A 72,089-nucleotide genomic window follows, 5' to 3' on the forward strand; every position below is an offset into this window, starting at 1 on the left:
ATTTGTATGTTATGACCAAAATTTTTTGCCCACTTTACCATGCACTCTTTTACTTGTTCTTCCTCCATATCCATTTTCAATAAAAGTTTATACATTTTTGCAATTATGTTTTCATCATTTGTATACAAACCTATTTCAAAATCAGATTTACTTATTTCAAACCCATACATTTTCTTGTCCATTTTATATCTTTCTAACAATTGTAAATAGGCAAACCAATGAAAACTATATCCTTCCTTTATCAATTGTTCTCTCTCTTTCATTGTGTATTCTCCATGTACATTTTCTAATAGTTCTTGATAAGTTAACCATTTCTCTTTTCCAGACATTTCTCTTCTATAAAACGCTTCTTGACTTGAGACACATAATGGTATTTTCGAATAAAACCTTGGTTTGTATCTATTCCATATTTTCAACAGAGAACATCTTATAAAATGATTGTTAAAGTCTACGTTTACTTTTACTTTGTCATACCATAGATATCCATGCCATCCCCACTTCAGATTGTGGCCCTCCAAATCCAATAGTCTTTTATTCCTCAATAAGATCCATTCCTTTATCCAGACTAAACTGCAGGCAGCAAAATAAAGTCTCAAATTTGGTAATCCCAGTCCTCCTCCTTCGCATATGATTGATTCAAGTATCCTGGAGAAAGAATGGGAAACAGCACCCTGAAAATCTAGAAGTGAGTTTGTGTAATGTGAGGAAAACATCCAGATGAAACACTGGAGCAGGGGAAGTAGATGGTAGGAAGTATGCTCTGTAAAAGTAGGGCTACAGCTGTGCACTGTGCTGCATCACTTGTCTGCTCCCACCCTAACCTCACAAATTTGCTGGTTTCCTTCAGCTACACCATGTAGGGAACAATTGGTATCCTTTTTTTCTACGTAACATGTCACATTCAAAACCTGAGGATGGCAATCTTTAAATTTTCAGTGATGGGGTAATCAGAACAAGTGGGACCTGGACTTTCTGTCTTGTGATTTCTGTTAGCTGTTCCTTTTTGGAGCTGCATTCCAAACTGTATGGCTCATTAAGATAGCAGTCTTACTTCTTTTGCTGTGAAACTAAGGAGCTATTTTGCCATAATCTAAGTCAATTCTGTTTAAAGATTTCTGGAACATTCAAGCTGTGAAGTTGATAGGAAGCGAGGTTTTGAGCTGTGGTTAAGGACCTAGAGGAAATTCTTTTTACAAAAATATTACATTTATCTTTGCTCACAAAAGCTTAGGTGTCTGCAAGGTGATGTGCTGATAAGTAGAAAACCTTGGAAGTGACTGATGAATCTTCCACAATATTAGCATTTATATTTATACGTTCATGCTCTGTACTCCAACTTCATCAACTCAATTATTTAGAATATGTTTCTTCTATTAGATGAAAAAAAAAGAGAGGGAGCCGTGTTACTATGCTGCAGCAAAATCAACGAAGAGTCTTGTGGTACCTTTAAGACTAACACATTTATTACGCTGTAAGAAGATTTTATGGATTATAGTCCATGCCATCAGATTTGGCTAATCTCATGGACTAGTTTGTTTGATTGATTGATTGCATATGTACCCCACTCTTCAGCCAAAAAGGCTCCCAGAGTGGCTTACAAACAATCAATTAATACATGTTACCAAATCAATTAATACATGTTACCATATTCTTCCAAGACCCCCCGTGGCGCAGAGTGGTAAGCGGCGGTAATGCATCCGAAGCTCTGCTCATGGCTGGAGTTTGATTCCAACGGAAGGAGGAAGTCGAATCTCCGGTAAAAGGGGTCGAGGTCCACTCAGCCTTCCATCCATCTGTGGTCGGTAAAATGAGTACCCGGCATATGCTGAGGGGTAAAGAAAGGCTGGGGAAGGAACTGGCAATCCCACCCCATATATACGGTCTGCCTAGTAAATGTCGCAAGACGTCACCCTAAGAGTTGGAAACGACTCGCACTATGAGTGCGGGGACACCTTTACCTTTACCATATTCTTCCAAGCTACGCAGGAAGTGGATTGGATTGTGAAAGGCCAACCCAAATTATGTTTGCATTTTGACAAATTTGTCGGGCAGTACAATATCTCAGAGAGGAGGTCAGGTCTCCTGTTCCACTGGTGCATTCACTATAGCTGCCAAATTTCCCTGCTTTTTAAAGTTTGATAGGTACATTCTTAAACCGCAAGGATTTTTCCCTATTAGTGAATTTCTCTGCTTTTAAAATCTGAAATGGGATCCTGTGCAAGCTTGCCAAGAATGGATTGATAATTTGCATGCTTTTTGAGTTCAGTGGGATTTACCCCCCTGCAATCATGCTTATGATAGATGAAACCGACCACAGGGGATGAGGAGGGGAGGAGGAGGAGGGATGGGAGGAAGGGCAGAGGGGAGGAGGGGGATGGGAGCAGGCAGGAGGAGGAGGGGAGGAGAAGGACAAGTTTGATCATTTGCATGTTTATTGAGTTCAGTGGGATTTACTATAGTGCAATCATGCTTAGGATAGGTAAAACTTACCGGGGGAGGGAGAGACAGCTGAAGTGGGAAGGGAAGAAGGAAGAAGGAGGAGGGGAGGGGAGGAAGGAGAGGAGAGGGGAAGGAGGGGAAAGCCAGGGCTGATCATTTGCATGCTTATTGATTTCAATTGGATTTACTCCTATGTAACCATGGTTAGGATAGGTAAAACTGACCATGGGGGAAGAGCAGGGGGAGAGGAGAGGAGAGGAGAGGGAAAGAAAAAGGGAGGGGAGAGGGAAGTGGAAGGAGGGAGAGGGGGAAGGAGGGAATTGGAGGGAATTGGAGGGGGAGGGGGAAAGGAAGGGGCAGGGGAGGGCAGGTTTGATCATTTGCATGCTTATTGAGTTCAATGATATTTACTCCTGTGCAATCATGCTTAAGATAGGTAAAAGTGACCATGGGGAGGGGGAGGGGGAGGATGAGGGGGAAGGGTGAGGGGGCGAGAGGTGAGGGGGTGAGGGTGAGGGGCAAGAGGGAGAGGATAGGAGGGAGGAGAAGGGAAGGTGGGTTTGATCAGTTGCACACTTTTGGAGTTCAATGGGATTTATCTCTGTGCAATCATGTTTTAAAATGAAAATGGACTGCCTTCAAGTCGATCCCGACTTATGGTAACCCTATGAATAGGGTTTTCATGCTAAACGGTATTCAGTGGTGGTTTTACCATTGCCTTCCTCTGAGGCTGAGAGGCAGTGACTAGCCCAAGGTCACCCACAGAGCTTCATAGTTGTGTGGGGATTTGGACTCTGGTCTACCAGGTTGTAGTCCAACACTGACCTGGGGGAGGGGCAGGAAAAGGGGAAACCCCTTTCCTTTCCAAAAGGAAAACATTGTGAACAGTATCATTGCTTTTCAGCATTTCCCCCACCTTTTTATTCTACAGCAGGCACATGTAGACTCCCACCCAAATTTAAACTGGAGCTGTCCCTGGCCATATCCACATCAGGCCTTTATTTCACTTTACACAGTCTTGGCTTCTCCCAAAGAATCCTGGGAAGTGTAGTTAGTGAAAGGTGCTGAGAGTTGCTATGAGATGCCCTGTTCCCCTCACAGACCTTCAATCAGAGTGGCTGACTGTTAAACCACTCTGGCCACTGGACCTCTGTCAGGAGAATAGCAGTCTCCTATTAGCACCTTTCACAAACTACCCAGGATGCTTTGGGGGAAGCCATGACTGTCTCATATGAAATCAAAGTCTGGTGTGGGTGTGGCCTCCTGATTAGGCAAGCCCAGCAGCTGTGAGTCTGGCTTTTAGAACACTGACAGTTGGTTCTTACTGAGCATGCCTGACATTATCATTGAGTGAAAGCCAACATTTATTAAATTAATTAAAAATCAGCCAGGCATTTTTAAAACTTTTAAACTGCAGAAGATGAAGGTCAGAGTATGGGGCAAGTTCAGTGCCAGGATTACAGGTCCTCTGTGAACATGGCTGATTTTTAATGAATTTCAACAGATTATGAGAACTCAGAGAAAAAAGTCCAAAAGGGGTCTGGGTTTCCCTCTCTCTCTTTAGACTTTGAACTCTCGATTCTCTCTGACTGTTTTGTTTATTGCCATGAAAATTGAGAGGCTTGTTAAGCAAGCGTTTCTGAGTTCAGGACTATAAGTTTTGTAAGGTTTTGTTTTGAAGTGAGTTTATGGGAAGCATCAGAATGGCATGGGGTATTTTCAATTTAACATTGCGGAATGTGAAAAATCCATGCTGGCTATAGTATACAGCCACTCTCATGGCTGTATAATCCACAGCATTAGCACAGTCTACCAGGGAGGGTATCTGATCAAAAAATAAGATAAGATAGTCTGGCAGGATTTGTTCTTGATAAATCCATATTGGCTTCTAGTAATCACTGCATTGTTTTCAGTTTGTCTGCTTTATAATCTGCTTCAGTATTTCTCCAGGGGTTGATGTCAGGCTGACTAGTCTGTAATTCCCAGGTTCCTCCTTTTTGTCCTTGTTGAAGATAGGGACAACATTAGCTCTCCTCCAGTCTTCTGGCACTTCACCAGTCCTTCATGATTTTGCAAAGATAATAGACAGTGGTTCTGAGAGTTCTTCACCAGTTTCTTCAATACTCTAGGATACAGTTCATTGGGGCGTGCAAATTTGAACTCATTCAAAGTGATTAGGTATTCCTTGACCTGTTAACTGTCAATCTCAAACGGCAATCCTGCCCTTCAACTTGTACTTCATGTTTGTCAGGAGGGTCATAGACCGTCTTTTGGGAGAAGATTGAGCAATGTCCTGAAATGTCAAAATTATGGGTATTTGCTTTTGGCCTGTGGGGAAAAATGTGCTATATCCACCAAGAAATGATGCTATACACAACCTCTATTCTATACCAGGGGTCTTAGCAACTAAGGAACTGGAGTTGCTGAGCAGTTGTGGTTGATTACTGTATTTTCATCCAACAAAACCAAGAGCAGCAGACTAGTTCACTGTAGTATGAAATAATGGCTTCAATCCAAAAGCTTCCGTCCTCCTAAAAAAGCCTCTTCTGCTCACAGAAGGATTGCTTCTGACCTAGTGAAAGAGCATGGCATGAGAGAAGTGATTCCAAATCCAGAGAGGTTTATTGCCCAAGTTCTAGTAAAAGCTATTTCATGGTCTAGTAGAGTTTATGTGGTATAGCTTGTATCTTTCTTATTCATCATGTGTTTTATATTGTAATGCAAACCCTGATATACTGAAGTGTGCAGCACTGTGCGAGTCTTCTAGCACTTGCATAAGAGTTCATTGAACAGCACTGATGCATTTTCTCCTTCCAATATTTATGCCATTCTATAGTGTAGAGGTCACCAACATGTCACCCGCTGGCTCCATGGCACCTACGAAGACCTTCAGTGGCACCACCAGCAAGTAGACCAGAATCTGAGCTTTCTTTTTTAAAAAATAAAATAAAAATAAACATCTAGCCGTCCTAGAAAGAAAGTTATGGAGCAAAATGTGTGGGTACCCTTCTAAGTGATTTCTATGAAAGGGGTCAGTCTGACTGCTCTAGCTGTCAGTGTTTTTTACCAATGAATGAAATCAGAACTGTGATTCATAAATGAGTTGTTTGGACACCAGGCAACAGGAACCCCTGGGTCCTAAAGAGATACTGTTTTCTCCTCCCTTTTAGTGCACTTTTCCTGCTTCTCTCTTTTTTTCCTAATCCTTGGAATCTCCGTAGTTTGCCCTTCTTTATTCCCTAGCAACCAGGATGCATCTTTCTTGTGCTGGGTTCATCTGCTATCAAGCAGAAATTATTTTCTGAACGTAAGGCTACACAATGAATGGGTGTGAATGTTAAGAAATTCCCCTTCCCCCCCCAAAGGCAAATGTGAAAACTTTGCAAAGAGACTTAGGCATACTGTATTTTGTGCTTTGCAGGAATTAAAGACCAGCAACTTATTAAGAATTCACTGTATATTTAACTTATAATTCAATGGTATAATGCCTACTCAGAAGTAAGTCACTTTGTTTTTAATGGGGCTGACTTCCAGGTAAGTGGGTACAGGAAGGCAGTCTGGCTTTTGGAATCGGGTTGACATTGGGGGAAAACATGATTCTTGTGCCTAACAGTTTTATGCAGAAATTCAGCTGGTCAAGCATTTTCTAATACAGAAAAGCAATTATGGGAAAAACTTCACCATGACTACTCTCTGATTTTGTGTTATTCCATGCCCCCATGGCAGACATTTTGTGTTATGCTATGCCCCCATGGCAGACATTTCGTGACAGATGCTCCCGTCAATCTCTCAAAATCTGAAATATGTCCTCTGGTCCAAAAAGGTTGGCGACCTCTGCTATGTGAGTGGAAAACATCTTCTGTATTAAAAAGGGTTATATAGATTGAAAGGACATGATTCAGCCAAAGATAAATACTTCCATGTACCATTGTTGCAATGGGGAAGTTTAAGTATGACCCTAACTATTCCCTGTAAATGAATGGGAATTAAAGTCCTTTAAATTTTGTTGGATCACAACCTGTATTTTTTTTGTCAATTTCTTTGCACTCTCATGTTTTCTTCCATTGATTTACTTTGTGTATTTGACAACACTTTGGACATCTCCCCCCCCTTTAGCATGTTTAATAGGTTTGTTGAATCCAGTCCTAAGTAAATCTAGCTATAGAAAAAATCAATATTAAAATATAAGGGCTCGTCCATACAAGTCTGCAAAGTGCACTCCCACTGCATTTTTCTCTCTATATGACCATCATGCATTTCATAGGGCTACGTCCTATCACCATGGAAAAGAATTTAGATGCAAGTCTTGCTTTAGATTAATGGTAATGTCTGCTGTGACAACTTTTTCATAAAAAGTGGTTCCTCCTGAACCCCCTTGGTGCAGCCAGCAGAGCCCCCTTTTAAACAAGTTGGTAGATGAACCTTTTTGTCTTCAGCTATATGAAAATGGAGACACTTGTCCAACAAAGATTTGTAAGAAAAACTTTCTTAAAAATCTTTACAAATTGATGTGCAATGGTGAGTTAGTTTGTGTCACTTGCAGCTTGGCAAAGTTACTTTTTTGAACTACAACTCCCATGAGCCCCAGCCAGCATGGCCACTAGATTGGGCTGATGGGAGTTGTAGTTCAAAAAAGTAACTTTTCCAAGCTCTGGACTTGTCATTAGTGTATCACAGGCACTATCCAGTGACAAAGAGAACTATTACAATGGTTATTGTATAGAAATAGGACAACAAAAAGGGAAGAACAAGAGCCCTATTCCAAAAGATTAGAGAAATGAAAGGCAAATTTAAACCAAGAGTAGGGATGTTGAATAATCAACAGGGGAACACACTGACTGACCGAGATGAAATGAAAGGAAGATGGAAGCAATACACTGAAGAACTCTATAAAAGAGATGACAGGATGACAGATTCATTCACGGAGGAACCGTATGATGAAGAACCAGAAATGTTAGAATGTGAAGTGAAAGCTGCTCTTAAAATACTTGGAAGAAACAAATCTCCAGGAATATATGGCATACCAAGCTACTGAAATGGAATCTGTCCAAATTTTGACAAAGATTTGTCAAGAAATATGGAAAACTAAACAATGGCCCACAGACTGGAAGTGCTCAATATACATCCCAATTCCAAAGAAAGGGAATGCCAGGGAACACAGTAATTATCTAACTATTGCCTTAATATCCCATGCAAGTAAAGTAATGCTCAGGATTCTACAACAAAGGCTCTTACCATATATGGAGCAAGAAATGCCAGACATCCAAGCTGGATTTAGAAAGGGAAGAGGCACCAGAGATCATATCGCAAACATATGTTGGATAATGGAACGGACCAAGGAATTTCAGAAGAAAATCACCCTGTGCTTTATAGATTAAAGCAAAACCTTTGACTGTGTAGATCATGAAAAACTATGGAATGCTTTAAAAGAAATGGGAGTGCCACATCATCTGATTGTCCTGATGCGCGCAACCTATACTCTGGACAAGAGGCTACTGTAAGGACAGAATATGGAGAAACCAATTGGTTCCCAATCGGAAAGGGTGTGAGACAGGGGTGTATTTTATCACCCTATTTGCTTAATCTATACGCAGAACATATCATACGGAAAGCAGGATTGGACCAAGATGAAGGAGATGTGAAAACTGGAGGGAGAAATATCAATAATTTAAGATATGCAGATGATACCATACTACTAGCAGAAACCAGTAATGATTTGAAACGAATGCTGATGAAAGTTAAAGAGAAAAGCACAAAAGCAGGACTACAGCTGAACATCAAAAAGACTAAAGTAATGACAACAGAAGATTTATGTAACTTTACAGTTGACAATGAGGACATTGAACTTGTCAAGGATTATCAGTACCTTGGCACAGTCATTAACCAAAATGGAGACAATAGTCAAGAAATCAGAACAAGGCTAGGACTGTGAAGAGCAGCTATGAGAGAACTAGAAAAGGTCCTCAAATGCAAAGCTGTATCACTGAACACTAAAGTCAGGATCATTCAGACTATAGTATTCCCGATCTCTATGTATGGATGTGAAAGTTGGACAGTGAAAAAAGCGGATAAGAGAAAAATGAACTCATTTGAAATGTGGTGTTGGAGGAGAGCTTTGCGAAAAAGACAAATAATTGGGTGTTAGAACAAATTAAACCAGAACTATCACTAGAAGACAAAATGATGAAGCTGAGGTTATCATACTTTGGACACATATTGAGAAGACGTGATTTACTAGAAAAGACAATAATGCTGGGAAAAACAGAAGGGAGTAGAAAAAGAGGAAGCCCGAACAAGAGATGGATTGATTCCATAAAGGAAGCCACAGACCTGAACTTACAAGATCTGAACAGGGTGGCTCATGACAGATGCTTTTGGAGGTCACTGATTCATAGCGTCACCATAAGTTGTAATCGACTTGAAGGCACATAAGAACAACAACAAAGCTGACTGGACTGGCAGATGAATTGTCCTTCAACACTGATGAGTGGATAGTGTCCTCCACTGCCAAGGGCAACAGGTGGTTGGTTGGTTGGTTGGTGGCAGGCTATGTGGCAAGCAAACAAAAATAGTTCCAACACAGGGGAATGGCTGGGGTGCTTACAAGGAATCGACCGAGGGCTGCTGCTGCCCCTTCAGCACCTGCACCCCTTTCCCCCGCATCTGCCACCCAGTGGTATAGTGGGAAATTCAGAAGTGCAGGGTCCTTTTATGATAGTCACAGCCATGCCCCCGCCCTTTTTTGCTGTGGAATAATGAAATCCTTGTTAATGCCTTCTTCCACAACAACAGACATCCTTAGAAGCCAATAAACATGAGTGGGGAAAGTGTTAGCTACTGAAAAGAGTCTTCTCAGTGACTGACTCACCACCTTTCACTCTGATTGGCTCCAATCAGCAGGAAAGAAGCATGCCAGAAGACTTTCTCAGGGTCTAACACACTTCCCTTTCATAATGATTGGCTCGCAGGGTGCTGCACATTTCCATGACATCATTCAGCTCCAACTAAATTCTTCCCTGTCTCTCCTTCTCTTGAACCACATTAAAGGTGACAACTAATCGCTCATTAGTGAAACAGAGTGTTTTCTCCAAACTGGCTCAAGCTTGACGCAACTCAGCCCTGTTTGTACAGCGTTTTGAAGATGTCAGGGGCTAAGTATTTTTATATGGAAACCTCGGAGCGAAATGCCAGACCAACAGAACAATCAGCTTCTTAGCTGTGACTTGGAGTTTAGATTTTAAAACTGTTCCAAGGGGAGCACATCTGCTCCATCCAACTGAGATTGAAGCGGGGAGTGGATCTGTTTATTTTCACTTCAGTGGTGGAAAAATGTCTCTGTCTTTCCCTTCTCTATCCCCCGCTTCTTCCAGGTGTGTGCTTTTCGGGCTCTGGCAGAGCCTGAGGAGGGCGGATGCCTGCCTGGAAAAGAGACGGTAAAGAAATCTTTTCCCCACAAGAGAATTGTTGGGGGCTGTTCAAGGACTGATGAGGGCGAGGAGCGAGCCGACACCAAGCGTGACGTTCGCGCCCGCTGAAAGGGGCGGGCATGTGGGCGAGCCCTGGGGTCAAGGCAGCAGGAGCTGCAGGCTCAGCCCGCCCGCTCAGTGTGATGAACGGGCGAAGCGGGAAACAGCTCGTGGGGCAGCCTGCGTTGCAGGGGTGGTGGTGGTGGCTGCGATGGACGGAGCAAGGAACCGGAGAATCGCCGCTGACGGGGCCGGAGGAAACGAGGTAAAGAATCTTCCCGCGCCAAGCGCGAGGCAAACTTTGAGGGAAAAGCTGATCTTCGGTTCAACGGCTGCAGCAGCTTTAGTGGCTTGGGCGGGAAGGAACTAACGGGCAATCCTAGGAATGGGCTCCCTTTGGGAGGAAGGGTGGGATAGAAATGTAATAATAAACAAAGTTTTACTCAGAAGTAAGTCCCACTGTGTTCATACTAGGCTTGTTTCCTAGTAAGTAGGATTCCAGTCTCAGTCTCTGAGGGCTGCGTGTGAACATACTGTTTTGCTCTTTTTCCTCACAGATCGCTCTAGGTGCAAGGCTGCGCTGGGTTGTTTGCGGTGAAGCTAAATTTTGCGCGCGGGTTTAAGGGGAGGTGTTAACACTTCCAGATAAAATGTTTTTTCTGAATTAAGCTGGCAATCTCATATTCGCTTACCTGAGAGAGTAAGCTCTAGTGATGCTTACTTCTGAGTAGGGCCCCCCCTAGCTCAATGGAAGAGCATCTGCTTTGCAGGCAGAATGGTCCCAAGTTCAGTCCCCAGCATCTCCAGTTAGGGCTGAGAAATGACTCCTGCTTGAAACCCTGGAGAGCCGCTGGCAGTCAGTGTAGACAACACTGGGTTAGGTGGACTAGTGGTTTGTCTCCTTATAAGGCAGTTTGTGTTCCTGTGGGTGAACACAGGATTGCCCTGAGAGGGATGCAGAACAATGTCTATTCTTGAATTAGTGTTTATAGTGTTATCCATGTCACCAGCTGGTATAGCACAATGGGGAGAAGAGCCTGGCTGGGAGTCCAGAGTCTGTGAGTTCAAATCCCCGCTGGTGTCTCCTGCGTGTCAAGGGCCAGCTAAAGATCACTCCCACAGTGAGTGGCTCAGGGGTTACGTGCCCTGCCACCTGTGCAGCCGTGGGCAAGCTGCATAGTCCCAAGGAGCCCAGTTGCCCCCCAGCTGGCAGTTGCAGACAAGGAAGGGGCTGGCTTGTGAAGTTGTGGCAAGCTGAGCAGGCCCTAGCCAACTGGGGAGGACTAGCCTCAGAGGGAGGCAATGGTAAACCCCCTGTGAATACCGCTTACCATGAAAACCCTATTCATAGGGTAGACTTGAAGGCAGTCCATTTCCATTTTTTCACTTCGTTCCCATTGTCATCGCTTCCCATTTCCCAGCTAAAGCCCGTTAGTTTCTTTACAACCACTTCAGCCTTCTTCCCCATAGCTTATTGCTCTTTCTTCTTCCATGTCTTCCCACCTTTCTCCTAATCGTTATCTTCCCATTGTTAATTGGTTTCTCCTTCTCCCTTATGACTTTGACAGCTTTCTCCAGTTCATCAACTGGGCAATTGTCTAAAATGTGTCTTGAGTAGCTAGTCATTTTAATGATTATTTTGTGTTGCTTTTAGATGTTTTTATGATGCTGTACACTGCCCTGATGTTTTGCAAGAGGGTGGCATATAAATATTTCCATAAATAAATAAATGAAGTTCTGCCCCATAACTTCTGTTTATTATTTGTGCCTTTCTTCCCATAACACAAACACAGGACTGTTATAACAGGCTTCAGATAGTGGATCCCTGAATTCCTTATTAATTTCCTCTTACTTGTTTATCCTTCACGTTCCCCATCTCCTCAGAAGTGAATCCCAAATATATTTCAAGGAGCAGGTTCTCAATTTCCTCTACTTGACAATCCCATCAATAAGTTCCATTTCCCCTATACTTCTGGTACTCCTTTTTTACTATCCATACTAAATTATTCCTATTGCCTCTTTGCTCAACCTGTTAGCCTTCAACTATACATATTTTCTTGTGCTATGTATTAGCTTTTGCTATATTCTGAGCTGTGTAGAGTTTGTACTGGAGCAGGTCATCCAGCTGCATCAGATTACTTGCTTAAACTGCAATCCTATGCCCAATTACCTGGGAGTAAGCTCCATTGGTTACAGTTGGGCTTACTTCTGAGTAAACATCCATAGGATTGCTCTGTTCCTGATCTCGCAATGTTGGCTAATATTGACCATATTTCATTTAGTGGAATAGCAGCTTTGGTACTGGATGTAACAATTTTGCTAGCTCTTTTTATGTGCAATTGAGTGATGCTGTTTCAGAAAGAATATCTGTTGAGTGGCATATTACGGCATCTCTTAAAAGAACTGGTGTTTTGCAACCTGTTTGTGTATGTGAGTGACATATGAGACAAAACAAAGGGTATCTTTGCAAATGATAATAGGGACAGGTAATAGGATTTGAATTTCCTACATCTTCAAATCAAACGAAAAACAAGCTGAAACAATTTACATTTTAGAATGGCCATCAATTTAACACAGACTTTGTGAGTAACATGTTTTATAGAGAAGCAAATTTAGCATCCCTACATAAGTGCTATTTTATGTTGCGACGTGTCTTTAATTGTTTAAAGTAGCATGCTTTTACCTAGCAAGTTTATGCTCCCTCACTAAGTGTAGGGAGTTGAGTACTAAAAACAAAATAAAAATAGTTTCATGTCAGACCACTGTAGGCTGTAAATTCTCTGTGCTAAGAAGTGCATCACTGTGTTCAGTACAGTGCCTAATATGTTCTTGGAGTGAAACAAATGTTTAGTTCTAAGTGTATTTCTATGAGAACTCTCCCACTATTGATTTGGCATACTTGCACCTGAATTATCTAATTCCCATTGAAGTCAGTATTCTTAAACTGACCTAATCAAACATGCTAAGACTTGTACATTGGAACCATTATCTCCCAGAAGTCCTACTCTTAAACCGACCTAATCAAAGCTTGTTGAAACTTGAGTATTGTAACCATTATCTCCCAGAACAGGAACTAATTTGTCAGAATCTGCTCAAATGACTAATTTTATCTATTAAATATCTTTACCAGAAGGTCCCAGGGTTACAGTTCAAAGAGTTATAATTGTTGCCAGGCTGACCATCAGAACTTTTGCAAAGATTTTTGTTTTGAGCATCTCTAGCTTAACGTTCAAAGTTGGATTATATCACTGTATTTTGCAAGAAATTAGGTGAAGCCATCAGGGAGTGCCTTGAGTGTGTGGGCTGAGAAATAAGGAAGTGAATGTGTGTCAACCAATGGTGATGGCCAACCAACTCATCAGTGAGGTTTTTCTGGGTCACTGAACCTGATCTGGGAAAATGAATGACTATGCTTGTTAAATATTGCTGTGGGGTTTTTGCACTTTCATTGTCTGTTTTTTTTTACTAAAGAAAAATGTAATAAACAATGAAATTGATGTGTGTGTAAATCTTAAAATTGCTTTTACTTTAAAACTTTTAATTAATAAATTAATTATATCCCAAATAGTACAACTAGAATGTAAATTGCCTTGAGCACTCTTAGAAGAACATGTTTTATAAATATATAAAAATAAATTAAATTAGGACCATTTTTTCTATGTTCCTACAGATGTAGTGTATTATGTGTCTATTTCTCTTGTATTCATATGTGCTTTGGAAAGATACATTTTGCAACATCTACTCAGACCCCTGAGTTGGTTTGATGGTTGGTTTGATTTGCTCTGTTTTTAATTCTGTTTCCCAGAGGTTTTCCTGGTGGATGAGGAGGAGAGCATTGTAGTACTGGATGGTTCTTTGTTTCCTAAGCAAGCTCTTTTGCTGTGGGAATGTTTGCTGTGAGAATGTTCTAATCTTCTCCCTTTCCCAAGGCACAGTGTGTGTAGTAGGGTGCCTCTTGTGCAGAGAGTGAATTGAGGCCCTCAGAGCATCCTGTGAAGGAGCTTTGTGAATACAGTTGTATGCCTTTATGTGATGTAGTCAGGAAACAATTTTCATTTCGTGGGCAGAGACAAAAATTGAGGGGGCAGAAGGGTTGGGGCACTTGTCACTATAAAAGAGTTTTTGGAAAGGGGTTGTTTTCATAGGTAATGACAAAAATAAACCCCAATTTATGCATTTTAATTAGGAACAATGACCTGTGAAGTTTCAAAAAAAGCAAATCCATTTAAAATACAATATATTCCACGTGCAAACTAGTTGTGTAAGCTAAGTAACAGTGACTAGGAAGTAAATGTATATTGTGTAAGTCATCCTACCATGCACCATGCACTAATAACACCCATCACCTTCAGAGGCTGGCTGAGCACTACAAGGGAGGGAGGGATGCTCTGCAGTACATAACAATACTGTTATTCCTATCTTTCCTTCCTCCAGTTGCAAACCCTTAGGTTTGCCAACTCCCTCCCCCATCCATCAAGGTTTGTGTTCATTTTATTCATACCTTTAACTATTATATTTGCTGTGTTCGCACTCTGTTAGTAACTTTGCCTGCCCCTGTCTTTGGATGCCTACACTGTATTTCTAAAAGCTCAAGTGAAGTTTTAAGTTACTGCAATGCTAGAAATTTGGGGACTGAAGGAAAATTTCATTTGGGGGGCAGAATTATCATTTGGGGCATCTGATGAAGCAGGCTTGAGCCCACAAAAGCTTATGCCAAAATAAATTTGTTAGTTGTTAAGCTGCCACAAGACTCTTTGATGGTTCATGCTGAGTATGGAACCATCTCTGTGAAGTGTTAAGGGTGGTGGGAGAGACAACAGGCACATTCTGATCACTTGCATCAGCACACTATGTAATGCCTCTAATCAATTGGTATGTCATAGATTTTTTTGCCATGGGAAAGCATTTTAATTAATTTTGAGGAATTTTGAACAATGCAAATAATTCAGAAACTTTCAATAAAACTAATGTTTTTCTAATAGCATGTGACACTTTGACTCAGTCTGTCAATAGAGTGATGGTATGGTTTCATCTCCTTGATAAGCTGAAATTTTAGACCTGTCACTTTAATGCATATGGTAATAATAATGTACAATCCATTTTGCCCTTAGCAACAGCTGTTTGTTAGGTCTACAATGACAATGAATACTGATAAACAATACACTACAATTTTTATTAAGTCTCAGATTTACATCCTGAGAGATTATACATATAAACAAGAAATATATTGGTTTTTTCTGTAGACGAACAAACAAAATAGAACATGCCCACATACTCTAACTATTTAAGCAATCAAGAAACAGTAGTTCAAGGTGTGTACTACAAATGCAGTACACTACCTGGTTATGATAACTCCAATTAGCAAACCATTATTTCTATGGAAATTGCTTTTTATTGTTATTCCCTGTCTCTATGTCCTCAATATATGTCTGTGCCTGGCCACCCTGAAATTACTAGTTTTGAAAGTAGGTGATTACTTTTGAGGTTTCAAACTGTTTTTAGGAGACCATTTTTAACAAGTTTTAAAAGTTTTAATTGTATTGTTTTAATACTGATGTGTTTGTCACCCTGGGCTCCTTTGGAGGAAGGGCTGGATATAAATGTAATAAATAATATAGAGTTCTGTACTTTCAATGACTATTATAGAAATGTTAAGAGTTTATGTTGTATATGTCAGGTGAGATGAGCAATAAATTGCCATTTCCTACATTTTAAATATATATTTTTTATTTAATGTATTACAGATTCCTGATGTTTTCCTGACACGTTTTGAATACTGAGTTTTCCTTTCTAACAATGAACAGTTCAAAACCATTGGCGTTGGCTGGAATTGGTATATTTTCCAACTCTACCTGTCCCACAGAAAAGAAGATCTCTGTGTTTTTTTCTGTTATCTTCATGACGGTGGGGATTTTATCCAACAGTCTTGCAATAGCAATTCTCATGAAGGCATATCAGAGGTTCAGACAGAAATCAAAAGCATCTTTTTTGCTTTTTGCTAGTGGCTTGGTTATCACAGACCTGTTGGGCCATCTCATCACTGGAACCATTGCAGTATTTGTATATGCATCTGACAAAGACTGGATTCGATTTAACCAGTCAAATGTTCTCTGCAGTGTTTTTGGCATCTGTATGGTGTTCTTCGGACTATGTCCCCTTTTTCTGGGCAGTGTGATGGCTGTTGAACGCTGCATTGGAGTCACTAAGCCAATATTTCATTCAACAAAAATGACTTCTAAACATGTAAAAATTATGTTGAGCATGGTATGTCTTTTTGCCATTTTCATAGCTTTGCTGCCTATACTTAGGTTAAGATCCTATCAAATTCAGGCATCAAGAACCTGGTGTTTTTATAAAACTGAGCATATTGAAGACTGGGAAGACAGATTTTACCTCTTACTTTTTTCATTCTTGGGTTTACTAGCCCTTGGTATTTCATTCTTGTGCAATGCTGTGACGGGGATTACACTCTTAAGAGTCAAATTTAAAAGTCAACATAGACAAGGCAGATCTCATCATTTTGAAATGATCATTCAGCTTTTGGCTATAATGTGTGTCTCTTGCATTTGCTGGAGTCCATTCCTGGTAAGAGGCTAATTATTTTGCCAGATTTTAATGCATGTGTCTATATGAAGTTTTTCATTTTTAGCAACATTTTATTAAAATGCATAGTAGAACACCAAAACTGATGCTTCCAATATTAGAACTCACCTTATTGTTTCAATAAGTCATAATTCAAGTGGTGTACAGACCTGTACCAAATACCATAATGTTTTCACTGTGAACTTGATCTAGCCAAAAATAATCATCCTGAGATCCTATTACATGTGGTGCAAAAATGCTTCTTTCGCAAGGTTTTGTTCACTATATATAATAATCTCAAAGATTGATATGGGCAATGTCTTAGGATCTTCGACTGAATCTAATAATGTCCTTTTCCATATATGCAAGCTATGGTGAATAAACATGCACTGGGTGTGGGATGAGATGGCAAACATTTTCTCTGCCCAAACCTACTCACATACTTTTGAAGAGTGGAATAGAACCTACATGCATACAGGTGTACGCATATCAGGGCTTGCTTCATGTGTATGGGAATCTTGCTTTTTCAGTTGTACCCAGGAAGGCTCTACTATGAGCTTCAAATGAACAAGCATAAATTGGGTGTGAGTTCTGCTGACATAATCCCATTTCTGCCCCCCCATGTGTTCACTCACAATAGACAATGTTGTAAAAGTGTTATGGAGTTCTCTTAAAGAGTAAATATCACACAGCACCTCAACTCTGTGAATTGTGTCTGCTTTATTGTTATTACAGAGGTTTTCAACAGAAAGAAACAGCTAAATATATATACTGTAGATACAATAAAAATAAGACGTGCAAACCAAAATTAACACCTCAGTAACTGGACTGTATCATTGGGTAGAATAGTTTCAGATCAGCAATAGTTTTTCAGATTAAAATACTAGATTTAAGTGATCCAAGAAAAAAAAAGTAGGCGTAGATTGCACTAAAACACAGAGTGATATTGTGACAGTGCAGAAAGTTACTGTTTTGCAAATAGTTTGGAAATCCAAAACACCATGACTAAGCTAGAGTGGTGTGAAAATGCATAATGATTATCACCAGAGCTTGGAAAAGTTACTTTTTTAAACTACAACGCCCATCAGCCCCAGCCAGCATGGCCACTGGATTGGGCTGATGGGAGTTGTAGTTCAAAAAAGTAACTTTTCCAAGCTCTGATTATCACACACGTTACACTCTTCATTTACATTGTGAGTTCATTTATAGTGTGCGTGTGTGTGTGTATATATATATATATATGTTATTCTCTTCTATATATCTAAAATTTGTAATCCAATTTCTATAATTTAGTGTTTCCTGATTGATTCAGGTATTGAGCTTTTATTTATTAATATGATATTTGATTGTGCTTAAGGTGTTAGAATATCAGCAAGAGCAAGGTAATAGTAGTCAAATCTAACTGACAAATATTCATATTGAGTACTTAGTGTGTGAATGATATAAGAAGAATCAACACTAAAGCTAAAACTACACTGATATGAAAAAGGGCTCTTCTAGTTCAAAGAAGAATTATCAAAATGAAGCTAATGCTGGGAACAAAACAATGAATGTGATGTAATAAAAATCTGTTTTTCATTAGGTTTGTGTATTTCCCCTGGGATACTACAGTCTGAATTAATATACACTTACCACCTCCTTTTGGTCCTTTTTCTGCCTTTAGAGTGGAAAGTTTTTTCTGAACTGATTTTGAAAAGAGACAGTATATACTCTTATGGTGCAATCCAACTGGCATAAGCCAGGCCAAGGGGATGCAGGATGTGGCAGAAGAGGGAATGAGGGCATAAGTCTTGTGGCACTGCCACCTAGGTGCAACAGGGGCCCAGCTGGCTCAGCTGAAAAAGGGGTGTTCTGGGCGTGTGTCAGGGGCAGAACTGAGGGGAGGGAGACTTACACCTCATACTGAGCCCGTTTGGCTCAGGCCTGCAGCCCTCAGACACAGCAGCTGATATGCCAGGAGAAAGGGTTGCAGAAGGAAACATGAGTTTCTTTTCCTTCCGCTAAGCCCTGACAGTGCAGCCAGCATCCTACCGTCCCAGTAGCTCCTAAATGAAGGTAGGATGGCCCCTTCCACCACCTTTCCTTCTGCCTGCTCTGCTTTCACCAGGCTCCACCAAGTTGGATTACCCCTTAGTGGATTTATTTCTGAACAGGGTTGGATCGGATTGCACTTCATGGCTGTTAACACAAGTTGGCTGCAATCCTATACACTCTTTCTTAAGAGTAAGCCCCTTTGAATTCAATATGATTTACTTCAGACCATGTATAGGATTATGCAATTTGTATACTACAGCTAACTGGATTAATAATAGTGACAATCAGAAATATGTTTCTAGAACTTCATAACTTAATGTTAGATGGGGAGAGATTTTAATTAAAACACAAGCAAGAAGTACTCTATAGATAAAGGCTTCCAGAAATTAAGATAATACGTCCAAGTATCCAGTCACTTTTTAAATGAACAGGCTACATAGAGAATGGACGGACATGATTGCTTGCCTTGTTAAAAATTGAGTAGAATACCAGTCTCTAATTCCCCCCCGCTACATAAAATATTTGACTTTACAGTTGATTAAACTTCATAAGTAATTTCAGTGTGATCAGTAATTTAGCATTTTACATGAGATGTTCTATGAATTGCCATGAAGCACCATTCAGCTTTTACTTCATGCTTAGTATGGCAACATGTTTGGTTTTCATGATTATGTAGGAATTATTTAGAACGGGGTGGCCAACCTCTGTCCCTTCAGATGTTATTTACTCCGTCAGCCATAGTGGCCAATAGTTAGGGAGGATTGGATTCAGCAACATTTGGAGGGGCAGAGGTTGGCTACCCATGATTTAGAAAAGGCTGACAATTTTTTAAGAGCTTGTGTAAATTTTTTTTTTAAAAAAGGTCACTGTTTTGATAACAATGTCAGTTTGCTTTGGTTCATGTTGATTTTGATACATCTTGGGTGTATAGGTTGAATTATTGCATCTTTAATTGCACCTTGAAAATAGCTGAGAATGTATTCATTGGGAAAGAAAGAATTGTGTAAGTTTTAGTAGCAGTGACAGTGATTGTTGCAAGGGTTTGTGGTAGCAAGCTTTTCTCGTGCCGGCAGATTTTCTCTTTAAATTTTAGATTTCTTCAAAGTGGATCAATATTTATAAGGAGTGGAAATGGGATGGGGCCAAACTAATTTTACTATGTGACATATTTTTGAGGATAGATGAAAGAAAAAAGAGTTTCTATAATCTACTGCACTTGCAGGCTGTGTCAATGAACTGGAACAATGAAACACATTATAGTGACACTTTGCCATTTGTATGCAGAAACATGAGTATAAATATTTAAGACAGGAATCTTAATAATTGTGGTAGATTACAGAATATTAGGCTCAATCTGCACTATACATTTAAGGAAGTATTATACCACTTTAAACAGCCATGGCTTTTACTAAAGAATCCTGGGAAATGTAGTTTGTTAAAGGTGCTGAGAGTTGTTAGTAGACCCCATTCCCCTCACACATCTATCATTCCCAGAGTTACCTGGGAAGAAGGATTGATTGTTAAAACACTCTGGAAAGTGAAGCTCTGGGACGGGGAATAGGAGTCTCCTAACAACTCTCAGCACCCTTAACAAACTACAGTTTCCAGGATTCTTTGGGAAAGCCATGACTCTTTAAAGTGGTATAATACTGCTTTAAATATATAGAGCAGATGAAGCCTTAATCTGATTACAGAATATTTACAATATCAACCTCTTTTATAGTATATTAATCAGTGGAACATCAGAGATTGAGGCATCCTGGAAAAATATCTTTTTTGAAAAGACAACCTTGGGAATTAATATTCATAACATTGTTAAGTTCAAAAACAATGCTCCTAACAGGGATTTGGTATGTTAGACCATTGCAACATTCTGTAACTACTAGCTTGTTAATGCTTTTCATACAAAAGTGATTAGTTTATTGTCTGCCTCAAATAACAGGCACACTGTTAAACAGTTTCCATTAAACTTAACTGGACTTCCAAGTAAATCAGCTGAAAGTTATGAAACCTATTGTATATAGTTGAGTATTTTTTCCTTCTGTCCTCCAAAAAAGTGAATGCAACTGCCGACTTCACTCTTGTTTCTCTAGTAGAAGTTAAGCCAATATAAGAAATCACCCTAACCATTTGATTATCCAAGTTCAAATATGAAATCATCCTAACAATTTGATTCTCCAGGATCAAATGTCAACAGATATTTTAACCAGACTTCAGTGACCTGGAGGTTGGAGGTAGAAGGTGCAGAATTTAAGCAGTTGCACATTTTATTTTGGAAACTGGTCACCCATTATGTTTTGCAGATAGTCCTTTCCTTCATATATTTTAAATAAGAAGAATTGGCAGATGTGCCTTGCTATGAACAGTGGAATTCCAAATTAGGTCTTTCCTCAGGTATTCCCAGTAAACAAATTTACTGTTAGTCATGGTGATGACTCTTCAGTCTGTAAGATTTATTGTGTGAACTAGTCCTTTATTTTATTTCAGTTAATTGTGATGGTGATAAAACTTGTGTGATGGTGACAAACTTTAGCAGTGCATATACTTAAGTAGCTTACTATTTCATGCTAGAATGCTCAACATTTTTGCTATGGCACGTGCAACCTATGGTTTATAGCTACAAACTACAAATCACAGTAGAAGGCTTCTGTTGATTTCAAACTGGCTTTAGGGCGCAATCCAACTCACCTTTCCACTGGGCTGGAGTGAGTTGGATGCCACGGATCTCTGGCTGCGCTGGCAGGCTCTCGGCTGCACTGGGCTCCCCCGGCCTCTGCCGGCAGCAACTTTCCACCGCAGCTGACCTATAGCGCCACCAGGAGCCTGCTGGTACCACTGGAGGTCCACCAGGATGGCCAGCCCAGTGGACACAGGGCCAGCGGAAGCCAGCAGAAGCCCCCAAAATGGGGCATTCTGTGGGTGTGTTGGGGGAAGAGCCATGGGGGGACAACTTATGCCAGATCCTGCTCACATTCAGGGCCATCCCCTGGGTTCTGATCCCTCCCCCACAAACTCTGCCAGCCAAAAGGCCGGTACAGTAAAATCATTTCAATAATTTCCCATTATGGCTTACTCCCTGGAAGGCCTGTGTGTTGGTGCCGGTGCTTCCCAGCTGGTTTGTGCACATGGCTCCCAATGGAGCTGGCATTCAGCTGGACCCGTGGCTACCGAGCAGGAGGAGGATCCCACGGAGCTTTCCACTGGCTCCTCCTCCGCCAGCCCACCCTCTGCCATCTTCCCAGCATTTGGATTGCTCTGCCCGTCTATTGAGGTCAATTTCTCAATTTGAACAGTTTGAAATTCTGTATCCTCCCCAGATGGTTATGCCAGGTTTTTCTCAGGTACATGAAAATGATAATCTCTAGACTATATGCATAAAGTTTATGCCCATGCATAAAATTATTTTCACAGAAGCCAGTGGGAAGCCCCAAATGTACATGAATATATCTTCAGAGGATTGTGATCCTATCTGTATATATTTTTCTTTTGGAGGTTTTTCTATTGAATTGCAAGTCACATTTGTTTTATTTAAAACAACTAAAAAGATGTCACCCGATTGTTCAGTGCTGTAGTACTCTCCCTTTATGGGAGAGTAATGAAGTGTGTGTAGAAAGTGAAAATAAAAATACTGTCAAAGTCACTGAGAAATTCATCATCATTTGAATCAAAGGAGATTAGACCATATCATGAATAGCAACAAAAGTTCCTAAGTCAGTGCTAGATGAGGGCACATCATAAACATAAACTTCAAGAATTTTTTGTAAAGAAAAGAGAATCAACATGAAACAAATAGTTCTGCACTTAGGAAGAATGAATTTAATACCCTAAGAGGAAAGAATGTCCTTTTAGCCTTTTTACAAGTCCAACCATGCAATATTATTGAGATTTTTTTTTCTATGGGAAGAACAACTGCAGGCAGATATATGTTGCTGATATACAAATTGTTTGAATAACAAGGTTATTTTAAGTTCTTCCCTACTTAGATTCTTAGATTATGTTGTTTTGGAAGTTATTCCACCATGGGTGGTATTTACTGACTTCTCTTGATGGAAGTTAATGGGTACATGGGCAAAATAGTTGATTCAATTGTTGAGTCTGGGTGAGTTATGGCCTATATCAAAGTGTCACAGTTAAGGCTTGTCCACATTTGATCTGGCTCTGTTTGGAATGCATGTCTTCTCCATTGAAATTTGATATTATTAGTCCACACATGCATATTTGCAACTGAAGTTGAAGACCAAATCCAGTTGTTCCCATCCATACCAGTACGTGCTCCATTTGGTCATTGCCCCCTGCCTTTCAATTTGTTGACCGAAATGTATTAATTTTGTGCAAAGAATCAGCTGAGCATTACACATATCTTTTTTAAAAAATGTGCCCACCTAGGAATTGCACAATAGCACACATTCTAGAATTGCCAACTCAATAAAAGCTTGTGTGCACATACTTTACCGTCAATTATAAAATAATGGCCATTTCCCATTCCAGAACAGGATGATGGTTGTGGTAGAAATCAATACAGTAATATATAGTGAAACCAATAGGAAAAAAGAAGAAGGGAGATGTGGAGAAATAATTGTTTTTCAGTTTTCCTGTCTAGCACAAATCTTTTTTAAAAACATGGCTGTGGAGCTGGAGCAGAACTGGTGCTAGTGGGACATAAGGGGTATGGAAAGGGTAGTGGCAAAATGGATGCTTGATCTGCTCTCAAGAAAAAACTCAGACAATGCATCCATTGTCTCGAGTGGACTGGTTTGAAGTCGCATTTTTCAAAATGTAGTGGATTATCCCTTGATAGGGAAATCCAGATTTATAGTGAGATAGGAACTGCTTGAGGAAGATGTCATGTGGACAACACTACTTAAATTGTAATGCAGACAGCCTCAAATACTCATTAAACTTAGGTGTAGACAAGCCATTAGAAGCTTCACATAGGAGCACAGGAAGCTGAGTCAGACCATTGGTTCATCTAGCTCAGTATTGTTGACACTGATTGGCAGCAGCTCTCCAGGGTTCACAGTTCACCAAGCACAAATAGAAAGAGTGTCACTTAAAAACTATAAGAAGAAATTGTGGAATTAACCAAAGGGCTTAAACCCAAACAAAAACCGATTTTGCAACCCTGAATCAGTTGATATAGCTACCTTTTTCTAACAATATTGTACACAGTGGTTAAACTCATGAACATAGTCTTTTTCCTACCCCTGGAGACTTATGCAGCATCGTAATCTTGCTTTCAGCACATTACTTGATGGTTTTGTACAAAGTGAATCAAAATAATGTCTACAAGAAATCATGCAGTCTACAATGACAAGAAATGGAACCTGGGTGAAACTTGTGTATTACATTAGATACGTCAGAAAGAATGGGTTTCTGTAGTTTATTTTATTTTTTTGTTAATGTTGATAAAGCTAATTATTTGGGAGCGAAATAAAGACTGAAAGCTGAAAATCTAACATAGCTTACTCTGTGAGTCTTCTGTAGTCTTTTGACACAGGCCAGCTTATTAAGAGTAAACAGTAGAGTTGACATTGTATGTAGCAGTACTTAACCACAAGGGTGCTAGACATTCACTATGATTTTAAAATGAAAAGCAGAATTCAATGAACTTCAAACAAAAGTCTTCAGGCTAAGACAAAAATGCTTTCTGTATCATGGAAAATTCAAATCTGCTCTTCTAGGTTTTAAAACAAAACAGAATTGAATTTCCAAACAATGTTCTATGAAAATGAAATGAAATGGACTGCCTTTAAGTTGATTCTGACTTATGGTGACCCTATGAATAGGGTTTTCATGGTAAGCAGTATTCAGAGGTGGTTTACCATTGCCTTCGTCTGAGAGGCAGTGACTGGCCCAAGGTCACCCAGCGAGCTTCATGGCTATGTGGGGATTTGAACCCTGGTCTCCCAGGTCGTAGTCCAACACTAACCACTAGGCCACACTGGAATGAACCATGAACTAATTGTCAAATGTCATTACCCTTATATAACCTTCTCATGTTTTTTATTTTGATTGTGAGGACATTGGGAATGACTTTTTAAAAAAAATATGTGTCTGTGTAGGGCAAGATGTTCCAGCTTTAGCTGAAGCCTTTATTTGAAGCTGTAACCCTAAGACTTATTTGGATGTTCTGTGAGATCAATAGATCTTTCAGTAAAACTGTGTTAGGTATAATGTAAATGCTGATTCATTTCCAGTCGGGAGTTTATGATATCTGTGCATTATCTTTTTCCTTGATACTATGGAAATGCAATGTCAAGTATGTTATGCATGTCAGCTGTTTGCTCGAAGCTTATGAACTCTAGTCTGTAATAAACTGGAGAGTGATACTGTGATTGAAAATATGAGTTCTAAGTACATACATAAAATAACTGTTAGTTCTATATTTACCATTGATCATTTCTTGGACACTAGTTTGATAGTCTTTTCTAGTTTGAAACTGTATAAGAGCTAGTCAATAAGTCATATTAGCCACATTAAAGCTAAAACTGCTTCTCTTTAATAGCTGCTTCAGCTTGCCACATAAATTGTGCACATTATAGTGAGTGGAGTTCCAACACTACCAATTTGCACACCACTTGGTGGGTGTGCAAATATTTCTCAATATTTTTCAATAATAACAAAGATACCAGTCTCTACATGGTAAACTGTTGCACATATTCCATATGCAACATACAGTAATTGTTACAGGGAACCTAATTGCTTGAGATTCTGCTGGGTTTGGAAGAGAAGCCTTCTGCTTCTTCTGAATTTCTGAATTTTTTTGGATTCATCTTGAGGCAAACTTTTAGAAACCATAAGACATCATGACTTCTAAGTATTATTTTCATTTCTGTAGGTAGAAACGTACATATAATTAATTCATTGAGTGATATCAAGCAGTTTGTGAGCACACTGTCTCCCTCCTCTCCTCTCCTCTGTTCCAAAGGGTCCCTCAACTCAATTGGGGAGATGCAGAGCAGAATCCCCTATGCCAGTGGAGTCTGTTTGTGCAGTGGATGGAAATTTGTTTTCACCTATTGTTGGTTCTATTTAGCTTGGTCTTGTATAATTTTAGATTTGTGATATAAATTGTGCAATAATCATTTGCAGATACAGGGACTTCAACAAGCATGTGACCCTCTTTAGCCTAAAAGACTAGAGTCCTCTTTAGCCTACTCACTTTAATGGAAGATATCACTCTTTACATTGGAAAGGACACCCAAAGCCCATGAAAACCCAGACCGGGAACATGGCAAGAAAAAGATTATTAAATGTAAGGAACTGACTTAAGAAAATCACACACCAAAACCATTACTCTAGCATTCCTAGAAGTAAGAGAGTTGATAACGTGCACCGTGGCCCGGTTATCACACCAGTAATGCACCACATTGTGCCCCTGAGACAGGACAGCCCACAGAAGTCCAAACCTGCCTGCAAGCCTCACTCGCAGGCTGCTGTTGGACCGGAGGAGACATCCTCCTTCCATACACAGAAGGCACTGCCCCTGCATAAGGGGAATAAAGCCACCCCTGAGCCGTTCCCCAAGGCGTGCCCCTAGGCCCCATCCCAGGCCACCCAGACATTTCCCATACATTCCCTGCAGGTGCGGACTCACCATAACCTGGATGAGCTGCAGCCTTCTCCACCGCAGGACTCCCAAGAGCCACTGCCTCCACCTCAGGCGCTGAACAAGGAGGTGCAAACTGACCTGAGGAGTCCTCCAGTACCGCCAATCTGCCTAAAACAAAATCCCAATCAGTGCCATACTGACTTTTCTTATCCTGTGGACCCATAGCTGCCTTAACCCTCGTCCCACTAGCCTCCTGAGGCTGCCTACTCCACCTCTTTAATGACTCAGTACGGGCTAACACTGAGGTCATATCAGGCCCCTCATCTGCCGAGGATGAGGACTCCTGAGGTGGAGGAGGGGGCCTCTAAGCTGGCCGCTCCACAGCCTTACCCTTACCTTTTGAACCCCAGCACCCTTTTTGGGAGACATAATAGCACCCACTAGGCCACCCCTCTTGAAAGAATTGAAAAAGCTAGATCAAAATGGCATCACCAACTGTCCGCCACACACGAGGCAGCAAAATGTGTTCAAAATGGCCACTCACACAAAGGAGCAAAATGTGCTCCAAAATGGCCACTCCAAAATGGTGGCTGCACACCAGGCAACACAATGTGCCCCAAAAAGGCCTAAAATGGCCACCGCAAAGGCTGGCTGCCCCAAATTGGCTGCCACCACCCCCTGGAGCAGAAAAAACTCCCCACCTAAAAGTGATGGGAAACCAGCAGAATGGCCGAAATGGCCACCTGCCACCCCCAGGAGCAGAACCCCCCCAACTAAAATTGGCAGAAAACCACCAATGGACACAAACAAGAACCCAGGCCCAAGAAGCCCAAACAGCTGCAACCTCCTGGTAGCATTCCCCCTGGGAATGTAGTTAGGCCACTGCTGCTGTCAGCAGCCCACAGGAATAGGCCCAACTGCTGCCCTCTCAAAGCAGGCCTGGGAAGGCCCGCCAAGAAGCCTGCGCCAGATCCTCACCACTGCCACCACTCTGCATGCGCTGCCGCCACTGCTCCACATCTCCGCTGCCACAGGAGTGCCCGCTAGGCACATGCCGCCCTGCAGCCACCACAGTCAATCGCCCGGCATCTGTCTCCACAGGTAGGCAGGCCTCCTCCTCACTGCAGCCCCACAAGCTCCCTGCTGCCATACCCAACTGCTGCCACACCAATGCCTCTCCGTGCCAACGCCTCTCCGCCTTGTGCCCCCTTCCACCACTCCCATGCCCCAACAGAACAGGCTGCAAACCCCGGGCCTCCAAGCGAAAAGTAGGCCGTGACCTTATAGGCTCAAATAGCCACCCTGCTCCACCTCCCATGTGACAGGTGAACGTGGCCATGCCATGTCCAAGGGGAGGGCCTTTGAAGCCATGCCAGGTCTTCCCCGGCATGGCTGCAAAGGCCCACCATCGCCAGAGCCCTTGGGTGTGGCAATGGCAGGAATTCTGAATTTTTTTAATGTGAGCTGATTTCCCCCCCTGTATTATTTTAAAATAACACATACAAAATCCGATAATGTTTACAACAGTACTATTTTGTTCTCTATTCCCACCAATCTATTAAAGCAGTTGTATTTCACAATCTGGCTCATTCCATCTGACTTATTGTTTGGGCAACTGGGACCTCTATTTGTAAGAAGATTGGAGAGATCCTTGACTAATACATTATTGTTTTTTTCACATGGGAGACATTCCAGTAACAAAGTTAGAAGAATAAAAATACCCAAGGTCACAAATAATGGAGATTTCTATCTTTTTAAAATTCTGTGTAGAAAATATAATCAACAGGAAAAATACCCTTCTCATTATAGTCTTTTCTTACTTTGTTATTTTGAAGTGTCCCAAGAGCTCTTGTGCATCAGCGCTTCTTTAGTCCAGACTGCAGAGTGAGAGAGAGGCAGAATAATATAGTGGTAGGATGGGAAAGAACGCATTTCAGGAAAGATCTTATTCAACTATTCAAGATCAGTCTTCTATAAGATGACCTATTTTTAAAAGGAAAAAAATCCATTAATTTGAGATTTAAAAAACACCGAAAAGTAGTTACTATCCTTATCACTTGTACTGTATGGTTCAGATTAATATTTCCATCAAAAACCTAATTATGTGCTACCTGTTAGGAAGTGAACTTGATATTTGAAAAAGGAAGGGAATCTTTTCTGTCAAAACTCTGTAGGGTCTGATGCTTTCTCCTTGTGGTTTTTAAAGATTACTGTCACTCATGTACTCTTATTACTTTTTCACACCTTGTTGCTTGCCAATTTCTTAGAAAAAGAAATGGCCCCATGACTTATTTTTTAACAATTCCCAGTCTCATTGGAAAGAGAAAATTGTATTGGGAATATATTTCCTAATAGAGGGAGAATTCCATTACAATTTTTGTTAAATGATGAATTGACATCAGTTCTGGAACATTACTTTACACTCTGCATGGCCCAGGCTTGTCATTACTTATCTGGTGACTTTTGGTTAGTAATAATTATACTTTAGGTGAACTGATGGGTGTGACTTACAAATAGTATTTCACCCCCCCCCTTTATCCTCTTTTTAGACTTCCAGTAATTATGGAAAGGTGGACTGGTCAAACACTTGTGGGCTAATGACCTTTGGGGTTTTATTCATATGTAATTTCATTGACAAGCCTTTGTTTTTTGTGTAGAATAACATTCTGAAATAAAAAATATTTAAGAGTTACACATGGGCTTAATTTCTTCCAATGAAATTTATGGGATTTAAATGTGCTTAACTTTGGCTGTCATCCTAAGGGTTTAATCCAAATTCCGTTATACTGGGTTGCGGGGGTTGGATTGGGCAAAGGTGTCTCTCTGCCCAGCCCTGCTGAGTAATAAGCATTACTCCACCGATGTAGCGCTCCCGTTGTGCCCACCAAACATGTGGGTGGTCAGAAGTGCTGCCGGTGGGATCCCTGCTAGCAGCAGTCAGTGGAAAGCCCCATCACAGACATTTTGGGGATGGGCAGGGGCTGAACTGGCCCCACTGCCATCAAGTTCTTGGTTTGTTAGTTTCAGGCTGGTGCAGCCATTTGCCTGCCCCCACTTTCCACCCCGCCTATCATGCACAGCAGGAATGTTCCATTAATCCCCATTGGGCAGTGGCTCATGTTAGAATTGCACCCTAAGTGAGTGAATTCTGATGAGCAGAAGTACTCCAATAGTGTTGAGGAATTCATCCTCCCCATGGGCTTCCCCAATATTGAAATGGAGGCTGCTATTACCCTGAATGTGGGAATTTGTTACTTGTAGTTGGATGTTTGAATGCACAGAAGCTTTGTGTGATCATCAGAGCATAGATGTAATTCCTGATCAGGGTTTTTTTTACTGCTGATCAGGATTTTATTTTTATGGAGTGGTATTTCTTGATGCACATATCAGATTATAATACCTACCCCCAAAGGAGCATCAGAAATACTCCTATTCAGTTGTTACTTCAGTATAAATTGGGATCATAGAGATATATATCTCCTCCATCTACAGAACAATGGTTGTGAATATCCTAATAAATAAATAAATACTGGTATCACTGATTTGTCTATGCTTTTATAGTTTCTCCAACCATTAATTAAAAAAAAAATTGAAGAGGATTTTGAATTAAATTTGTAATCATGATAAATTCCACAGTGTGTGTCCTCTTGAACTTGGAACTCATATTCTATTATGTTTCTAAAATAATGTTACAATTTCATTATTTATTTCATACATATATAATATGATGCTTGCACCTTAGCCTCTTCAAACAATTTAATAATTTGAAATTATTAGCAGAGGTTAAAACTGTTGGAAGTGGGGCAAGAGCAACTCCTGTTTTGTTCTTTTGTTTGTGCTCCAGAAGGAAGATAGAGCTAGGGTCCTCCAGATGGATAGGCTTGTTTACCTTTACCTGTGATGCTCTGAATGACTTCCTTCTGTCGCTAGACTGTGACGCCTAACCTGCCCCTCCTCCTTCCTCCCTTTCCATTCCTTTCTTCTCTGGCTGTCTGTGAGAGAGGAGACACCCTTTGTCTGTCTCTCTCCGAGCATGGGGCTGACTCCTACACCTGGGAGTTATGCCTCCAACTTAGCTAGTTAGTTAGAACTAGGGATGCCTTTTCTATCTACTATGTTTTTCTCTAAATAAAGTAGCTTTTCTTATTATTTTATTAAGTCTCCAGTCTCAGTGATGCTGTTGCAGGGTAAAAGCCTGCTTTCTTAGGCAAATGCACACACACGCTGGCACAGTCGCATTTCAACATCTGTTGTTACTCTCTGCTGCAGTGGTGCTGCTTTTAAACGAAATTAAGCAACACAACTACACACAGCGCAACAAAAACAACCAGAGCAGCAATAGAGTGTGCTTGAGGAGAAATATTTTCTTTTTAATATAAAATGCAAGAGCTCTCGTAGATCAGACAAATGGTTCATCAAGTCCAGCATCCCATTTCCCAACAGTGCTCAACCCTTCCATACGCATAGAATCACCAACTGGATTTTTTCATAACACTGAAAACTTTGCCTTGCTTTTCAGCTTTTACAGAAGCAAAAAACCTGCTGTCTCTTTTTTTGTGTTGTATTTTAAATCACTTTATTCTGATTTTTTTTAAAAAAATCATTAGCTACTCTGAAAATTTCCTTTTTAAAGTGGAAATGTGGATAAATATTTTGCAATAAATAATAATGACTAAACAATATAAAAAGATTTTCAGACCAGGGACAGCAGTCAGCACAGGCTAAACAAATTGAGCTAGTTACATGAATTTATCCTTAATGTTTTATATTTAAGATGCTGTCCCTGCCATACACAAAAAGATTTTTGAAAGTCAGTATAACAAACTTCAGCATTGGGAACATATCCTTGAACAAGTTTATCCTATTCTCCCCCCACGCCCCCGGGATTTGCTTGTATACAGGAAACGTTGTGATTAGGTATGATAACAGTGTTATGGTTTTTGTTTTGCTTTTCAATAGATTTTATGTTTACAGTGTTATATTTATTTCATTTGGCTTCTTTTATTCTCCAAACCCTTTAATTTTTCTTAGATGTAGAGCTCTTTGGGGGCAGAAATATTAACATTTGGAAAAACATTCTGTGATCCACTTAAGTCCATGGGATAGGTGGGATATAAATGCAAAAGTAGTAGTAGTAGTAGTGGTGGTGGTGGTGGTAGTAATAGCAGGAGCAGGAGCAGCAGGAGCAACACTAGTAGCAAATTATGTTCATATTAAAACTAAACTTGCACAATAGAAGAAAAATAATAAGAAAATGGACTGTTTTTTCTTTCAGAGCACACATTGGAATATTTTCAGTGCAGGATTTATGGTCAGAATTAATGTGCTTTTCAGCAGTTAAAAATGGAAACAGTTCATGTACTCCAACTGAGTACAGTAATAGTGATTCACTATGGTTCATTTATTGCAGTGGTCTTTACAAATAATAACCCCATCACCTATTTTTTCTCTAAGACTTAACATCTGCAGGCAACGTAAAGCTAAACATACAAAATAGACAACTTCATTGGAGGGTGGGAAATGTTTGTTATTGGTAGTAGCCTTCTTTATTGTAAAACAAGGGGAAGGTTAAGCTTAAAGTCTCTGCTAATCTAATGAAGAAATCAGCTTATCTGTTGCAGGTATCTCACACATCAATGACAGTTTCCACCAAGCAATATGATCCACACATTGCTTGGAAAAATGTTTATGTTTACAATATTCTCCTTGTGGTAATCATTTTATACTAGGTACACACATATAATATTTACATGAAAATGCAAGGATATTTAAGGAAAACTAGATGTTTGTCTAGCGTAGAAATTCATATCAGGATAAAATTTAGCAAGGAACAGAAATTTACAATTTTCAAAGGCTTTCTTTGGGGCATGCAAAGTCTTTCCTCATTTATTTTATAATAATGTTTCTTCAAACATTTATACAGTTAAAGCTCCACACACTGCACCACAGAATGTACCATGATACTAGCAAAGATTTGCTGTTGTACCCTGTGGATCTCTTGTTCTTAATAACTCCAGTGGCTTCCCACTAAACATGTGTAGGCAGCCTTCCTTGCTAGGCGGGGCAGCCACATTCCTAGGTGGAGTATTTTTTTGGGGGGGATGAGGTGTATATTGCCAGCCAATTCTCCACCTGTCACTGGTGGAGAGGACATGAGGGTCAGGTCAGATGAAGGGAAAGGCAGTGATCTTCCCCCTTACTCCTCCTCTATCCAGAAAGTGAGTTAACTTGCATGAATGCAATTGAAACTGTTGAATTGTCTTGCCCTTTTTTGAGAGGCCCAGGAATACCAGATTCAAAAGCTTGACTTTGTCTATAGCTACAGTCCTTTTACCTGTGGTCTGTCCTTTTACCTGTGGTCTGTTATTCTTTATGAACTGAACTACTTTGGTAATGGCAGTGAGTTTCTGAGTTTGGCTTTCATGCTGCATCAGGTATCACAGTTTTAGATTCCACCTGAAAAACTAACTTGTCCTTACTACAAGTTTAAGGAAGGGCAGAGAGAAAATAAATAGTTTAGGGTGTGATTGTTCTCATTGAGAGTTCCTCCTCCTAATCTTGTTCCTGACCTTTAGATTTCCCTTCCTGTTGGACAATCAAGGGAAAACTTTTTAACTGGCTGCTATATAAAGGACTTACTAAGCAACTGGAAATCAATTGTGGAAAGCAATTGGGTTTTTTATTAGTTGCTGGGTTGATTTTTCTGTCCAGAAACCCTGAAAATACCTCATGCTGTGTAACAATGAAAAATTCTTTAGTGGAAAAATATAGGCTCTATAGGGAAATGAATTTAACAGCGCTTCCCATGGATTGGTTTGTGCAAAAAAAGAAGGTATAATAAGGCCTTAATTAAAGAAAAAAAAAACAAGCCCAAAGAGAATCATGGCTATGCTTAATAGAGGCATCTTGGACAAGTGATTCAGCAAGGTTCTGGAGAGTGATTTTGAGGGGCTGGCAAAACACAACAGTTGATCTGGAGTACAATATCCCTGTTAATGCTTGGGAGTCGCACTTCTGTGCTATGTATGCGAAGGGACAGGCCCCCCAACAGACATCGTAGACTATTTATAACAGTTTGCCAGAGTGGCCCCCAGTTTCCATATCCAACGTCACTAAACTTATTCTCAGTCTTAAACCTGGCAAAGCACCTGGAGGGGATAATATTCCATCTGAGTTGCTTAAAGCCAATATAGAGCGGTGGGCTCCGGTTCTAGCGACCCTGTTCACCTGTATTGATCGCAAGGTGTGCATTCCAGAGGATTGGGGATTTGCTATTGCGGCAAAGGGTTGAAATAATACACCGACACAGTAAACTGGGTTGGACAAAGGGCCACTTTTTAAAACTATAAACCAAAACTTTAACTAACCTGCAGAGGAAAACATAGGTGTGGAACTATCTGTAAGCAAGTATATGGGTACAGCTCTCGGGTGACCAGCCCCTACTGGGGCAAGTGTAAACCCTTTTTCTTACCCCTTACCCCAGCCACACCTGTAGGTGAGCAGGGGGTCTTCCCACATTACCACCCACTGGGGCCCTGCAACTCCAGGTGGATGAGGTAAGCAGGCCCCAGAAGCAGGCCCTATCCTGCCCTCGGGCTGTAAAGCCCTTCCCGGCAGGCCTCTGGAACAACCAGTGACCTCCAAAGGTGCCTAAGGGGGCCACTTAGCTGTCCTTACCTACTTCCCTTCCTGCACCTATCTGCACAAGTGACCAGACAACCTAAACCCAACTCAGGGAATTAACCTTAACCTTATGGAATTAGCCAAATTAGCCGAAATCACCTATTAGAAATGCAACGCCCTCTAACCTAATTCCATCCCACCACCACAGTGTGGAGTAGGCAAAAAACCTGCCCGGTAGGCAGGATAAATATTCCTACTCGGCCCCGAAGCGACCATGAACACACCATAGTAATGGGAGGGCAGGGTGGGCATCGCGCACCAAGAGGAAGGTAGGGAGGGCAGCACAGGCTTAAATAGACCCAGTGCCACCCCTCCCCCTCACGCAGCAAGCCATGTGATGCGCTAATTGTGCAATGCGCGACAGCTGCCCATACTTCCAATGGTGACTGGGGCTTCAACCCCAGCCGCAAATATGCACCGCCCGTCCAGGCTTCACTCGGGTGGGTGGAGTGGGACTTATCCCTATATAAATATATATAAAGGGAAAAGATCAGACCCTGCAAATTATAGACCTATCAGCCTGTTAAGTATTATTAGTAGATTATATGCCAGCCATTTATATGAGAAGCTATTAAGTTGGCTAGAACAAGAAAACATATTGGAAGATGAACAGGTTGGTTTCAGATCAGGACTATCTACTATAGACCAGGGCCTAGTCCTTCAACATCTTGTTGAAAAATACGCATTACCCAGAGAGGGAGCTCTCTATGTAGCCTTTATTGATTTCCAATCAGCTTTCGATTTGATTCAGAGGGATAGACTGTGGGGAAAATGTGAGGTTACCAACATTGACAGACACCTGTTAACTCTTATCCGTACACTATACGAAAACACCTGTATGTGGATTAGTTGTAACTGTGCTGGCCAATTATCTGATTCCATTTCAACTTTTAATGGAGTTAAACAAGGATGCATTCTTCAATTTTCAATTTTTATATTAAAGCCTTAGTTAAGGGTATAGTGGAAGTTAACTTGCACCCACCAAGATTGGCTAATACAGCCCTGTCTATCCTTTTGTATTCTGATGATGCAGTGCTTCTTTCCCTGACAAGTATAGGTCTAAGACACTTTCTAAAAGCCCTGAACTCTTACTGTAATAAGGAAGGTCTGATGATTAATTACGACAACTCCAAAGTATTAGTTTTCTCCAGGAAGAGGATAAAGTATAAATGGCAGGTTAATAACCATCCTATTGAACAGGTTACATCTTATGTTTATCTGGGTGTAACCTTCCATGCATTGGGCTCCTGGAGAGTACAATTAAAAAATGCTACTGGGAATGCTCAGAGGAGTGTAAAGGCCCTGCTTCAGTTCTTTTACACGAAAGGGGGCCAACATGTGCCTTCAGCCTTACAGGTGTTCTTAATGAAGGCTATATCAAAGATGTTGTATGGTGCCGAGTTATGTGTGTATGATAATTTTGCCCCTTTCGAAGTCACACAGACTAAGTTTTTGAGAGCTGTGCTTGGAGTTCCAAGCTGTGTGTCTAATGTGTTGCTTCGTTTAGAAGCAGGGCTAATTACTATTGAAGCCCGTGCATGGATTCTTAGGCTTCATTAATGGCTGAAGCTGATTTTTTCTCCTGTGGATTTGACCCCTTTGACATTAACTGATGTATATCAATCAAGATGAAAAAGCTCACTGTTTGAGAAATTGCAAAATCTGGGATTTACGCCTTATGCTCTTCTAGCTCTTGGATATGCTAAAGCAAAAACTACTATCCAACAGCGAATTTGGGATATAGAAGTACAAAATCACTTGAGTCTTGCTGGCAGGCTCCCTGAGTTCAGGGATAACAAGAGAGCACTGGTGCCTATGCATTATTTAACAAACTTGAATATCCCTAAATATAGAAGAGCTTTTACAGCTGCCAGGTTCAATGTACTTCCATCCACCCTCCTGGAGGGAAGATATAGAAGGGTACCTTATCACAAAAGGGTCTGTCCATGTGGAATGGAGGAAGTGGAAAGTGTAGGTCATGTTTTATTGTATCGCACCTTTTATAGGGATCTCCGTTACTCTTTTATTACCCCAATTTTACAAAGCATTCCAGACATACCCCAAGAGTTTTACTTAATGTATTTATTGGCAGACAGGAATCCATAGGTTACAGTAAGAGTGTCCAGTTTCTGTGCTGCTGCTATCACATGTCTGAAAACAATGATAAATTATCTTACATAGGGAATTTATACTGATTGTACTTTTGTACTTTTTATTCACTCGTGATTTCATGTATTTTATATGGTTTTGATTACTCGTGTTTCTATGTACTGATTTTTGATCGAAATAAATTTATTCACCCTCATGCTGAGCAGCACACATTGGGAAAATCAGAAACTAAGCCTGAGTTACAGCCTAGGTAGCAAGCCAGCCAGCTATCTAACTATACTGTACACAGCAATATTTCTACCCCTCTAGGGCTGTTTTCATCCTTTGCCATCAAGTACTCAAGAAAAAGAAGAAAAAATAGCCACTATAACTGTGAGTATAGTGACAGCTTTAAAAGAGTAAAGGGTAAATTAGTGTAGATATTTTTTCTCAGATAACTTTGTTATCTCTTTATTTCACCCCTTAGCAATAAGCACTCAATCCTACTTATTATAATAACTGCAGAATAAACAAACTCTTACTTCTGGCAAACACTGTTACTTATTGCTGACTAGGTAGAGAACACAACTGAAAGTGAAACTGAAAAGCAGAGCAAAGGAAAGTCCAAGAGGTGGAGTCTAACTCTAGCCATAATACAATGTTCTATTATTTAACTCTTCAAGGGCCATGTTACTATACAGGCTGAGTTCTTAAAGGATCACTTAAGTAATTATAGGTGATCACGATCATTTATTTATTTAATTTATTTATTGAATTTATTAGTGGCCCATCTGGCTGGCTGTCCAGCCACTCTGGGCGATGTACAAAATAGGCATACAATACCTAGACACTAAAAATCTAAAAACAATGAAGATAAAATCTAGCCCACCCCAAAAGCCTGCCTGAAGAGCCAGGTCTTCAAGGCCCTGCGGAAACTCATCATGGAAGGGGCATGGTGGAGATCATTTGGGAGGGAGTTCCACAGGGTGGAGGCCACAACTGAAAAAGCCCCATGTCTAGTCCTTACCAGTTTGGCTGTTTTGACTGATGGGGATGGAGAGAAGGTCTTTTGAGGCTGATCTTGTTGGGCGGCATAGCTGATGATGCTGGAGGCGCTCCTTTAGATAGACTGGGCTGAAACCATATAGGGATTTAAAGGTCAAAACCAACACCTTGAATTGGGCCCAGTAAGCAACTGGTAACCAGTGAAACTCTTTTAGCACTGGAGTGATATGATCTCGCCGGTGGCTGCCTTTAATCAGGCACGCCGCTGCATTCTGTACCAGTTGCAACTTCCGGACCATTTTCAAGGGTAACCCCACGTAGAGCACATTACAGTAGTCTAGGCGAGAGGAGACCAAGGCATGTACCACCGATGGGAGCAGATGATTGGGAAGGTAGGGGCGTAGCCTCTGTATCAGATGGAGTTGATACAGCGCTGCCCGGCTCACAGCCGAAACCTGAGCTTCCTTTTTTTTTTTATTAATTTTTATTCAAAGTTTCAAAGAACAAAACAAAACAAAAGGAAAACAAATTAATAACTAATATAATAAAAATATTGACTTCCGATTTGTCGCAAATCAGCTATAAGTATATAGTATATAACAAACCTGTCCCTTAATATATTACAAAATCACTTTCCTCCAGTAGTTATCTTAATTAATCATCAAATCTCATTAACATCATATCATTTTGTTCTATCCGCAAAAAGTCAAAGAGAGGTTCCGCTCCTTGAGAAATATATCCATCAGTTTTTCTCCAAATATACATGTCAATTGATCCATTCCTACCAAGTCAGCTAAGTCCAGTAATTTTAATAGCCATTCTTCTATTATCAGTATTAATTCCATCATCCATCTGCCATCCTTGCACACATGTTAATCTTGCTGTCATAATCATATAGTAAGAGTCTGATGGGAATTTCCTTCATCACAAATATTTCCTTGCAATCAATTCTGAATGTATTACTGAAATGTTGTTGTAAGGTCATGTCTCTGTTCCTCTTCTTTACGAAATGCACCAGCATATCTCTTGAGAATTTTTCCATTGTCACATATCTAAAATTAATTCTGTAAATGTTCTCTATTTCAAGTTCCATCAAATCATTCCAGTCCAGAAATTTTATCAAGACAGTAATAACTTTATCTCTGATATCTTCACCAGTTTCTTCAGGAACAGCACTAAATTCCAAACAGTAATCTTTGTCTCTAATATCCATCATGGCCATAAAGTCCAAATCTTTTTCCAATTCCACATTTGATATATCTGTTCCAATCTCCAGAATTTGCTCCTTCCCTTTAATTTCTTTTTCATCTTCTATTGCTTGACCAATTATATCTTTGGTCTCATCTGCTTCTTTTCTCATATAATCCTTTATTTCTTTCAGCTCCTGTTTGACTTTGCCAAATTCAGTTGCCATCTCTTGTCTACCCTGTCTCAGTTCTTGTTTTGTTGTCTTAATCTCATCCATTATCTTCTGAAACATATCCAGAGGGGAAACCCCTTCCAGGGGTACATCCAGGGTCTCTGCCACTTCTTTGATTGTCATTCTTAAAGCTGAAGAAAAAACCCTTCAAATTTCCAATATAGCCACAATTCCCAAGCAAAGAATAATTTGCTTCTTTTTCCAGCAATAAGGGAGTTAATATTCCAAACCTGTTGACATCATCATCTTAGACAGCACAAACTGCCTTATCTCTTATGTGTCCAAGAATGCAAAACAAATTTAGTTCACAGCATCAAAATAATTAGTGGCATAGGGAACAAGCAGATTCGTCACAAAAAAAGTAGACCGGAAAAAATAGTCCCAGACATATAATTCTCAAATATTCATATAAATCAAATTTTCCTCTTCAGATTAGATGCCCCTCATCCGTTTGTATCTTTATAATGCTCAATTCCAGGTCAGCTTTTTGCTATAAAGCCAAAGATAGGCTATTTCGATTTTCTTCCTCCTTAATTCCACATATAAAAGAGAAAAGTATAACTCACCCAGGGATTCTTTATTGCTGATTCTTTAACAGATCTCTTTTGCTGTAACAACTTAGTCCAATTGATAAGAATAGACAGAAGAATGCTTGCCTGTTAAAACCCGTTTTTCTTTGAAGACAAAAAACCCCCATCTCGCTTAGTCAGTTTGAGCTTGCTTGAATTCCTTGGCTCCATCTGGCGCTGCTGGCTGCACCTTCGTTCATAGGCGATCCTAATGAATTCCAGTCCCCAACAATCACAACGAAGCTTTTGTGGATGATCTCTTCGTTTCTCCCTTACCTGGGAGAAAGTTTTTACCAGTCAAAAAACTCTTCTGACTGGTTTTAAAACTGAAAAAGCTTCCTCTGAGACGAGAGCTCATCTCAGAGGCAGTCACAGGCGGAGCAATCCTCCTGGGAAGTCCCGAAACCTGAGCTTCCATGGACAGTTGGGAGTCAAGAATGACCCCAAGGCTACGGACCTGGTCTTTCAGGGGCAATTGTACCCCATTGAGCACCAGGTCCAAATCCCCTAACCTTCCCTTGTCCCCCATGAACAGTATCTCGGTTTTGTCAGGGTTCAGCTTCAGCTTATTCCTTCCCATCCAGCCACTCACCGACTCCAGGCACTTGGATAGGGTTTCTACAGCCAACCTTGGTGAAGATTTAAATGAGAGATAGAGCTGCGTGTCATCTGCATATTGGTGACACTGCAGCCCAAATCTCCTGATGATAGTCCCCAGCGGCTTTATATAGATGTTAAATAGCATCAGGGAGAGGATGGAGCCCTGTGGCACCCCACAAGTGAGAGGCCAAGGGTCCGAAACCTCATCCCCCAATGCTACTCTTTGGTGCCTATCAGAGAGGAAGGAATGGAACCATTGCAATAGAGTGCCCCCCTCCAGGCGATCCAGAAGGATACCGTGGTCAACGGTATCAAAAGCTGCTGCGCGATCCAGGAGGACGAGGAAGGTGCACTCACCCCTATACAATGCTGTCCTCATATCATCCACCAAGGCAATCAAGGCTGTTTCAGTCCCATGTCCAGGCCTGAAACCCAACTGAAATGGATCCAGATAATCCGCTTCCTCCAATTGAGCTTGCAACTGCTTCGCCACCACCCGCTCAACCACCTTGCCCAAGAATGGTAAGCTTGAGATTGGGCGAAAGTTGTTCAAATCTTGGGGATCCAAGGAGGCCTTCTTTAAAATTGGTTTTATTACTGCCTCCTTGAGGGCTGATGGCATTATGCCCTCTTCCAAGGATGCATTTACCACTGCCTTGATCCCCTCGCCCAGACTGTCTTTGTAGCTCATAATGAGCCACGACGGACAAGGGTCGAGTAAGCAGGTGGTTGGCCTTAAGGTTGAAAGCACCTTGTCCCATTCATCAGAAGGAAGAAGCTGGAACTGATCCCACACCACCGGAGAACCACTGGCCGACTCTGGCTCTCTCACTGTATCCATAGCGTGCAGAATCGCACTCTTTAGATGATCGATTTTATCTGCAAAGTGCTTTGCAAACTCATCACAGGAGGTCTTAGAATGTTCCATAGGTTCCAAAGCAACTGGACTGACCAGGCTTCGGACCACTTGGAACAGCCTCCTGGGACAGCACTCTGCGGATGCAATAGAGGCAGCATAAAAATCCATTTTTGCTGCCCTTATTGCCACATGGTAGGCTGCTGCAGCCGCTCTAACCTGTGTTCGATCGTCATCAGACCGAGATTTCCGCCAGCGACGGTCTAGTCATCTCACCTCCCGCCTCAGAGTTCGCAACCATGGAGTACACCACGGTGCTGTCTGAGCTCTATTCTATTCGGAGCCACCCGGTCTAATGCCCCGGTGATCGCCTTATTCCATTCCTCCACCAGGGTCTTGACCGAGTGCCCGTCTGCAGGCTCCATAAAGTCCCCAAGCGCATTCAGGAATCCATCAGGATCCATCAAGTGCCTGGGGCAGACCATCCTAATGGGTCCTTTACCCCCATGGAGGGTGTGTGGCATAGAAAGGTCTACTCTCCCCAAGTAGTGAACTGACCATGACAAGGGGGTAAGAGATGTAGCCCCCATTTTCAGATCACTACCCTCCTCTCCTGAGACAAATACAAGGTCAAGTGCATGACCAGCTACATGGGTGGGCCCCGTGAGAATAAGGTGCAGCTCCCAAGAAGCCATGGTTTCCATGAAATCCCGAGGTGCCCCTGTGAGGATGCCTCAGCATGTATGTTGAAATCCCCCAGCACCAGCAAGTTTGGGGATTGCACCCGCACATCCGAGACCACCTCCAGCACCTCGGGCAGGGAGTCCGTTGTGCAGCGGGGTGGGCGGTAGATGAGCAGAATCCCTAAGCTGCCCTTTGGGCCCAACCTCCAGTACATGCAATCAACAACCTTGGTCTCATGGACAGGAGGTCTGGTGAGAACCAGGGACCCCCAATAGATGACCGCCACTCCCCCTCCCTGACTGCCAACCCTCGGCTGCTACGCATATAGGAACCCAGCTGGACACATGGCCTCAATGATGGGAGCTGTGGCCTCATCCAGCCAGGTTTCCGTAATGCATGCCAGGTCCGCGCCCTCATCCAATATCATGTCATGGATGAGAGATTTTTGGGGGCAACGGACCTGGCATTGCACAGCAGCAACCGAAGGTTAGAACATGGAGTCCCGCATCCCCCAGCTATCTTTCGGTCTTGGGCAGGTCCGGATCAAGGGAGAGATATTACGTATCTCTCCCTAGTTCCTCATACCTGACGTGGCCTGCCTCTAGCACTCCACAAGCATCTGCCACCCAGCCTCATTATATCTTGGCCTCCCACCCTCCCCCCATCACTCCCCCCAATTTACACATGCCCCTGATGCTGGAGTCCGCAACTCAGGCAGGCCACCCACCCTTAAAACCACCCAGAACACCCTAAAATGCCACAACCACACCAGAGACCCACCTCCAACAACAATTAATTTAAAATCAAAGCAAAATTATTTAAAACTAACCCCCAAGCCTAACCCAAGGCCAGAAAGTCCTCCAAAAGAAGCTGCATTTGAAGGCTGGAGGGTGGGGCAAGGCATGTGGAAACAGCCTCCCCAGATAGCAGCTGAGTCATGAAAATCCATCCACAGTCAGGGAAAGTCTTGAATGAGCAGACTTTTGGGGGTTCTCCCAGATGAGGCTTTTGTTGTGCACTCACCCTGCCTTATTCACTGCATTTTTCAGAGGGTCCTATTCTTAAATTGCTCCTGTTCTTAAAACAAGCTATCTTTCCTTAAATGGAGGTTGTTATTGTCTGTCATGTCACAAATCAAAAAGAAGACAATTTTGATAAATAATTGAGGGGGAGGGGAAGCAGAGCTCTAGGAGGGGCAGTGCCCCCATTCCCCTCCCTCCACAGCAGAGCTGTGTTTAGGTACAGATTTAATGGCTACAAACATGGACTGTGCCACCAGAAAATCAAGCTTAAACTTTAATGCAAAAATAAAAATAGTATCTTTTATTGATAACTGAAATAAGAGATTTATCAACCTTTGTAAGAATAAGCTCAACTGAAGTCAGTGGGGCTTACTTCTAAGTTGACATGTATATAGCATTGAGCTTTCATTAGATGGTTTTGATGCCCTGCACATTCTCTTCATTACATGGTCTGTCACATAACCACATCGATCAATCTTGGACTTTATTTGGAAGAAAAAAAGCTGAATACAGCATAACATTTATTTTTACACATTTATATACTACCTTCCATACCAATACCAATCCCAGCACAAGAAAAGGGAATCCTCCATACCAATAAAAACACATTAAAATAAATAAAAATACAGCCAGAAGTTGAGTAACCAGAACAGTTCTCAAGATCCACATATAGGATGCACAGTTTTGATTTGTTATTTTGTAAATGGTAATGAGGAAATCAGTATCAGATGTTCTGGATAATCTTTTACATAGACTAAATACTGTGGGTTTAATTCTTCCTATTCAAAGACATAGGTTCACCCACAGAAGGATCTTCATGGCGTTCAACAGAGCCTTGTTTCATCCTCTCCCCTCCTTGGTGTATGTGAAGGGACTGTCAAAACATTACAGGGAATGAAAGGTCTGCAAACATTCTCCATATTTCTATCCAAGTGGTGTAGTGGTTAATTTGCAGTCCATAGCCACGCCTCCAAGGAGCATCCAAAATTGCAAGCAACTGTGTTCACACACACATACACACAAACTGTGTGAACTGGCAAAGGGTGGTGTAGTGGTTCATTAGTTGAAATTTAGCTGGGGAGAGACCTGAGTTCATATCCTTCATCAGCCACATGGCATGACAAGCCAATACATAGTTTCCTGGGAGTAAGCTCCATAGAATTCAGTGGTGTTTTCATCTGCCTGCATGGTTCAACTTGCAAAACACATTAACAAGGGATCTTCACAGCTAAAATGGTGCCATTAGTTTTTTGCAACAATAACCAGAAATATGTATGGGTTTTAAACTATGGCCACTTTATTAACTGCGCTCAAAACATTGTAAACCTAATTAAATTGCATAGGAGAATGAGACCATGTGCAGGAAATCCCATAAATCTCATTCAGGCTCCTGTCTGTTCATCCTGGACAAGCCTATCCTGCAGGGGGATTCAAGCTGTCCTCAACTCCAGGTCTCTCTGACCCACTGCCTCTCTAGACTTTGAGTGAGTTGCACAGATTAACCTCAATAGGGGTCCATACCCTACCCCATGGGTCTCTCAGCCCTGTGTGCAAGTTTCTGGAATCACTATTGACCTTAATGTGCCTGAGGGTACTCACCATTCATCTCCAACATCTCCCTTTTCCCATACACATCTGCCAGTGACCAAAGCCAATTAAGCAACCCAAATCAACTTATTTAAACAGCGCCCACCAGTAACTACCCAACCCAGCAATACAGTATGGAGTAGACAAAAGAATTCCCCTCTGCCAAACAATCACAGAATAGAACAAAAAACACCTACTCAGTCCCAACTAGGGTGACCAGCTAATCTCATACCGTAAACTGGAAGGGCGGGCTGGGTGCAGCAAAAGTCCTAACGATGAATGGGGGTGGAGGCCAGAAGGATCTTTGTATTTTGACAGATTTGCTCTGTGGAGGATAGAAATCTGAGCATGCTGTCTATGTAGCAGGCTGTGAGCCTTGCAGTTCAGCTGCACCTTACCTTTCCCTGAAACAGATGCAACATCAAGGGGGAGAGAGTTACCCCCCCCTGTATTAGCACACAGGAAATTTAGGATTCTGGAACAAGTTTTCAGACAGATAAGATCAGTTAACACATTTCCTTTCTTAAAATCTTTAATCAAATATTACATAAGAACAAAAATTAATCAGCATAAAATAAAAATAAAAGTAGGTTAAGGCATTACATATCTTAAAGCATAACAGATCTAAAATCCTGATATATAGCATAAATATAACACATTGATGCAATCTTTTTGATGCAGAGCTGAGGTACCTTGCTTAGTTACCTGGATCTTACAAGACTATCTGGGGATGAAAGCATTAGTGAGCCTCACCTAAGAGGAGACTTGATTTAATACTAAAAAGCAGTAATATTTATACTAAATTTTCCTGTGAAGATCACAAATTTATGAAACTTTCCTAGCTTAATTGCTGCTTATTGCAACTGTCAGAGAAAAAAAACAACTCTTCTAAAATATAGCAAGATGGCACATTCCTCATATCTGAGTACATGAAAGAAATACAATAAATTTCAGCTACAGACTAACATATTAAATCTCTCAAAACAAGAGAAGATATCTGGTATGCATCTGAACACGTTAAGGGATTGCCAGTTCAGGAATGTTTTTCAATGTTTATGCAAACATTTGTCCAATTAAGTAGAACCACTTAACAATTTACAATATACAGAAGGTAATTAATGGCCTATTATTAGTGCAATTTAATTGCTCATAATTAATGGAAGTCACTTTGAGATTTTATGACTTGGAGATAAATTTGAAGTTTATGGTTTTATGGCTGGAGATGTTTTAGTATGGCGCCAAAGGTGTTCTGGTTTCTGTCAGATATCATGATGGTGGACCCATCATGAATAGATAAAATGATGTCTATTCCCTGTGTCTTAAGTTTTAATTGTGCCCCATTTGGTTGAGGGGAATTATTAATATTAGCTCTGAATGCTTCACTGTCTCTGGGTCCAACTAGGTTAAAAGTGGGAATATTTGTCACAATATTCTTTGGCCGCCCCTCCCAGCACCTGGCAAACAGGGCTGGAAGTGGCTTCTGGCCGCAAATGCACTCCCTGCTGAACAGCTTTCAGTGCCAAGGAGGCGGGAGCAGAGTTATTAGAAATGTAAACAATCCTGCAAAGAAGGGATAACTGCTAGCATGAAGTATGAATCCCATCAAAGAAAATAAATATGCAACTTCTGCTTGATAATTCCCCCCATTCTTGGGCACAGTGCAAATCTGTCATGACTAAATAATGGAACTTGAAAGCCTCATTATCACTTTTGTCACTTGCCCGAGCAAGGAGGGTCCTACTCTGATGCTCTGGCAGATGATGTCATTGCTCCTGCACTGAAAAAAGTTCATAAATTTCACCACCACTCCTGTTCTTCTACCACACCACTGCTCTGTTCAATACTCCCTAAGTACACATTGCAGGTTACTCAAGATCAAGTACTGTGATGAACATAGAGAGGGAATATTGAATTTGGGATATAGTAGATGCCCAGACTTCTTATCCCCCTGTCAAGCCTGGTGTACTGGTTGCACATGCACTGAGAGGGAAGAAAAGCATTATATGCAATCATTTCAAATGTATGGCTGAAATCTGAACAGCAGAAAAGATTTGCTCGTATTCTTTCCTGCATGAATTGCAAAAACAACCACCAAAAAGGAATACTTAAAAGGAATAAACAGTGTATTTGTTTCTTTATATGCTGCTGCCTTTCCATAAGAACATAAGAAGAGCCTGCTGGATCAGGCCAGTGGCCCATCTAGTCCAGCATCCTGTTCTCACAGTGGCCAGCCAGGTGCCTGGGGGAAGCCCACAAGCAGGACCTGAGTGCAAGAACACTCTCCTCTCCTGAGGCTAACCAGTTTTCAGAAGCATACTGCCTCTGACTAGGGTGGCAGAGCACAGCCATCCTGGCTAGTAGCCATTGATAGCCCTGTCCTCCATGAATTTGTCTAATCTTCTTTTAAAGCCATCCAAGCTGGTGGCCATTATTGCATCTTGTGGGAGCAAATTCCATAGTTTAACTATGCGCTGAGTAAAGAAGTACTTCCTTTTGTCTGTCCTGAAGGTCCACCCATGAAGGTTCCTCAGCTTGTATGAAAATAGCAATATGTTACAAAACAGATTTTTAAAAATTCAAACATCCATTTTCCAAAATTCCATTTTCAAACAAACTCAGCAATGTACATCATCAGTAGAAATACCTTGCTAGCCCCAGGTTATGCCTTTGTACAATCGTTATGCCCAGAATTCAGGGACTTTCCTTCATCTCTACACTGTGCGATGTCTTCCCATCAGTCAGACCACAAGGGCGCATAAGCACCTTGCCCAGGTTCCCCCTTACATATTTTACCCTTAGATTTTGTATTGGGAAATTGTGCGTATCTTAAAAAAAAAAACTTTCTAGGCTCTAAGGGGGAGATATCTGACTATGTTGTGCAACAACCCTTGCTCAAACAGTTTAATGAAATATTTCCCAACAAATCTCTTAAGGAAACTCTTGCCACAGCAAAATGCCAGAGAAAGGTGTTAAATGGTTCCTGGTTCTTTTCTACCTTTCTTATGCATGGCTCCCCATGTCTTGTGTAGTAGAGGATAAAAAGTGAGACACTGTAGACCAGTGGTTCTCAAACTTTTTTGGTTCGCGGCGCACTGTAAAACATATAAAAAATTTCTGGTGCACTTCGTGTATAAAATTAAAAATATATTAATATATTTTAAACTATGAATAAAAATAAACTATAGAAAACTATTACTTACCCTATACAAATGGGTTTCTTCTCATTTTTAAAATATACTTTTATAATATTTGAGGCACACCTAGCCACCTCTTAGGGCGCACCAGCGTGCCTGGGCGCACCGTTTGAGAATCACTGCTGTAGACAATCAGACTGAATGCAGAATGCAAACATTTGCCTTTGTAACTAAAAGTAGTTGCTATGTCACTGGCTTCACTGTCTTTTAAAACAAACTGCACAAACACACACAAAGTAACAATAATAACCCCCTTCCTTCCATATTTTTTATTACAGTAGGGCCCCACTCATATGGTGGGTTACGTTTCGGACCCCCGTTGTGAAGCAAAAACCGCTGTAAAGCAGAACCCATTGAATAGAATGGTGTGTGATGCCTGAAAACCGCCTTAAAAGCGGAACCAGCGCCGTATGAATGGGGCTTTAGTCTAATTGCGTCTAATTGAGACCACTGTATTAGCGAAGCGCTGTAAAGCGAAGCACTGTAAAGCACGGCCCTACTCTATTTGTTAGAGTTTTGGCCTTTGTTCTTTACATGTGGCCACAACTCCTTTGCCTCTAGCCAAACTTTACCATTTTGTATTAGCATGTCTCTGTACAATAGTGATAAAATAAGAAAGCTTTTTTAGGTTAAATATATGAAAACTTTACTTTGAGTGCAGAAAAATAGTAGACATATATATGAAATGGAAGCAGATATATCTTTGTTAGTAATGCATTGGAAAGGTTGCCTTCCCCCAAAACAATAAAATAGAGAAATCAAAGTCTCTGTTTCTGCAGGGACAATCTTATATGTTCTTTTTACATATTGCGACAGTTTTATAGCAACCAATCGTTATACTGGTGCTAGCAGTTTTATAACAATCAGTTTTCAAAGGCTGCAAAACAGTAGATAAATGGATATGCTTCCCCCTGTTTTTCCTAAAAATATCATATTGGTAAAATATTACATCTTTTTCTGGGAATATTATAACTGCTGAAAGCTGCTGTTTTTTGCAGTATAAAAATTCTGATTAATAAGTAATGCTGCTGTCAAGGATTTAGAAAAAAATATCATGAAAGGTTTCAGTGTAATTGTACATACATTTTGTGTTGATAGCTTATATAATTTATTTAGCTAGATCAAGCATTCTCTGGCGCTCTCAACGAATGAAAGTGGGGAGGGGGAAGGATGACACTCCAGTGCATATTTTAACTCTCATGTGATAAGCTATCATCTCCCAATGCCAGTCTTTTTTAATAAAAGAATTCCAAGGTTGGACCCCATGAGTGTTCTTGTGTCCTGTGTGGATGGCAGACTAGCAGTGTATAGAATAGTTAAACACATTCCAAGTTCCTTGGAGTCAAGTCCATTCGGATTGGTAAAAGCAAGCCACAAGAAGTTAAGATGTTATCTGGGTAGGTTTATTAACACAGTGTTTCCTTTAGAAAATGTTCAGTAGCATTATAATGGTAGTTACTGTTGTCCCAATGCAAAATATAAAAATACTGAGATAATTATTTACCTGATGAATTGGCTGGCTGACGTATTTTCTGTGCTTGTTCCACAGTTATAACTTTTTTCTTTTCACAAAGTTGGATACAATTTACAGGCATGGTCACTCCTTCTGATGGGTTGAAGCATCCCCAATTTCAGAATGATAGCTGTAGTAGTTCTCCTGGAAGGGCAGGCTTTACTATTTTGATGTGAATCATAGGGGAGAGAGAGGAGAGAATCCCTGGAAAGACTCGGGTGGAGAAAATGTCACTTCCTCAGCAAAGACCTTGTTACACCAATAGTCATTGGTGGATGGTAGGCTTCTGTTCCCTACCTTCGATTTTTGGGGATACATTCTCTTCTCCTTGGAAGACAGAGATCTCTCCATTGACTTGCATGGGGAAATGGTGATGGTGAAACCCCCCGGCATAGATCCTCATGAAAAACAAACACAGTGACTGGAGTGCCCTGGGGAAATAATTCACTCTGATCAAAATCTAGATCTGGCAGTCAAAACCTTTCCACCCAATCCCCACTCAAACTCAGGGTGTTTCCCTAGTGACCACGGCTTCATTGCTTCAAAAAAATGCAGCAGTATTTTGAGTTCACCTGAGTCAGATGTACTCCCCAAAGACTTTAGGAAATCCCTTGTTTGACTTGGAATGCCTTCTAATGGCTCAATCCGATGTGTGCAAGTGAAAACTTCCAAATCACTCTTACTTGCCTTATAATTCAGAAAGTACACAAAGTGAATGCACTCCCCTAATGTTTACGCAGAGGTAATTGTATTGTATTAAATGGGATTTACACAGTGGAATGTGTTCAGCATTGCAGCCTTAGGTTTCTATGCACATTTGCAAAGAAAGAAATCCCATTGAATACAATGAAACTTACCTGTCAGTAGACATAAATACAATTGTGCAGTTAGTTTATATTTTGGTATCCATTTGATAGTATGGTAGGCTAAATATGAACATTAATGAATATAATAAAATACCCACAAGTAGAGACAATTTAATTGTTCCCCAGACCACAAACTTTAATTAGGTAAAGCTTTATTCAGCTGGTTTGTGTAATCTTAAAGAATATGAATTGCGTATTGGATGTTTCATGCTATCTCTCCTTAGAGGGTAGAAATGTTCAATTTTTTTAAAATTAAACAATCAAAATGCTAACTGTATTTCCACTAGTAATTTTAGATAGCCACTGGAACAAAATAGTTGATTTTAGTGTGACTATTTGCATGAGGAATAAAGAGCTGCAGTTACACTGGTAGGAAAATTGCAGTTTTGCACTTTTCATTTATAAATTTACCAGAGTACCACAATGTGGTAATGTCAAATGTACAACTGCAGAAATGCTTTATTACTGTCATTTCTTGCAATTGCCAGTTAGATCTCCTTGCACTAGGAAGTGAAAATCAAATGGAAGAAACATGAGTAATGTGCGGTTTATATGAGTAATGTGTATAAAATCTTATATTAGTTGCACTGAGGCATGTCTCTGGAGGGAAGACACATGACTTCAATTCCTATATATGAATATTTGGAAGCTCTATATTTAGGATAGTGGGAAATTGGAAATCCAGGTTCTGAAAATGTTGTAGCCTTTCTTCATAGCTCTGGGTATTACAAAATTAGATATTTGCTGAAATGGTCAAAGGGACTCATTATCTCTTGTTAGCTTCCTATCCTGAGTAGTAAGAACACTTCCAAATGAAGGGGTTTTCCATAGTTTACCACCATAGGCCCTTTAATACATTCGTGAAATAAAATTATCAATACCAGAGTAGTGAGATTGTGCTTTTCTGTAGTTGACCTCCATCCCACTCCCCTTGCCACCAGTCCAGCATGCCTCTGTACACTGGCTATAATTTATTTATTTTATTTTATTCAGCTTATATCCCGCCCGACTAGCAAACAGCTCTCTGGGCGGCAAACATAGAAACATATACAATAATAAAATTACAAGATCAATATAACAAATATAAAAGTACATCATCTAAAATACCAATTACAACATTTACATAAATAACTTAGATTAAAATGCCTCAGAGAAGAGAAAGGTTTTAACCTGGCACCGAAAAGATAATAGTGTCGGCGCCAGGCGTACCTCCTCGGGGAGACTAATCCACAATTCGGGGGCCACCACTGAGAAGGCCCTAGATCTTGTTACTACCCTCCGGGCCTCCCTATGGGTCGGGACCCGGAGGAGGGCCTTCGTAGTAGACCATAGTGTACGAGCCGGTTCATAACGGGAGAGGTGTTCCACCAGGTATCGTGGTCCCGCGCCGTATAAGGCTTTATAGGTTAATACCAACACTTTGAATCTGGCCCGGTAGCATATTGGAAGCCAGTGCAGGCGAGCCAGAACAGGTGTTATATGCTCAGACCGCTTAGTTCTTGTTAGCAGTCTGGCCGCCGTATTTTGCACTAGCTGTAGCTTCCGAACCGTCTTCAGAGGTAGCCCTACGTAGAGCGCGTTGCAGTAGTCCAAATGTGAGGTTACCAGAGCATGAACCACTGATGTAAGGTCCTCCTTACTCAGATAGGGACGTAGCTGGGCTACCAACTGAAGTTGGTAAAACGCATTCCGTGCCACCGAGGCTACATGGGCCTCGAGTGATAGGGAAGAGTCTAAAACGACTCCCAAACTATGAACCTGATCCTTTAGGGGGAGTGTAACCCCGTCCAGGACAGGGTATGTATCCACCATCTGACCAGAGAAACCATCCACCAGCAGCATCTCAGTCTTATCCGGATTGAGTCTCAGTTTGTTAGTTCTCATCCAGTCTATTGTTGCGTCCAGACAACGGTTCAGCACATCGACCGCCTCACCTGAAGAAGATGAAAAGGAGAAGTAGAGCTGCGTGTCATCAGCGTACTGATGACAACGCACTCCAAAACTCCGGATGACTGCACCCAACGGCTTCATATAGATATTAAAGAGCATGGGAGACAAGACCGAACCCTGCGGGACCCCATATTGGAGAACCCACGGGGTCGAGCAATGTTCCCCAAGTATTATCTTCTGGAGACGGCCCACCAAGTAGGAGCGGAACCACTGCCAAGCAGTGCCTCTAACACCCAACTCCGCAAGTCTCTCCAGAAGGATACCATGGTCGATGGTATCAAAAGCCGCTGAGAGATCAAGGAGAATCAACAGAGTTACACTCCCTCTGTCTCTCTCCCGATATAGGTCATCACACAGGGCAACCAAGGCCGTCTCAGTGCCAAAACCAGGTCTGAAACCCGACTGAAATGGATCTAGATAATACATGATTGACATTCATGTGTGGAGCCTGGAAACACTTTTGCCTGTAAATAATTGCTTTTGCTGCAGCCTGTGCAGAAGCACATGTTAGTTCACACATCACAAGTAATGTATGGCAGTAAGCTGGTCCCAGGGGTATGTTAGATGTAGATGGAATATCCAACTGACTGCTTCAATGTGATTAGTCTTGCTCACTTTGCTGACATTTGAGAAGGTTGTGTATGGTACCAGCACTAGCCATTCTCACTGATATTCCATTCTGAACCCATGTAAAGAAGAGGGCAGGACTAGCCCTTATATCTATGGGGAGATAGCCTTTTAAAATAACATTTTATAGGAAGCTTAAGCACTGAAGATGACAAAGTGCACAGACTCCACAGCAAAAGAAGTCAGCAGCAGAAATTCTAAGTGTTTTCTTCTTCCCATCAAAACCCAGAATCTGCATTACATTGCTTTGTGTTAAAATGGCACAATGTAGATCTACAGCATTTTCACACTTGGATCCACATTTGGATATGCATCTAATTTAACACCGGTAGTGTTATCCAGCAAGTGACGCCTGCATGGAAGTTTGGACTAGGATGAGGAATTAAGGGTAGGGGATGGAGGAGATGTGATTTTTCCTCTGTGCCCATTTTCCACATCTTCCCTCTCTATGAAAGTTTTAATTTATAGGACACATTCCTATATTTAGGAAGGCATGCCCATGCATGTATATATATACACAGGTTGCCAGGTTCTTGGCCTGAGACTGATCCTGTATCTTTAGGAGAAGAGAAAGTCAACCAAGTGCAGGTGTTTTTGCAACTCTGTAATGAGAAAAACCACAAGGTGGAATTCTCCCTTCCCCCTGCACAACTTCTAAAGATACAAGACCTCTTGGTTGCCAGGGACTAAGACTCCCTGGGCGACTACCCTCCTGGTGCTTATGGACATGACCGTAAAATATTTTGTGACATGCAAGTTCGATATAATTTATTAAGTGTGTTTAGGATTACACTGATGGCATTCCCAAATATGTACTTTCACACAGACTTTGGTTTTCCATAACACAATGTTTGTCCAAGCCTCCACACTTGGGGGGGCACTACTTGCACTCCCCTTCTATAAGCACATCAAAGTTGGATACACACCTGAACCAAGACCCAGACAACAGGGCACTCAAAACAAAAAGGTAATTACAGTGGCTGAGTAGATCTTGTAGAGTGGTTATACTGACTGGGCAGCCACTGTCCTTCATATTTTACAAAATACTTTTTCCTATACAAAGATTAAATTTCTGTGTATGAAAAAGTAATATATGAAGTGATCTCAATAGTGAGAAAAGTAAACAAGTGAATGGTGATCCAAATGTTTTTCATTTTCACGTTACAAAGCTAGCTGCCAGATGATGTATCACCTTCCCTACCATGCAGCATAGACTGAAAAAACAGCACACAAGCCACCATTCAATACGTGCACGTGTTCTTTCCAACATGAATCTACAGGTCTCAAAAAGTAATGTGTGACAAAGTCCTCAAACACCTTATAACATGCCTCAAACATGGTCTCTTGTTCTACCAGCATGCCTTCACACCATCACTTTGCCAAAACATAAGGATAGGTAAATTGCTTTTAGGGAGGTTCACAATTATGATTTCCTATTTATTTAATCTAAAAATATTTAAAATACATAAAAACAGCCAGGGGAAGATATTGGAGAAATATAAAATAAATACAAATAAAAAGGGGGGGAGGTGAAGAGACCTTAAATGTGCTACTCACCATCTGTCAGCCTATCCTCCCCTCAGGATGAAAACAACGGAGAACCATGACCACCCCCAGGAAGAAGGGCACACTTAAAATGTAGAGGAAAAAATCATCTACAACCATAGTGTGAAATCAAATACTTATAGGGACACAGTATGAAGAAATATTTATATAAACATGACTATCAAATATGTTGTTGAATTACACAATCTGTAAATATATTTATAGTGCAATCCGATGTTTGTTTACTCAGAAGCAAGTCCCAATGTATTCAATGGGGCTTACTCAAACTGGGAAGTGTGCAGAGAACTACAGCCTCAAATGATAAGGAACTTGTTGTTTCAACTTGTTCTTTTAAGTTGAGACCTTATTCCAGTCTGAGTCTGTGTTGGAATTGCTTTTTAATATGTGTTTAAGCCTTTTCTTTTTTTAAAAAAAGATGTTTTTTTAAAGCTTTAAAAAAATGTTTTCAAAGATGTTTTAATATATTTTAAAGTCTGTTTTTTATGATGTTTTAAAGTGCTTTTAGTGCTTTTGTTTGCCGCCCTGAGCTCCTACTGGGAGGAAGGACGGGATATAAATCAAATAATAAATAAATAAACTTCATTCACCCAACCCAAAATTCAGAATCATGCCTCTTTAGGCTGTTTTCCAACTGTTTATTCTTGCTTTATAGTTATTGGATTTTAAAGGGATTTATTTCTTATTGTGAGTTGCCTTGGTTTCCCAACACTACCTCACAGGCTCCATACACACACACACTGCAGATGTATGAATACATACAGCCCATATAATAGTTTATTGTCAAACCAGTTGGTCATTGCAGAAAAATCAGTATTAGTTTAAAAAAAATCAGTAATACTGATTTCCTACACAATAAAAACTGTAATACCTGCCTACTTGCTTTAAAATAGGACTGGAGAAGAACAGAAAGAGTTAGAACATAAACACAATTCTTTTTTACATTCACTCAAAAGTCCCATTAATTTACAGCACATTCATAACCATGTCTACTCAAAAGTAAGTCCTATTAAATTCAATGGGATTTACTCTGGGCATATGGGATTAGCATGCTTTTACCCTCACAAAAGCAAGTATTGGGAAGGTTTTGAAAACGCTGCCCAGGATCTGACTCCTGCACACAAGAGGAAAAAAACCTGAAATGTATATACTTACCCAATTTATGAGATTTTCAGATCAACGGGGGGGGCACCATTTTCTGGCATTGCAAGGAGGTTTTCTAGACACTGCCCAAGTCAACCAAACTGGCTTCACATTGATTGGCTGCAATCCTGAACAGGCGGGGTTAGACTGAGCTACGAAGTGCTATACAATACCGATTTGTTTTTTAAAAAAGATTTAACAGTCAGAGGGGTGGCTGCCATTTTTATGTATATCTCGAGAACCGGACCAGCGAGAAACTTAATTTTTAAAAAAAATTAAAGCTGAGAATCCAGGTCACCTAAGGGGCTAACTGGGCACTGGGTGGCATGCAAAGAATCTGGGTAAAACCCAGCTAACCGGGCAATATGGCAACCCTAACTACAACTCCCATCAGCCCCAGCCAGCATGGCCACTGGATTGGGCTGATGGGAGTTGCAGTTCAAACAAGTAACTTTTCTAAGCTCTGCCCAGAGGCCCATGCTTCTGGCACATGCCTTTCGTCCACCAATCAGAGGAGCAGAAGACTTTCCCTGCTCCCTCTGTTAACAAACGGCTTGCAAAATTCTCAAAACTTTAACAATCGGCTCTCGCGAGCCTGTACAAGCCGGCTCCAGCACACCACTGAATGCATGTGAGAACATGCATATAGATACATTGCATGGAATAATATGCGCACATTGCTGCCATCAACAAAGATGGCGGCAGAGGCTTCAGCCCCTTAGGGAAACCTCGGTTGCCATCTTGATTGATGGCAAACCTGTGCGCACCGCAAAAAACAATGGAAAGGTAGGTGAAGCGGGGAGATAGCAGGGGGATGGCGTGCGGTGTGGAAGCTCCTGTCTTGCGGTCCACAGATGCTTAAGTTCCATGGTTCGTGGAGGGGCCCAGGGCAGTCTGGTACCCAAGGGCCCCAGCATGACTGGGGCCGGCCCTGATTACTTATAATATTAATAAGCCTTTTCAAATAATCATAGAATGCAGACTATTACAAATTAGTATAATTAACTTTTCCTCAGCATGAATGGAATGGAAAACTGATCCAGTTAAAGGAAACTGTTACTGAAGACACATGTAATTTTAATAGTTTAAAATTCTAGAAGTTACTATGTGGACTGCAGGGTAAAATGCATATTACTTTCTAAGATAATCAGAACATACATAAACCCACTTCTAAGAAAAGTGTTAAATATAATATATTTAATTCCAATTAATTATAAATGCTTTAAGACACCAGGTTCCTCACATTAATAAAAACAGATTAATTTTAAGATTAGCTAAGCAATGCACTGAGATTCACTGGAAGGTTACAAATATTTACACAGTAAATAAATCAGCACATTTTATTGCTTTTGAAGAGGCTTTTCTGCTACTTTATGTGACATCTCGAATCACAATTCTACATCTTCATCTGGAGCCATATTAGGATGTAACAGATTCTCCTGTACACAGATGATTATATGTAGAATGGAATGCTTAGCTATTCCTATATCATGTTGATGATATCTGTTCAGAATATTATTAATGTTATGTCTTTTCAGATAGTGTAACAATTTTATTTAACTAGTGCTAATTGGTTTTGCATGAGTAAGTACTAATTGGTAAAAATCAGATTTGTAGCATGGAACTTTGAATAAATAAATGGGAAAATATCCTCTGAAACAGGGAGAATGCAGAAATCCAAGGAATTAGCCAAGTTTAGGTAGATCAAGTTTAGGAATGGTGATGCAGACTTATAAAAGCAGGTTTGGAGAAACTGGAAAAGGTTTTAATGCTAGTACGGTACTTTGTCATTCCTTGGTCTGTTGCCAATTCCCAGACAACCTTTTCCCATTCTTTTGTCTGTTTTTAAAGGAAGAATGTAAAGATTTTCTATTTGCCTCAGAATGGATTGGCCTGTGACAATAATGCATTTATTTATTTACTCCTTTACCATCATGCTAACTTTACCATCCCTCCACTAACTTTCAGGCAGATCTAACAAGTTTCCCTATTTTTATTTCCAAATTATCTGTTGGTACAAAACTAGATTAACCATTAGCTGGTTTTTATTCCACCTAATAAATTGGTTTTCAGATATTCAGCAGTCTTCATTATTGTGAAAGCAAATTATGAAGTCTTTTGAATGAATGAGGTAACTGTCAAATTATTATTTCATCTGATATTGTGTTCTGATGTATAACAGAAATTATTTCATTTTGTAGGTGACCATGGCCAATATTGGAATAAATGAAAATCATTCCCAGGAATCTTGTGAAACAATACTATTCGCTCTCCGAATGGCAACGTGGAATCAAATTTTAGATCCTTGGGTATACATTCTTCTCAGAAAAGCTGTTCTTAGAAAACTCTACAAGATTGCTAGAAGATTTTGTGGTGTACACCTTATTAACTTGCATACATGGGAACTCAGCTCCATTAAAAATTCTTTAAAAGTTGCAGCAGTTTCTGATTCACCAGTTAGTTTCAAGCAAACGAATCAGCATTCAGTTCAGCAGTGCAATAAACTGAAGTATGGAGAAATGAACAGGTAATGGTTGTTAAGTATCTCAAAATTTGTTACAGTGTGAGTGGGCTGGCATTTTTCACTTCTTCAAAACAGGAGAACTGGCTCCATTTCTGGAAGTGTAACCATATGCAGCTGCTATTCCAAGATGTTCACCCTCCAAATAAACTTTTAAGGAGTACTATTTATGTGATCGGTGAATTCATATACTTGTGAAGTATAAAAAGTTCTGTAAAAACAGAATGGTAAACACATAAGATGATGCTGGCAGGTCTGGAAACACTTTTGAATGAAAGAATGGTTTTCATTGTTCTTTTTTTTAAAAAAATGGAAATGGAAATGGACTGCCTTCAAGTCGATCCTGACTTATGGCTACCCTATGAATAGGGTTTTCATGGTAAGTGGTATTCAGGGGAGGTTTACCATTGCCTCCCTCTGAGGCTAATCATCCCCAGCTGGCGAAGGCCTGCTCAGCCTGCCACAGCTTCACAAGCCAGCACATTAGGCAAAATATAACCAAGTTTAGTACTTTGAAGTCCAATTGATTCAGTGGACAATATTTAAGCAATTCTAATTAAAATAGATGCAACCTCAAAGTGTTTCATGTTGGTTGGATCAGCTTATGACACATTTAAGGTGATATTGAGTTCCAAACATCATAAACTCCTGAGAAGGGAAACTTGGTTACCATAGACGTTAGATAGCAAGACAATCTGTTTAGCTAGTAATAGATGGAACCTGGTAGACTTCAGTGCTAGAATGAAGAAGCAAACAAATATCTTACTGTTGAAAGTGGCAATGTGTGTAATAAGTGTTAATTTTGAAGATGTACCTTGCTTTGCAAGTATAACTTCTTCACTTTCTCTTGCAAAGGTAGCAGTCAAATCTGAAAAGTCTGAGTTGTGGAAAGTCGGTTTCTTGCTGAAAGGACTTAGCACCTTGAAAACTGGACTTCTCAAAACTTTAAAAAAAATTATATTCACAGAAAAAAGCAACGAGAAGTAAATCTGCAAGAGACAATACAATACAATCAACTGTTACAATCTGGAAATACTGCATTAATTGTTAATAATTCATCAGAAATTACACCACATTGGCATTATAGCTATAATCATGTGGTTATGAAAACCACTTGTTAAGTATTGTGAAACTTCAAAAATACAGTACATTTACATAGTAAAAACCTGTGAAATATCATTTGCCAAATGGTAATTTTGAGCATTCCAACTGAGGTTAGAATCAAGCATGTCGCAAAATTAAGGGTTTTGTGTGTGTGTGTGGAAAAACAACAACAACAAATGGTTGATAGTAATGTTAGAATTACATCACACTTGTTTTGAGCTAAATAAAATAGGTATAGCATATAATTATATAGACTGAATTTTAAAGAAATTCATGGGGCAGGACATACTGAGTTTGGAGTCCATTGATTATCCAGTGTTTCAACAAGAGAATGGAAGAAAAAGTGGCTATGATGAAAAGAGTGTGGATACCATTCCATAAGCAAAGGATTTTACATAGAGTTGGGAAGCTTTTAATAAGAATTTGTTAATATATCAGTTTACTAGTTCACCAGCCTTAAATTTTTGGGACCTAGTACCATGTTTTAAATGATGTTTTAAAGTGGTTTCAGCGCTTTGCTTGCCATCCTGGGCTCCTGCTGGGAGGAAGGGTGGGATACAAATTAAAAAATAAATAAATGTTTTTTAAGAAACCAGGCCCTTGCAGTACTACATAAATATTTGAAGTCCCATAATATTTCTAGGATCTCAGGCAACTAAGTGCCTAGGATTTTTCATGCCTTGTATATGCTTGCACGTTTTTTAATTGAAAAAGTGATGATGGTAAAGCAGAGATGTTAAATCTGTGTACCCATCATTAGTTTACAAGCAAAAGCATTGGACCATTTGTGAGCATACTTACAGAAGTCACAAGCCTGGCCTAGAATTACTGCTTCTTCTTTTTCTTCTTCTTTTTAAGTGAAAATAATGTGTGAAACAGTACCACTCAATGCTACTGCTGCTATTAGTATTTCAACTACTACTCTCAAAGATTTTATCAGCACAAATAATTTACTAACTGCTGTACATGAATGGCATTGTGCAAAAGGCTTAGAGCAGTGGTTCACAATTTTTTTCCCCCATGGACCATTTGAAAATTGCTGATGGTCTTGTTGGACCACTTCATGATTTTTTTGCCAGTTCCAGCGATTGTAATGCATTATGCTAGATGCTGTTTATTTTTAATTGTATTGATTACTTTTATTTCTTATATTGCATTTTATTGTATTACAATTTGTATTCCATGGAATTCAAATTGTATTACAATAAAATACAATATAAGAAATAAAAGAAGCAATAAAAATACAATTAAAAATCAATATGAATATTTAATACAGACATGCTGTGGACCACTCACAGGGCTGAAACCAGAGGGCAGCTAGGTTGGGCCCTGGCCGAGGGACCTGCAGCCCACAGGGCCCCCTGAAGGGCATCTCCATAGGGTGGGAGGGTAGTGCTCCCATGCCGCGATCCGTGGCAGCGTCAGCTCTTGAACCTGCTGTGGATCGCAGAGAGGGAGATCCCAGGCACCTCCCCCAAACCGTCAGTGTGGACTTCAATAAGCCTGCACACACACGCAAACACCCCAGCTACATTTCCCGTCCCTGTAAATGACATGCGCTCTGTGCATGCATGCCTGCCATCAACCAAAATGGTGGTGGAGACTTCCCTAAGGGGCTGATGCCCCTGCCACCATCTTGGTTGATGGCAGGCATGCGCACGCAGCAGACACATCATTCACAGGGACAGGAGAAGTGAGATGTGCAGCCTGGTTTATTAGCCCCACACCACCTGTATGGGGGGTGGGTGGGTTAAAGCACCATGGGCCTAGGGCAGGCTGGTAACCAAGGGCCCTGACCACTTGATTGAAGCTTACAGACCACTGGTGGTCCACAAAACCATAGTTCAGAAACCCCTGGCTTGGAGTCTATACTAGATGAACAAGAAAAGGCTTGATATATAATTTTCAGCATTAAGGCTATACAATTTATGACTCATAATATTAAATGGAGCCCACCATCCACATATTGTGTCCTTATCAGGTGCTTCCCTGTTTTTGTATCCAAACAGGTAGCAGAGTTGACCTCCTGATGGGCTCACCAGGAGCTGTAAGCTCCTGCATGCAGACTTATGGCTGATGTTTGCCATGGGGGCTCCTCTAAGTTGTGCAGGGCTGGCAAATTGTCACATGAAGGTGGAGGGAGTGAACATAACAATTCTGATTTCAATCCACTTACCATCATATCCTATTACATTGAATTAATATCATAACTCTGGTCCTGGGAAGCACTATGCTTAATTTTATGATAGATTAAGAGAGAATGCTTTAATGGTATCACTCTGTATGGCATCACTGAAATAACTTGGTGAGTCAATTCTAAAATGGGACTTTTTGTTGTACAGATCATGATGTCAGTAGTATCTAATAACATCCAGTTTTTCATCCTTCTGGGTGAAATGTTTACTTCAATGACTGCAGATTGATGCTCAACTATACAATGTGGAAATGCTTGACTAGCAAAAAGAGCATGTAATTTCCCCCCTTTTGTCATGTGAATACATGTTGTTATGTATATATTTTTTATTCTGGCTGAATTGTTTTTAAAAATGTATGTATATTTGTTTTCTTATAATCTATGTGTTGATAAAGAGTGAATGTAAGATGCAGTGCCTCATTAAGCTTATTACAATGTGGCTAGAATAATGATCTTTGTGTGTGTGGCAAACGGAACCCTCAAATGTTGAGAAATGATGGCCATACTATGAATGTCACTGACGTGTCATGACTATTAGAAACAGTATTGGCAGCTGTATAGTTTAAAGATTTAAAGTTGTTCACTATGTGCTTGTAAATAAAAGCTATTTAAATCTGCTTATTTTGAACCATTGTTTGGGGGCAAGTATTTAATTAATTTGTATACTGCATCACATTTCAAGAGAAATCTCTAAGCAGTTTACAAATCCCAAAAAGAAATCACTATAAGAAATACAATACAAATTTCATGTTCAAAACCATACTGCTGCTGCTAGTCATTATAATAATTCCACATTTTAAGTAATACAGTTCAATAAATATACAATCCACAGTACAGAACTGATTTAGATTCTGCCATAACTTAGCTGCCCCTATCTTGTGTGCATTTTGTGCAAAAACCCAATGTGCTCTGTTTATGAATGTGTCAGCCACAGAGTATATGTACCTTTCTGCCACAGGTGCAGCTCTGGTAGGCTCTGGCAGCATAACCAATGAACACCTTAAGGACACATAAATTTGTTATGACCCACCTTTTCATTAATTAGTGCACACTTCATTAGATTAAAAAAGGGCTGGAACATTTCTCCAGTGTCTCAGACAGAGGTCTTTGCCGTCACTTGCTAATTGACTTTTTAAATTGGAAATGCCAGAGCTCAAACCTGGAACTGTCTGCACTGAATATGTGCTGCTTCTGAGCAGTAGTAAAGTACTGCCGTAATGTGCATATGAAGACAAAGGAAAAGGTTACTTGCAGTAGCAAAGCATCTTGCTTCATTTTAGTACAATGAACTCTAACTCTTTGCATAACAAGCTGTATTCAAACAACATGTTTGTCACATGAAACTATTGCATAATCATTTCATGGTCACTCCACCACAACCAAAAACAATATGTGAATCTGCCATAAATCTTATCAAAAGGAAGAAAGTGAGAAAAGAGATATGTAGAAAAATATTCTCTATAAAAGTTACATAAAAAGTTAAGTAAACATCGCCAAATGTTTATGCACAGTTTATTTTATCACTTAGGGCCAATCTAGCTGGCATGCCATTCACACAATTAGCAATTGTGCGAAAGTCTTTTAAAAAGTAACAGCAGGTGTTTGGGGGCCTGATCTAGAATGGAACACTGGTAGAATTTATTTATTTTATTTATTTATTTTGTTGCATTTATATACCGCCCATAGCAAGTAGCTCTCAGGGTGGTAAACACAATAGGATAAAATACATACATCATAATAATAAAATCACAAAACATATAAGACACAATGAAAACAAAATACAATTAAACAAAATATAAGATGATAAAAGGATTAGTATTACAAGATTAAAAAGATAAAAAGATTAAAATGATTAAAATGCCTGGGAGCATAAGAAGGTCTTTACCTGGCGCCGGAAAGATAATAATGTAGGCGCCAGGCATACCTCTTCAGGGAGGCTATTCCACAACTCGGGGGCCACCACAGAAAAGGCCCTAGATCTAGTAACCACCCTCCGGGCTTCACGATGGGTTGGTACCCGGAGGAGGGCCTTAGATGCTGAACAAAGTGAGCGGGTAGGTTCATAGCGGGAGAGGCGTTCCACCAGGTATTGCGGTCCCACGCCATGTAAGGCTTTATAGGTCATAACCAGCACCTTGAATCTCGCCTGGAAGCAAATAGGTAGCCAATGCAGGCGAGCCAGAACAGGAGTTATGTGCGAAGACCAACTGGTCCTCGTCAGTAGTCTAGCTGCCGCATTCTGCACTAGCTGAAGCTTCCGAACTGTCTTCAAGGGCAGCCCTATGTAGAGCGCATTACAGTAATCCAATCTCGAAGTTAGCAGAGCATGAACAACTGAGGCGAGGTCGTCGCCATCCAGATAGGGGCATAGTTGGGCTACTAAACGGAGATGGTAAAACGCGTTCCGTGCCACCGAGGCCACTTGAGCCTCAAGAGACAAGGAAGGGTCAAAAAGGACCCCCAAACTACGGACCTGTTCTTTCAGGGGGAGTGTAACCCCATCCAGAACAGGATGCACATCCACCATCTGAGCGGGGAAGGCATTCACCAACAGTGTCTCAGTCTTGTCTGGATTGAGTCTCAGTTTATTAGCTCTCATCCAGTCCATTATCGTGGTCAGGCAACGGTTCAGCACATCAACAGACTCACCTGAAGAAGATGAAAAGGAGAAATAGAGTTGCGTGTCATCAGCATACTGATGACAACGCACTCCAAAACTCCTAATGACTGCACCCAGAGGCTTCATGTAGATGTTAAAAAGCATGGGGGACAAAACCGACCCCTGAGGGACTCCACAATGGAGAGTCCAGGGTGTCGAGTAATGTTCCCCAAGCACTACCTTCTGGCGACGATCCGCGAAGTAGGAGCGGAACCACTGCCAAGCAGTACCTCCAACTCCCAACTCCGCGAGTCTCCCCAGAAGGATACCATGGTCGATGGTATCAAATGCCGCTGAGAGATCAAGGAGAATCAACAAAGTCACACTCCCCCTGTCCCTCTCCCGACAAAGGTCATCATACAGGGCGACCAAGGCTGTTTCAGTGCCGAAACCGGGCCTAAAACCAGATTGAAACGGATCCAGATAATCGGTTTCATCCAAGAGCACCTGGAGCTGGTTAGCAACCACCCGCTCCAAAACCTTGCCCAAAAAGGGGACATTCACCACCGGTCTGTAGTTGTTCAAATTATCTGGGTCCAGGGAAGGTTTCTTTAAAAGAGGTCTCACTATTGCCTCCTTGAGGCTACTAGGGACTACTCCCTCTCTCAAGGAGGCATTAACCACTTCCTTGGCCCAACCGGTGGTTCCAGCCCTGCTAGCTTTCACTAGCCAAGATGGGCAAGGATCCAGAACAGACGTGGTTGCCCGGACCATTCCAAGCACCTTGTCCACTTCCTCGAGCTGCACCAACTGAAACTCATCCAATAATAAAGGACAAGGCCGTGCTCCGGACACTTCACTGGATTCATCTGTCACAACGTCGGAGTCTAAGTCCCTAAGTCTCGATCTGTATCAGGACTCCTACATATATATTTGCATTTGAAGAAAAATCTCCCATCCACTCTGATGGAAGCTGTTCTTCTGATGCAAATAGTAGGTATAGGAAACTCTGATACGGATCAGGACCACTGCAGGGGAAAATGGGTAAACCCCTCTATCACCCTGCTAGGACCCTAGTCTGCATTATGACTCTGAAATGTACAGACAGAGTGACAAAGCCCCAGTGAGCCCTTTTCCATCCTTCCTATAGAGTTTGTATCTAGAGATAACCATATCCTACTGGTTCCACCCATTCCATCAGGCATCTGTTGTGCCTACTATATCTATGTTCTCTTTTTAAAACCAACCATTCTAGCTCCTCCATCTTGGCTCATAGGCTCCTACCATTAGCATATAAGCATCTATACCTATGTCTCTCTCCAAATGTCCCTGATGTGCATTTTCACCTATAGTTCTTTGGCCATCTATGGTATCATATCATACTGAACGCTCATTGCTGGTTCTGACCTGCCCCCATTTGGACAATAAGATTTCATCCTCATCCTCTAGGGATGATTCTTCCCAAATTGGATCCTCCCCAAATCTCAGCTTTCTCCATGAGTCATCTTAACTTTCTCCATGAGTCATTGGTGCTAACATGAAACATGTCTGCTGACTCCTCCCCAGCACTATCTACAAGTCTATCTAGAAGCATAATATCCACGACCTTTATACCAAGCAGGCAAGTCACCATGCAGTCTATACACCTATCACAAACCTTTCTATCTGTGTTTCTAGTGACTACATTATCTGCTATTAGAAGTCCCTGATGGAGGTATAAAACTTCAGTTATTCCAGTAATCCTTGGTACAAGACATCAGGTTGTCCCTCAAGGAATAGGTCCCTTTTGAGGACTTCTGGGAAGGATTGCTTCGCTTGTGCCTGCCTCTGAGATGAGCTCTCGTCTCAGAGGAAGCTTTTTCAGTTTTAAAACCAGTCAAAAAGGTTTTTTTTACTGGTAAAAACTTTCTCCCAGGCAAGGGAGAAACGAAGAGATCATCCACAAGCTTTGTTGTGTTTGTTGGGGGACTTGAATTCATTAGGATCACCTATGAACGAAGGATCAGCCAGCAACGTTGGACAGAGCCTGGGAATTTCAAGCAAGCTCAAACTGATTAAGCGAGACGTTTTTCTTTTCTTCAAAGAAAAACAGATTTTAACAGGCAAGCATTCTTCTGTCTATCCTTATCATTTGGCTTAAATTGTTGCAGTAAAAGAGATTTGTTAAAAGAACCAGCAGTAAAGAATCCCTGGGGGAGTTATAACTTTTCTCTTTTATACACGGAATTAAGGCAGAAGGAAATCGAAATAGCTTATCTTTGTTTTTATTGCAAAAAGCTGGCCTGGAATTGAGCATTATAAAGATACAAATGGATGAGGGGCATCTAATCTGAGGAGAATTTTTTTGATTTATATGAACTTTTGAGTATTATATGTCTGGGACTATTTTTTCTGGTCTACTTCATTTTGACGAATCTGCTTGTTCTTTATGCCACTAACTATTTGGATGCTGTGAACTAAATTTGTTTTGCATTCTTGGGCACATAAGAGATAGGCAGTTTGTGCTGTCTACATTATGATGTCATCAGGTTTGGAATATTAACTCCTTTGTTGTTGGAAAAAGAAATAAATTGCTCTTTGCTTGGGAATAGTGCTATATTGGAAATTGAAGGGTTTTTTCTTCTTCTTGGTTTTAAGAATGACAATTAAGAAAGTGGCTGAGACCCTGGATATAAATATGTTTCAGAAAATAATGGATGAGATTGAGATAACGAAACAAGAACTGAGACATGGCAAACAAGAGATGAAAATTGAATTTGGCAAAATGAAGCAGGAGTTGAAAGAAATAGGGGATTTTATGAGAGAGGAGGTTGATGAGATCAAAGATATAACTAGACAAGCAATAGAAGAAGAAAGAAAAATTAAAGGGAAGACGCAAATCCTGGAGATTGGAACAGATATATCAAATGTGGAACTGGAAAAAGATTTGGAGTTTATGGACCCTAGAGATAAAGATTACTGTTTGGAATTCAGCGTTGTCCCTGAAGAAATTGATGAAGATATCAGAGATAAAGCTATCAATGTTTCAAACAAATTTCTGGACTGGAATGATGTGATGGAGCTTGAAATAGAGAAAATTTATAGAATTAATTACAGATATGTGACAATGGAAAAATTCTCAAGAGATGTGCTAGTGCATTTCGTAAAAAAGAGGAACAGAGATATGACTTTACAACAACATTTAAGTAACACATTCAGAATTGATGGCAAGGAAATATTTGTGAGGAAGGAAATTCCCATCAGACTCTTATTATATGACTATGACAGCAAGATTATTATGGGTGCAAGGATGGAAGATGGAAGATGGAATTAACACTGATAATGGAAGAATGGCTATTGAAATTACTGGACCTAGCAGACTTGATGAGATGGATTAATTGACATGTTTATTTGGAGAAAAATCGATAGATATATTTCTCAAGGAGTGGAAACCTCTCTTTGACTTTTTGCGGAAAGAATAAAGTGATGTTAATGAGATTTGATGATTAATTAAGATAATTACTGGAGGAAAGTGATTTTGTAATATATTAAGAGACAGGTTTGTTATATATTATAGACCTATAACTGATCTGCGACAAATCGGAAGTCAACATTTTATTTTATTGTATTGGTTATTAATTTGTTTTGTTTTGTTTTGTTTTGTTTTTTGAAACTTTGAATAAAAATTAATGATAAAAAAAGGAATAGGTCCCTTTTATGTTTCCTCATAGTGATGCCCTCCTTCCCAAAGATCCTCATTTTCTATGACAACAGAGGATCAGTAACCCTGGGAGTAGGATGCTCTTGTCATGTCATGGAGGCCTTGTTCAAAAACCTCTCAGCTTCTTCCAGACAACTACTGTACCTTGGTGATAAAGTTCCCTGAGAGCCAGGAGTTCATTGCACTGAGTACATGTCCATGGGTTTTCCTACTGGCAAACAGTAATACATGTGAGAGTAGAATACACTGGATAGCCCTCATCCCCTTGCTGGCTTTCTACCTTCATAGTTTTTGTTAATCAGACATATTTACTTTTAAAGCTAGGTTACAAAGAACAAGTGTAGGAAGTTTGACTGTTACTGAACTCACTTCTTGACCTGTTGCTCAACTCACACAGGTGAGTTTTCACCTATAACTTCACTGTCTGATTAATTGTTTACCTCAGCATTTTGTCACTGAGACTGAGGGCTCATCCAGATGACTGCAAAATGTGTGACACGCCTACTATGTGTGTTCATTATTTTTTGGTCGTCCAAATGACGTCTCGCGCTGTTACACATTTTCGCGGGTTAAATCCGCTCCTTGCAATACCGGCAAAAATGCGATTTGCTGTTTAAAATCGGGAATCATCCGCTGTGCCTTCAGGAGTTAGGATGCAATACTGCGGACTTTACAGCTGATGGGCGGTTCTTGGGTGTTTCCCCTTGCCCCTTCTCCTCATTCCAGCCAATCACGTATCTGCTCTTTTGCGCATGTGTGAGAATAAGCCCAGGAAAATTGAACCAATCATCGCAATGGTGGGGTGTTGGGGGGGTGTCTGCAACTACTGCGCAGATGCATTTTATTTTTTGCCAGCCTGCAAACTGGGCGGCCGCTCTGGGTGAGATCTGCAATGCACAGCTAGTGAGAAAGGGGGTGGTGGTCGGTTTCAGTCTGCCTCCGAAAGCCTTGTCAATTTCATTCTACTTGCTGGGGGTTTTGCTTCAAATCAGAAAAGCATACATTCGTTTAAGTGTAATATTGCAAATGCAAACAAGAAAAGGGCTTCTGGTCGGTTTCAAGCCTGCTCTGGAAAGCTTTGTCAATTTCATTCTCCGTGGGAAGGAAAGGGAGAAGGGGGTGTAACACATTTCTTGCTTTTCGGGAGAAATAAGTGTGTTGCCAGCGTGTGTATCTCCTTAAATATCAATAAAGGCAGAAAAGCATACATTCGTTTAAGTGTAATATTGCAAATGCAAACAAGAAAAGGGCTTCTTTTCGGTTTCAAGCCTGCTCTGGAAAGCTTTGTCAATTTCATTCTCTGTGAGAAGGCAGGAGTGAAACCGACCAGCAGCCTTTCCTTCCCAGGCGAGAACTCCTTTACAGCCATATTGTGCTTCGTTGCAAAGGGGGAGAGGAGCATACGTCATTTTTTTGCTGACCAATTGGTTGATAGGGGGAGGTTTTAGAGGCGGAGCTTGGAAAAAGCGAAAAGAATGTAGGGGTCTTACCGCTGCATGTGCATGTGCAAAAAAGTTTTTTTTTAATTGGGAAAGAGCAAACTAAAAGGCAAAGTGAGGACTATCAGATGACAAACCGAATATGGAAACTGTGGATTATCCTGCTCCATTTGGATAAGCCCTGAGATACTTCAACAGCAGGAGGTTTTCTCATGGTTGTAGAACTTGACAATGGTCATATATATCTGACTTGATTCATAGAATACTATATGAAAAAAATTATTGAAACCAAAATCATGAAACATCTGGGTGGGAAACACAGGATATAATGAAAACTGGCCAATAGTATAAACTCTTCTCTCTAACAAATCTCATCAGCATATTTTCTTGGAGGAGTGAATGCAGAGACCAGATGTGCGAATGGGGAGAGAGCCAATGAATGTATCCTTTGTGGATTTAAAAAGACATTTGACTGATTCCAGTCCTGGATACAGATTATACCAATTAAGTTCAGATTGTTCTTGATGACACAACAAATCTGTTAGATAATTGTAATAATCACAATTAATCTGAATTAGGACAAGATCAGGTTCATGAGTAAATTCAAAATTATAATAATTAGTGACAGGACCAATCGATTTTAAGCTATGATATTTAGCAAGTGCTTAGGCGTCCTTGAATTCTTTTACTGGAATTTCTGTTCTTCTCTCTTTCCCCACCACCCCAGTGCGTCTACATTTGTCATTTTTTCAAGCAAGGAAGACTCAAAGTAGGGTTGTTCTTAGTAAAATTCTTAAAACAATGGCTCTAATCCACACAAGTCCCATTGAAATCAATGAATGTAATCCCCATTAATTGCACTGGAACTTGAGTGCAGCTAATAACAATCCTTGGATTGGGCCACTGAGTTTGCTTCTTCATTCAGTGTACTGGACCTTGAACAGAAATTTCCCAGTAGTCCCATTTCCATAACTGATTTTATAGCTTTCCAGAATACATATCCCTAGCACAACCACACAAAGTTAACTTTTACAGCAAGTCCCAGTGACAATTTGCAAGTTGTTTTTAGTACATTCACATGGGCTGGATATCAGAAGGTAATGAAATCATCAGGGCAGTTTCTCGGAACAATGAGTCTCAGCTTTAAAAATGAGGCAGAATTGCTTAATTTATTGTGGGGGAGGGAAATTTTACAATGGTGTTTTATCTAATGTCTCCATTACGGCAGAGTTCATTTTTTCTTTCTTTTAGGGATGGTTTCAAATGGTGATGGTTTCTCTGAGGATTGGAATAGTGATAGAAAGAATATGTGCACTTATTGGACTGCTCTAGTTTTGGCACTATATTTGCACTTTATATAGTTCAGCTATCATGTCTGGGGTCAAGAAAGAACCCCCAACCTTTATTTATTTAGTTACCTTGGTGTACACTAGGGCTGGGGAGCCTCAGGCCTGGGGCAAGATCACAGGTCACACATATGAAGGTGGGCTGCCTGGCCCTATTTTTGTTCTTATCTTCAGAAAGGGCAAAAAGGAAGAAACCTGGAAACTGGTTAGCCTGACATCAATCCCTGGGAAAATTCTGGAGCAGACTATAAAGCACTCAGTCTATAAGCATCTTGAAAACAATGCAATGATTACTAGAAGTCAACATGGATTTCTCAAGAACAAATCTTGCCAGACTAATCTAATCTCATTTTTTGATTGGGCAACTTCCTTGGTTTATAGCAACATTATGAGCATAATATATCTCAACTTCAGCAAAGCGTTTGACAACGTGCCCCATGATACAGTAGGGCCCCGCTTATACGGCGGGTTCCGTTCTGGACCCCCGCCGTAAAGCGGAAAACGCCGTAAAGTGGAACCCTATTGACTTTAATGGGCCGCGTCACACAAAAATGACGTGAAAACAGCGCAAAATGTCGCAAAAGGGGGAAAAAACCTTTAAAATTGAAAATGAAAGGTGCCGCATCAGCGGAACGCCTTAAAGCGGAACGCCGTAAAGCGGGGCCCTACTGTAGTTTGATTAGCAAGCTAGCTACATGTGGGCTGGATTGAACTATCAGGTGGATTCACAGTTGGCTACAGAATCGCACTCAAAAACTGCTTATCAAACTGGGGGGAAGTAAGGAGTGGGGTTCTGCAGGGCTCGGGCCCAGTGCTCTTCAACATATTTATTAATGACTTGGATGAGGATGTGAAGGGAATTCTTATTAAATTTGCAGATGATACAAAATTGGGAGGGATAGCTAATACCCTGGAGGATAGAAACAAAAGTCAAAGTGATCTTGATAGATTGGAGCATTGGGCTCAAAACAACAGTATGGAATTTAACAGGGATAAGTGCAAAGTTCTACACCTAAGAAAAAGAAACCAAGTGTACAGTTATAAGATGGGGATACTTGGCTCAGCAATACGACATGTGAGAAGGAGCTTGGAAATGTTGTTGATCACAAGCCGAATATAAGTCAACAGTGTGATGTGCCTGCAAAACAGGCAAATACTATTTTAGGCTGTGTTAACAGAAAAAAAGTTGCCAAAATACATGAAGTATTAGTTCTCCTCTATGCAGCACTGTTAAGCCCTCATCTTGAGTACTGCATCCAGTTCTGGACACCACACTTTAAGAACGATGCAGACAAACTGGAAGAGATTCAGAGGAGGGCAACAAGGATGATCAGGGGACCAGAAGCAAAGCCCTGTGAGAGACTGAAAGAACTGGGCATGTTTAGCCTTGAGAAGATTGAAAGGTTGTCGCACAAGGAGAGCCAGGATCTCTTCTCAATCATCCCACAGTGCAGGACACGGAATAATGGGCTCAAGATACAGGAAGTCAGATTTCAACTGAACATCAGGAAAAACAACAGAACCAATTACCTAGGGAGATGGTGGACTCTCCAACATTGTTTTTAAAGATGTTTAATATGTTCTAAAGTCTTTTGTTTTTAAGATGTTTCAGAGTGCTTTTGATGTTTCATTCACTGCCTTGGGCTCCTTCTGGGAGGAAGGATGGGATATAAATTTAATTAAAAAATAAACAAAATAAACAAACACTGAAGGCATTCAAGAGGCAGATGGACAGCTGCCTGTCGGGTATCCTTTAATTAGGTTCCTGCATTGAGCAGAGGATTGGCCTTGATGACTTATAAGCCCCTTCAAATCCTACAATACTATGATCCTATGACACTATGATTCTATTACAGTAGGGCCCCACTCATATGGCGGGTTACGTTCCGGACCTTAGCCGAAAAGTGAAAACTGCCAAAAAGTGGAACTCATTTAATAGAATGGCACGCGATGCCCGAAAACCGCTGTAAAAGTGGAACAAGCGCCGTATGAGTGGGGCTTTAGTCTAATTTCGTCTAATTGAGACCGCTGCATTAGCGAAGCGCCCTAAAGCGAAGCACTGTAAAGTGGGGCCCTACTGCACCAGATTTTTCTCCCTCGCTCCATAAAAGTTTCTTTAGGTCATCAGTCAGAACGAGCTCTATCAAAATTTTGGATTTGTCTTACACCCTAACTGGTAAACATCACATAATGTCAACATCACATGACCCCATTAGATCACCTTCAATCAGTGGCTACTGAAGATGGCTTTATTTATAAAGTCTTTGAGTGTGACCCATTTATTTCTAGAATAATAATTGTAAAGTTTCAGAAATGGTTTTATTGCCTTTTGTTTACTGACTTTGCAATCTATTTTATTTTATTTTGTTGTACACTTCTTTGGTAACTTGGTTGTGAAATGGTTTACAAATCTGCAAATAAATAAATAAATACTATAAATAAATACAACCTACCATACCTCTCTATCCGTCACTCAGGACTCTCCCCACGCTATGTCAACTTTCCTCTGTTCTGTGCCATTCTTGAGTGTTTTTGCCTGGCTGGAATGTGTCCTTAAACTGTGGTATTGGTTTTTGCTTGCCTGGGTGGAGGATGGAGAGGTGTGTCTATGTAAGCCTCTGACTTTTGCATGGTTATGAATGTAAGGTAAGAACTGTGACAAAGTTTGGTCTCCTGCTGCATTATGCTTCATGAAGAAGGCGTGTTCCTTCTCCACTACACAAAGTTCCTGATTCAATCCTAT

The 72,089-nt window shown here is 40.7% G+C and overlaps 1 protein-coding gene across 3 annotated transcripts; it reads left to right on the plus strand.

The window, feature by feature from the left end:
- Positions 1-9,642: 9,642 nt before the first annotated feature.
- On the plus strand, positions 9,643-59,157 carry PTGFR (prostaglandin F receptor). Of its 3 annotated transcripts, none has more exons than XM_061633458.1 (4): positions 9,643-10,170; positions 15,650-16,490; positions 56,645-56,970; positions 57,820-59,157. In XM_061633458.1, exons 2-4 carry the CDS (start codon positions 15,702-15,704, stop codon positions 57,821-57,823), a joined length of 1,119 nt encoding a protein of 372 aa, XP_061489442.1. In that variant the 5' UTR covers positions 9,643-10,170; positions 15,650-15,701; the 3' UTR covers positions 57,824-59,157. The 3 variants fall into 3 exon arrangements, with proteins under 3 accessions (XP_061489442.1, XP_061489441.1, XP_061489443.1); XM_061633457.1 differs by having other exon boundaries at positions 57,824-59,157; XM_061633459.1 differs by having other exon boundaries at positions 15,650-16,169; positions 57,824-59,157.
- The last annotated feature ends 12,932 nt before the right edge of the window (positions 59,158-72,089 follow it).

The sequence above is a fragment of the Rhineura floridana genome, chromosome 6 (genome assembly GCF_030035675.1).
Source record: "Rhineura floridana isolate rRhiFlo1 chromosome 6, rRhiFlo1.hap2, whole genome shotgun sequence".
Classification (NCBI taxonomy): domain Eukaryota; kingdom Metazoa; phylum Chordata; class Lepidosauria; order Squamata; family Rhineuridae; genus Rhineura; species Rhineura floridana.

Bases quoted from the DNA above. Each gene is read 5' to 3' on its own strand.
- PTGFR (XM_061633457.1), top strand. From the start codon at position 15,702: ATGAACAGTTCAAAACCATTGGCGTTGGCTGGAATTGGTATATTTTCC. The intron at 16,491-56,644 runs GTAAGAGGCTAA...TTCATTTTGTAG, and splicing joins TTTGCTGGAGTCCATTCCTG to GTGACCATGGCCAATATTGG.